At 34.7% G+C, this 52,648-nt stretch overlaps 1 protein-coding gene and 1 long non-coding RNA gene across 2 annotated transcripts; one reads left to right on the top strand and one right to left on the bottom strand.

The window, feature by feature from the left end:
* Nucleotides 1-23,565: 23,565 nt before the first annotated feature.
* On the bottom strand, nt 23,566-30,653 carry LOC140005271 (serine/threonine-protein phosphatase 7 long form homolog). Its single transcript, XM_072045991.1, has 6 exons — nt 30,475-30,653; nt 25,356-26,130; nt 25,185-25,267; nt 25,009-25,096; nt 24,432-24,878; nt 23,566-24,332 (listed from the first exon to the last, which is right to left on the bottom strand). Exons 2-6 carry the CDS (start codon nt 26,124-26,126, stop codon nt 23,751-23,753), a joined length of 1,971 nt encoding a protein of 656 aa, XP_071902092.1. The 5' UTR covers nt 26,127-26,130; nt 30,475-30,653; the 3' UTR covers nt 23,566-23,750.
* Nucleotides 30,654-39,972: 9,319 nt separating this feature from the next.
* Nucleotides 39,973-40,472, top strand: LOC140004916 (uncharacterized). Its single transcript, XR_011812731.1, has 2 exons — nt 39,973-40,058; nt 40,202-40,472. It is a non-coding gene; the product is annotated as an uncharacterized lncRNA (long non-coding RNA).
* Nucleotides 40,473-52,648: the final 12,176 nt, after the last annotated feature.

Below are 52,648 nucleotides of genomic sequence, written 5' to 3'. Positions count from 1 at the left end.
ATCCGCCCAGAAATTGTTGTGCTGCAACAAATTTCAGCAAATTTCATATAGATCATAAAACTGGCTAGATAAATAAACATACCGAAGTATTAATACATCATGCAACATTAGCATATTTCCCAAAATAAGAGAAATAAAAAAACCTTCTGCCTGTTGAATTTATCGAGAAGCAAGAGAGTTCTTTAACCAGTAAACACACTACCACCGATCTGTGGGATCTCCACAATGACACGTCCACATCAGGGCCCAACTTTGCGAAGAAATTGCGAAAAAAGACACACGCACACATTTGTGAACATCTTCACCATAGGCTTAATCTCGTCTTGGAGTCCACGCAGGATTAAGCCAAAAAGGCATCCGCCCATCCTCCTTGTTACGACTTCACTCCAGTCACTAGCCCTGCCTTCAATAAAGGACAAAGGATCCTTTGTCCTTGCTGGGTTTAAGCCCACCGCCACCTTATCTCTTAAGGAAAATTCTCTTAAGGAAAATCCTTTGTCCTTCAAAACAACCGCGCGAATGAAATTGCGATCTAGCCAAAAGCCTATTTGATCCTACCAGCATTGAGACCGGAGTTTGCAATTTTGTGATATAAAATCATAGAATTGTAATGATAGGATTGAAAATTTAACACTTGTGGTGCTAAATAAACTGAAAACCAGAAACTATCCTTAATTTTTAAGTTTATGGAAGAAGATATTACTGAATTTCCCACTAGAAGGTAGATTTTTTTTGTAAGAGAGAGAGTTTCAACTTTGTCTTTTAAGCATCAATTAGCATGCTCTAAAAATACTTCTAAGTTCTTACAGAAGGTTAACGGATCAAGAGAATTAACCCAGATGTCAAGAAAAAAATGCATCCAGTGAGTTACAGCTAAAGTCCCACATAAAAAAATTACAACAATCAACTTCCGTTTTTTGGGAAAGATTTATTGATCTATGGACAAACAACATATTTGCTAACTATAGACAGATTGACGCTTACAGTATGTTACAATGAGGCCAGAAGGCCAGGATATGGCATGCTGCCACAGTCAATTTGGCCTCAAGCAGAATTATGTGTCAATTAATACATCCATATTGTAGCAAAGCGATAATTACCTATCTCCTTAGCATTTGAGACAGAATAAGTAGAAGATACATCTGTTGTGTGGTTTTTAGGATCTGAACAAGAAATGTTGAACAAAGAAATGTCGAACGAGTGGATCTGGAGCAGGTTTCATGAATCAAGCACAGACGGAAGAAGAAAATCAAGAAAACAAAAAAAGATTGAATAGTTATTTTTTTCCACAAAGATTGAAAGTTTTTTTTTTTTGGGTCCACCGATTTTGCACAGATCTATCTGTTAGACTATCTCAACAATCAAGTGTCTAATTTAGTCACAGATCTATGTAAGCTCATCTGATTTTGCATCTATGGTATTTCCATTTCATATGCAAGTTACTTGAAATCCAGGAATAAGGGCAAGAATTGAATATGGCCTCCTCTCAGCACATACAATTGGCTGTCTCTTGTGAGATGCACTTCAAACTACAGATTTTATAGTTGTAATTAGATAACTTAATCAAAATGGTTGCCAAAGCCTACTGTATGAAGTAAAGATATCACATGAAACATTATTCCACTTCTTAGACTTCTGGCTATTAATTCATCAATCACTTGTTGCAGGACCATTATTTGTACCACATTTAATATCATCCTATAAATATGTTTTGGGTTTTTTTATGTTGATATTTTGATTTAGGACAACATTTAATTTGTTTCCTTACATTTATATAGACGGTGTGCTTGGCAAGTTGATGACAAAGGTCAAGAAATTCACAAATTTTTCCATCAGAGTAATATTTTTGTGGTAAGGTGCAACGAAGTTTCCATTTTCACACTCGAAGAAGAAATGTTGAATTTCTTCGTTATCTCTCTCTCTTCAAAAAATTCATAACTAAGTCTCTTTCAGCATGTCCATGTCAGTTTGTCCGCTGTCTTTCTTCAAGAAATTTAGACCCTTATGGGTTACATGAAAAATGCATTAAACAATCACCATTTGGACGAGAAGTAAAATAACTGGGCTGTTTTGAATTTTACAAATGCTTCCGAGTATTTTTCTACTTGACCATTGATTGCTCCTCTATCATTAGTTGGGGCATCTGATTTTTTTTGCTGCCAAAATAACAAATGCGAGTGTTAGACTACTGACACTATCAAAGCAAAATCAATTCTCATCTGTCTGCTAGACATTTTTGCACAAGAGCCTCATTTCACGCTCCGTTCAAACTCGGTAGGGATTTCTACTACAGGTAATGCGGCCATGGTTTTTTTTTTTTTTTTTTTTTTAAACATTCTGAACTCATTACTCTTTTTCGTAAGCAAGTCGACTGGTCAAGTTGGACTACACGCTCCCAGCGACGAGGAAGTAGTAGTATCAGTAGCCCAATTGCGCTGTGCGTCGTTAATGTTACTATCATGGAACAATGGAAGGGAAATGCATGTGGCTGGATGAGATGGTTGTCATTTCCGTGCAGTTCATCTGTTACATGTTAATAAGGAATCCCAACTTGGGCCCGCAATATGAGGTGTCATAAGATTTGGGGTTGGTCCCGGGCCAGCATGTCTTTCCGTATAGCCGTCATGTGGGAGCCATAATCATTCTCCCTGTCGGCAATAACATCATGTGGGAGCCGTCTATGTGTTTGAACTTTGAATAGTAAAAAATTACATTTTATTTATTACTCCTCCTTTTTTTTATAATTGACGTTTAAGAAATTTATTCTTAAGTACTTTTATCTGTCTTTTTATTATCCCCATGTAATATTAATTATTTTTTCATAATTTTACCCTTTTATCTCTCTTTTCATAATTGATGGGAGTTAGTTTGTATTGCTTTTGGCCTAGTAAAACAGCACCATTTAATACTCTAGTGAGAGAAAATATTGGTGAATTGGATAATTAATAAGGGTACAAAAGTAAAGTAGTGTATAGATTTAAACAATAAAAAACTTTTCTTAATTGGTGTGCAAAACCTTAAACGTCAGTTATAAAAAAAGGGAGGGAGTATACATATTAATTTATTTTTATTATCAATATATTTTTCAATCATTTTTTTTATTTCACTGCATCACATCAAAAAGTGTAATAAAATTTTTTTCATAAAATTATCAGAAAACAATTTACAATCCAAACATACTCAAAATAACCACACCACTGGGTCGACTTTGGTCCCGGGCGGGGAGCCGTGTCTGATTCGTAAAGTGAGAACATGATGACGAGGGTGATTGAATTGAGAGCCAAAAGGGTTGAATCATTGAGCGAGAAAAATAGAAGAGACAGAATTCAACAACTGTGTGAATTTGGAAACTTCTTTGCAAAGACCTACTTTCTTACCCTTCTAGCGTTGGGCTAGGAGACTGCCTAGTTTCACTATCTGCATGCGTCTTCAACCCCACCCTCCACCAACCTTACCACTAAGATATTACTACGATGATGAACATCTGGGAAAAATTTGTGAATCTTTGTCATCAATCTTGCCAAGGGCATCCATCTCTTTGCAATATATATGGTACTATTTCAGTACCGCATGGAAAGTTTGAGTACTTGAGCATTTTGGATATGTTATAAGGGAATTTGTGAGTGAATTTGAGTGTTAGGTGAAGACATAATTTGGTTTGATCTATATTGTATGGGAGACATGGAGATAAGCGTAGTGATGACCATGTGGGTCAGCCAATTTTTGATCCCCACATATCAGCTAATTTTACAGTCGCGTTAGATCCTACTCGTAAAGTAATAATACCTTAAAATTTGATCCCCCTCGTAAAATTTCTTTTTCAGTTTTGTTGGCTCCTTTCATTTTTTGCTCCTAAACATGTAAAGATTAGTCTCTTTTAATTGTACTGTAGTGCTTCCTAAATATATTATCTTAATAAGACTGTAATGACGTGAATGCGTTTTTTGGGGATTTTTTTTTTTTTAGCATGGAAGCGTTTATTAGTAGATGTCAAGTCTAATTTGAGCACATTTTTAGCACATTAAGAGACTATCTGCACTGCGTTTTTGGGGATTTTTTTTTTTTTTTTTGTAGTTTTTGTTTAAAAAAAAACCTATAACACTTAATTATTGAGGCGTAATATATGCCAGGTAGAAAAAAGTAATTAAAAATTGTACTAAGAAAATCCAAAAACACTTGTCCACCAAAACTGCAATCTGTACTTGATGATGATTGATTGCCGTGGTTCCAACTGATAATTATCACCAAATTCCTTATTTTGCAACCAAAATCAAATGTAGTTAAGTACAAGCCTTAAAATGAGAAACTCACAATCAATTTTCCACGTATGTGGCACTTTGTTTCAATCAAGCCCCGGTACAAACGCATCTTTTTGTGCTTTCTTTTTATATTATAATTCTTGAATACTTAAAAAGGAATAATTAAGCTATATCCAAGCCATCCTATGCTTCATCACTTTTGTTCGAAGCTCTACTCTCCAATCTAATGCTTAGATTTAAAAGATAATGACCTGTTTCATCCCTCACATTTCGTAAAAATATTTTTTTCGTCCCTCACATTTAAAACGAAGCAAATTGGTTCTTCACATTTAAAAACCGAAACTTTTACATTCTAGAAATAAACTCTTAGTTGTGAATCAAACCATCTAATAACCCGATTACAAATTTTAGGGGTAGAATTGGTAGATCACTCGCAAAACATATTTCCAACAAATAAATTAAAATAATTAAAAAATCTTAATTAAAACCCATTTGCTTCTTCAAAAGAACGAAATAGTGCTAAAGCTCTCAAGCACTAAACCCTTAGACAAATTCCTCAGTTTTGTTGCACTAAGGGTTTAGTGCTTGAGAGCTTTAGCACAATTTCGTTCTTTTGAAGAAACAAATGGGTTTTAATTAAGATTTTTTAATTGTTTTAATTTATTTGTTAGAAATATGTTTTTGCGAGTGATCTACCAATTCTACCCCCAAAATTTGTAACCGAGTTGTTAGATGGTTTGATTCACAACTGAAAGTTTATTTCTAGGATGTAAAAGTTTCGGTTTTTAAATGTGAAGGGCCAATTTGTTTCGTTTTAAATGTGAGGGACAAAAAAAAATATTTTAACGAAATATGAAGGATTAAACAGATCATTTTCCCTATATTTAAACTACCGTGAATTGAGCTAATTAGAGAAGTAATCATTACCTCTATTAAATGGAGACTCAAAATAAGTGATTAAGAAACATGATCAAACGGCTTTTGGTGTTTAAGTTTACAATTTACTGTATCCCTGTCTACCTTGTATTCCAAAATTCCCCCATCAAAGCTAGTTTTACAACCAAATATCTAATTAGTCCTAGTCCTCTTTACTTTTAAAAAATAAAATGAAAAACCATCAATTCAATCTCTGAACTGCAATTATGTGATTATATCGTAGAAGAATGCAGAACTGGATACAATTCCAGTGCCCAAATCTGACAGGGGACAAACAGAAGCCAGACTACACAGATACACGCTTGGCAGCTGAACTGCTGACTGCAAAAAATGAATCAAAAAGAAAACAATAATGACAAGGAGAAAATGAAAAAAATTTTCGAGCAGGCTAAATGGGCCATCTCTAAATTGCCCTCAGGCTGCTGAAATTTTGATCCAGTTGAGAGAGCATAGGCTTTAGTGTCAAATTCTCTATTGCAAGAAAGATCATAAGCATGGGCCGTTGTGCATGTTTTTCTTGTTTTTTTGCTTTTGAAATTTTAGAAACTTTCACTCAAGATAGCGAACCTTGATTCTTCGTATATACAGTTCCCTAAATTTCCAGTTTTCAGTTTTCACTTTGAGTCGAAACTTGTAGTAATACATTTCAATGTGATGATGATGGCCATCTTTCTGCTACCATACACTTTTTTTTTGTCAATTAAACATTGTTAAACTAATTTTCGATTTTGAAACCCCTTTGATAACACTTGGAGCATTCCATAACACTTGTAATACATTTATTCTGAATACTACTATTTAGGAGATAAGCTTTTATATTTTTCCCTATTTGTTTTTTCTATTTCTGTCTTCCTTGAATAAGGATGATAATGGGCAGGTTTGAAGCGGGAGATAACTCTCTCTAATGCAACATAACTCCCTTTGTCCTTGCTCCACGGGCATTTTTCTTTATTTTTTTTTTTACCAATATTCTCACTACTATGCATGCCTGCAGAGTTCCCTTAATTCTTAGCAGATGGATGATCAAACAAGTAAACCAGAACTTTGGTTTTGGCTCCTGATCGTGAACGACAATCTCAATTGGAGATGTCAAATCATGTTATCTCTACAATTAAAGGAAAAGTATAAATTCAGTAATCATAAAACATCAGTGTTAGATGAATCATAGCACTAGTCGTTAAAAGGAATTACATGATCTACATATTTACAGTTACGGGAACACAATCTCTTCACACATGTAAGTCAGTATTCTGTTTGTTGAAAAAAAATGTAAGTCAGTATTCTGCTCAGAATCCATTTCTACAAGCTGCAAATCTTCTCTATTTTTGTTGTTGGTAATTTGTACTAACCATTTAGTTCTCCCTTTGATAAAAGGGAGCTGTATAGTCTTCTGAATCTGATTGATGAGTAACTTGAGCCCTTCCATTCATAGTTTTCAAGCATGGCTACGAGTAGAGGTGTCAAAATGGGTGATTTGACGGGTTTGGGTTGAGTAAAATGGATAATGGGTATAAGTGAGTCAACTTATTTATACCCATTTAATTAGATGGGTATAAATGGGTAAATCAAAAAATGAATTGGGTAACCCAATTACCCATTTATAACTCATTTATTTTAACTTTTTGCAAACTTATTTAAATTCATTTTTGCAAACTAAGTTATCAATTTATACCACTCTTTGTACCCATCATTAGTTTTAAATATTTACTTATAATGTTCAATAAACTTAATTACCAATTTTTTTCATTTATACTCTATGTCACAAAATTACCTATTATTTAATAATTGAATAATACGAATATAAAAATTTGAATTAAGTACTATAAAACTTAATCCAAAAATTTTGAACCCCTAACATTTTTTCATATATAAATTTAAAATTTCATTTTATAAAGATAAGAAAATAGGCTAAAATTTATCATAAATTGGTAATGCTAAAAAATGAGCAAGTTAACAAACTAAGAAAAAATAAAATAATAAGATAAAACCAACAAATAATAATAATAATAATAATAATGTTAACATCATGACAAAATGAAAATTTTGAAAAAAAAAAGGTAGGGGAAAAGAAGAGACTTGGGGGGAAGAGAATTTTAAATAGGTTAATTGGGTTTGATGGGTTACCCAATAATACCCATTTAATAAATGGGTATTATTGGATAACCAATTTATACCCATATACAAAAATTTAAGATACTCATACCCATCTATTCATGGACGGGTATGGGTAAATCTAGTTAAATGGGTTGATTTGCCACCTCTAGCTATGAGGATCTTTAATCTCAAAGGAGTGAAGAACTTTAGATGCTCTCTAGTTCTGCTAGCTTCTGTTTAAATTTTCTGCTTGGAGAAGTTAAAAAACAAAAAAAAAAAAAGAAAGAAAAGGATATCATATAGTTGATAAGCATCTAACTGGAACAGCTGTAGAAAACCGGAAAGAGTAAATACCATACAGAAGTCTCTTATTTTGAAAAAATTTCCACATAAATCTCTCCCTAGACTTCTTGATTTTGAAGTCAAAGTGTTGTTACTGAAACTCAGATGAAGCTGAAAAAAAAAATTTGAACTGCCAAATTGACATTTTTTGGTTAACAACTATTAACATTAATTTTTGAATACAAAGGAGAGGCCACTGCCTTTTAACATGGTATTAAGCGTGGGGTTGTGACCCCAATTATATCAGCTCCTAGTAACTCCCTTAGTCCTTCCGGTGGCTCTTCTAATCGTCCGCCTGCTGACTGTAATCGGATTGCTTCCTTGGCTAGCCAATCTGCACATCGATTTCCTTCCCTCCAAATATGTTGCAGCTTGCATGACCAATCTCTGCTCTTCATGTTCCTAATCTGTTTCACCAGATTGTGGTAAGGCGATGTGAGCACTTCATCCTCTATTAACTCCAACCCCACTTTCGAGTCCGACTCTACAATTACTTCGTTGTAACCTTTATCCCAAGCCAGCTGCAATCCTTTAAGAATTCCCCATAGCTCAGCCGCTATATTACTTGCTCTCCCTATACTCTCTGCAAACCCTCCTAACCATATTCCTGCCGTATCCCGAATGAGCCCACCAACTCCAGCTCTTCCAGGATTCCTTTCTGAGGCACCATCGACATTGACTTTGATCACTCCTTCCCTTGGCGGGATCCATCTTATGAAACACTCTTTCTTAGGGCGTCTGCCACTTCCATTGACAAGTAGTTGCTTCGCTTGCTCTGCCAATTGCCTCAAAGCTGTTGGGGACATCTTAAGGAAGTCATTTTCGCCTTCAAAGGCAAATCTGTTTCTAGCCCTCCAAGCATGGTACACCGTTATTTGGAAAATTAGTTGCCACACCACTTTCCCCCCAGCTCCTATGCCATCTTGCGTTAGGTTCCAGTCAATCCAATCTATTGTATTCTTACTAAAAAACTCCTCCCAAAAATGTGGGAACGACTATGTTCATTTGATCTACTGATAGATGTTCATTTGTGCAAGTATATTGTGGGCTTCAACTTAATGACAAGCTAATTAATGTTAATAAAACTATTAACATTAATTAGCTTGTCATTAAGTTGAAGCCCACAATATACTTGCACAAATGAACATCTATCAGTAGATCAAATGTGAGTTATCACATGTTGCTGGAGGGTAGGTTTGCATGGAAAATCCAATAAAAACAAGAGCAAAGTGATCGCTTCTGAGAAGAAGAATTCTAGACAGTATTTCTTGAATCTCTGGTCCTCTTTTATACAGTAACTTCTTGTTTTCATTAAATTTAATGCTCTTTGTTGTAAAAAATAAAAAATATATATTCCAAAAGATTTTTATTATGTTTGTTACTGTTCGGTGATAGAGCAATTATTGGGCATATTTTGCACTATTATTCTGTCCTAATTTTGGTTACTCATGATGCTAAGAATTGAGAATTTACTCATATTTTATATTTATGTAAATTGTAGATGGTTGGTGTTAAAAGTGATTTCGTGAGATAAATTTTTAGAAGATCCTTTGTTTCGTGGCGTGCCCACATCAGAGACCGAAGAGGTACACCTAAAGGACGGACCGCGGGATTAGTAAAACAAGTGAAACATCAGGAAACGAAAAGAGCTCGTGGGCCGTGGAGATGCATGGGATTAAAACCCTTCTCAAAGGGGGAAGTAGAATAAAAACGGCTCTTCCTCTCTTTTCGGCGAGTAGTACGTGAATTGGCACAAAAGGCCAGATTCACATCTAATCGATCAGACTAGCTTTCGCTTTTGTTAGGATCAGACGGTTTTTTTTTCCCTCCCTCTTCAGCAGCAATTAGAAAAGCCAGATTCACGTGTAATAGATTAGATTAGTTTTAGTTTTTCATTCTCCCATCTGTCAAACATTGGAGACTTATCTCTTGCTTTTTGGCTTTGTACGATTGAGACGTTTTTGCTTCTATTGCTCTGGGCAACTATTTGTGAGTTTTTTGTTTGGTAATTTTGGCTCTAGTACGGAGACGAAACCCAAAAGAGACCGAGCCTTTTTCACCTGCCATCGCGTTATTTCTCTCTTTGGAACTCTTTGGTAATTAAGTGAATGGAATCAATCAAATCACGCGAGATCGACACGATGAGGAGCGGCTAGTTTTCTCCTCTATCTAAAGGTCGACGCGAGGGCGCGGTTCATAATATCTGTGAGATCTAATTGAATTTTCATTATTTCTTCCAATTCGTTACTATTCATGCGTTTTCTGAATTAATTATTCATGAGTATTTTATTAATTGAGTATCAACGACCTGATATTTAATTTGATATAATAGTCTACTGTTACGTTAATTAAATTGAATCCATAATTGTTCATTTAGTTGACAATTAGTGGCAACTATCATAATTAGTTTTATGTTGGGGAAACGTAAGATTTGGTTTAAATAAACTCTCTTAGCGTGTTTAATGGTTAGGGTTGGGTTCTTCTAACTTTAATGCAACTAGATAATTAAATTCATACGGTTGTACCTAAGATTGTTTTCCGGTTAGAGAAGCAGTCAATGGTCACACCTTGACTGTCGAAAAAGTAAGGAAGAACTGACTATCAGAGCTTGTTGATAGCTATAACCAACCTAGTGACAAATGAATGAAATACCTTTGCATTGATGATCATTTAATTGGATCGTGCCTGAAAAGTTAATCCTTTGGGTAGAATTTTATTGATTGCTATCTTTAATAAATTGTACTTGTAGAGTTATCTTTTGAATTTTATTTATTTTATTTTCATTTTCATCCCATTAATCATCCCCCAATTTTATTCTATTGATTTGGAAAGAAACAACTTCCTACTGTTTTCTGTGGAATCGACCCTACTTGCAATTGTATGCAAACTTAATATTTTTATAGACAATTCTGGTATATCGGATCAAGCGAACTTTTCGGAAATAGGGTGAATCAAGTAACTCATTGCACACCTAGGGTCCCTACTCCAGTACTTGGATTTGTCCTATAATTAATTGTGGTGGTAATTTAGACTTTTTAGTAATTATTATTGCACAAGTTCGGCACCTATCAATTTTTGGTGCAATTGCCGGGGAACGGTATTTTAGTTAATTTTGTTTCTTTTTAAGTTGTTCTCTTTGAATTTGTCTGGCACATTTCTAGTTTATGCTCCGTTCTTTTCGTACAGGTGAATTGATTTTCTACCCGGAAGTAGAGAAGACTGCGCGCCGAATTAGGAAAGAGATTAGACAGCTCAGAGAGGAGTAATCTAGCACTGCATCTCAGGGACTGGATCCTGAGGTTGAATCAACAGATTCAAGTGGTGAAAATTGAAATGACCCAGGCCAAGAGGACATCCCTATGGCAAATGCAAGAAAACTAAGGGAGTTGGCTGCTCCGGAATTGCCCCAACAGGCTTTGTGCATCACATTTCTAACTTTGGCTGAAAATACCTCATTCAAATTGAAGTCAGGATTAATTCACCTTCTACCCACGTTTCATGGCCTCTCAGGTGAGGAACCCCATAAACACATCCAAGAGTTCGATGTGGTATGCTTCAGTATGAAGTCTCCAGGAATTACTGAGAAGCAAATTAAACTTAGGGCCTTCCCTTTCTCCCTCAAGGATGCAGCCAAGGATTGGTTATACTACCTACCTGCAGGTAGTATCACAACATGGGCCAAACTTAAGAAGAAATTTTTGGAAAAATTCTTCCCTGCATCCCGGGCTACAAGTCTAAGAAAAGAGATATGCAGCATTAAGCAGTATCCTGGATAATCCTTATATGACTATTGGGAGAGGTTCAATAAGTTGTGCACTAGATGCTCACAGTATCAAAGATTCATGGGCTAATCCTTGGGCTCAAGGATACTCTCATGAAAGAGAACCGACTCAAGTTATTTTTTTGAGAGTTATATATTTTACTATGGTTGGGTCTAGTGTTATTTTTTTTATTGGGTCTGGTATAAGGTCCAATAACATTTTAAATGACCCATTAGATCAAAAAGTTGAGAACATTTTGGATAAAATTGACCTGGACCTGGTGCGAGACCACTAGAAATTAATTGGCCTAGTTGTCCTCTAGTTGATCTAACGAGTCAAACATTTTATCCATGTATTCGGATATTTGTTTATTGGCTCGCATCAGGCCAGGCCAATTATATCGAAAATGTTATGAGATTCTTGATTCAATCATATCCAGACTAATCTTAGTTCTCGTCAAGCAATTAACTTGAGTCGGTTCTCTTTTATGAGAGTATCCTTGAGCCCAAGGATTAGCCCATGAATCTAAAGTCATATCGCAAACATGTTCACGGCAAATTTTCGACATGGGACAAATTAAGGATGGCAACGGGGCGGGGTCGGGGCGGGGGACCCCTCCCTCGTCTCCCGCCCCGTTGCCTATTAGTTCCCCCCATCCCCCGCCTCCTGCTCCCCCAGCCCCGCCCCGCCCCCGCCCCGCCTTGCCCTGCTTCCCCTGCGGAGTTAATAAAATTTTATTATATAATTTTATTATAATTAAATTTTAATAAATAATCAAGTACTAAAATATCAACACATCACCAAATTATTATTCATTGTAATTTTACAATTGAAACTCATAAAAACAATCAAACAGAAGTTATTTGAATACAATCCAATATGATGAAATAAATATAATTAAAATAGTCAAATTTTCACTTTTAGTACAAATGCAATCACTAATTCATCATTGTGTTTGTGCTTTTTTTTTTGAGAAAAAAGTGTTATTCTATTAAGTGTAATTAGAAATTTAGTATAAATGTATTAGTAAATTTAGTATATCTAATTAATAAATTCTATTAGTAAACATGTATAATTATTCATATAATTGATAATATCAATTATATTACATAAACTAATATACATTATATAATACATCTAACTAATAATATCATTATCATAAATTTATAACTAATTAACTTACATATAATATATGGTCATTTATATATATATATATATATATATATATTTATATATATGTATATATATATATTTTGTTTTGCGAGTGGCGGGGCGGGGGATGGTATACCCCCGCCCCCCGCCCCGTTTCTAAGCGGGGGAAAATTTAAGCGGGGGGAAAAGTTTCCCCCGGCCCCCGCCCCACCCCCCGCCCCGTGAGCCCTCCGCGGGCACCCGCCCCCATTGCCATCCCTAGGACAAATTGGAGTATCACATTTACCTCTTTAAGGCTTTTGCATTCCCGCGGAACCTAATCAAAATCCAAACTATCACCTGCTTTGATTAGTAAATTTTGCTGTTACTATAATTTGATAGATGAATTGGAAATATAGTGTTTTTGTTCCTACATTGGCCTTCATATTCTTCGTTGAAGGCATATAATTTGCCTTTTTTTTTTTAATAAAAATTTATCAAGATTACTGGAAAGTCATAGAAATTAAGCATATAATTTCAACAACTGTTTTGGTTGAAAATACAATAAGATAAATTATCTCTAGACACATGATATACATAATTTGCAGATAAACTTTAATTTTATGAATTGTTTTAGATAACCTACTAACTAAGGAGATTGCTTTTTTAAAACAAGTAAATTTAATACAGTACGTTCTTCCAATCTTTTGGCATTAAAACCACAAGAAATTATTCCGTAATATGATAGCATGAAAAGAAAATTCAAGGATTTTGAAGAGCTTATGTATAAAGCGAAAGAGGAGGGGAGGAGAGATAACGAGGTAAGTACATGTAGTAATTTATTTATTTATGACAAACTGAAGTCAGAAACGTTAATTGACAAAACTTTTGTCTCAGACTTTACGAGTGTAAACAAAATTGACCATACCAATAATGATCGAACACCTCTTTAATGGTGTAATCTATTTCCAATAGTATGCCATAACAGAATATTCAATTAATAGAAGGGATAATTTCAGAAATCTCCCTTGAGGTTTTCAACAATTTCATTTAGCTCCCTCAAACTTTTAAAAATTACACATACCTTCTTTGGCATTTGAAATAACGATACTACCCTTAAATATTTTAATAAAATTTCTTTGTTTAGTGTGCTTATATTTAGAATGACTTTTAAAAATATTTTTTCATTCTCTTTCCTTTTTATTCCTTTTTTTTACCAATAAAATTGTAAAACTATTAGTATTACCTTTAGTTTCTGTCGCACCCCATTTTTTAAAAATAAGATTTTAATTTAGTAAAAATGAGTTTTGATTAAAAATGATGAGTTTATTTTTTAAAAAATGTATTTTGGTGTTGAATAAATTGAGTTTTTTTTATTTTAGAGAATAAATAAGGAAAAAGAGCCTAAAATAGGACTTAGAATATGCGACGGTTTTGACCGAAAATAATAGTCTAAAAAGGGTTTTTAGGAAAAAATAGGACGTCCACATTGAATATATTGCATTCACGTCATTACATAGTCTTATTAAGATAATATATTTAGGAAGCACTACACTACCATTTTAAAAGAGACTAATTTCTACAAGTTTTGGAGCAAAAAATGAAAGGAGCCAACAGAATTGAAAAAGAGACTTTAGCCCGGCCCTCCGGGGTATCTAAAGCGACTGTAAACTTGGCTGGTATGTGGGGATCAAAAATTGGCTGAATCACTTTCGTTCGAAGCTCTACTCTGAATCTAGTGCTTAGATTTAAACTAGCGTGAATTGAGCTAATTAGAGAAATACGCATTACCTCTATGAAATGGAGACTCAACATAGCAAGTATAAATTACGTGTAAAAATGGCATTGTGGAATAGCAACATGATCAAACAGCTTTTGGTGTTTTTAAGCTTACAATTTGCTGTATCCCTGTCTACCCTGTATTCCAAAATTCCCCCATCAAAGCTAGTTGTACAACCAAATATCTAATTAGTCCTAGTCCTCTTTACTTTTCAAATATTTTTTCTACTAATTGTTACATTGAGGTCATTAATATCTTTTTGCTAGACTTTTAGTGTTGAGTGTTAATCAAGGGGAAAAGTGCAACAAAAATAACATTAAAAGACAAAGTGTAAATGGCACCAAACGATAAGAGTGATTTAGTGCTACTTTTCAACCTAAAAGAAACGTGGCAATGTTGACACTTTTTTGTATTTTGGTAATACTAGAAACTTGAAGCAAAAGGTCCATTTTGCCCCTAGAGACTCTAAAATGTCCCAAATTCTGCAGGAGACCTTCCACCATCATTGAGCGTAACTCCCGTTCGTAATGTAATAGGATTTTATAAAATTCTAGTCATCCCTAATCGGGAGGAAAAAGGAAACCAGAATTATTATGGGCAATCAATTCGTAAAGATATTCTATCACATGCCCAAAATTATTTTGAGCATGAGGCATCTACATATGATACTTGCGTAGCCATGTGAATCAATTTAGTTATTGCACTTTTGTAAGGGCTCTACTTTCGATTCTTCTCCAATCTTCTTCTTAGTCTTCTTGCTATTAATTCATCGATCACTTGGAAGACCATTAAGTGGAGAGGTTTATTAATTATGAGATCGAGAGGGAAGAAGTAGTCGGGTGATGTTGAAAGGCATAAATGAAAGGAATTACATGCTATGATGGAAAAGTTGTAAACTGGTTGGTGTACTGTTTTAGTAAGACAGTGATGGAAGAAACGCGTATGTTAGGCGTTATGATAAAGTTTAGCAAAGAATTGTGTTTATTCAGTCAATATGAATTAAAGTATTATTAGCACAAAATTCATGACATCCATGGACTGGTGGGGAGTGGCTCGACAAAGGACAAATGTGTCAATGCTCTAGGCGTAGACTTCATAGTTTCTCATATATACATACATACATATATATATATATATATATATATATATACATGAATATTATAATTTTGTAGTATTATTTTATATTCTACGTTTACGTCCCACGTCTCGGAACCTTTGCTGCACTTGGAGTAGAATTCTCCACCCAACACCCTCGTCTTTTAAAACATTTCTATGGACATGGACAAAACAATACACTTCTAAAACTACAATTAAAATAGCCTCAACTATTCACACGAGCTACTTGTTAAGCTCCAGTCGATTATTAAATGGAAAATTTCCTGAACACTTACTTACGCAGTATCTTTTTTTTTTGTTTGTCTTTTTTCTTCCAACTGCTACAATTGATACTTTGTGTAAGTGCCCGGTGCAACCCAATGAGTACAAACAAATTCACAATGATGCACAAAGATATATCAAATTTAAGCACAATAAAGAAAACTTAATTAAAGAGAAAAGATAAGAAATGCAAACCAAATATCAATCCAATAGCCTCTTCAATTGATGGCGATGCTAACCAAGATGTACAAGTGAAGGTTCACTCCTTCCTCACCCCAAACACACTTTGGTTGAGCCAAGGAGTTTTACAACTATTTTAGTTAACCCTCAACAACCTACACTTGAAAGATCACTCACCCAATTAAGAACTATTTTACACAAATGAGGCAACCTTCACCAAGGTTTTACCACTTCAAGTGATAGGTTCACCTTCACCAAGGTTTTACTCCTCTTAGAGAATAACCTTCACTTGAGCAACCTCACAACCCAACTTTCCCAACCCCTTATACAACCAACAAAGAATCTTTCTACTCAAAAATCTCACTTGTAAGCTTGTATTTTGTGTTGGCAAAAGTCTCTAGTCTTCTTGTGCTTTGGGGTTTTTATAGAAGGTGAGAAATGGCTCCAAAAGACTCTCCAACGGTCAAATATTAAATGCTGTCAAAACTAGCCGTTGGCCTGTCGGACGTCCGAACCACCTGTCGGACGTCCGAACCCTGCGTCCGAACGTAGGCAGAGAGTCATCAAATCTTTGCGAAATTTCTCGGACGTCCGATGCGATCGATGTGCGTCCGAGGCGTGCGTCCGATCCTTCCGGACGTCCGATGCTTCCTCACGAGCGTCCGACAGAGTTTCCTTCTTGATGTTCTTCATCCTTTCGGACGTCCGATAGCGTCCGACATGAGTGCCCTGTTTTTGCTTCTTCTTTTATGCCACAAGAATCTGTTCTAACAAATTACTCACATAAAAACATTAGCCCAAATCTACATTTTGGTTTGTTAATCATCAAAACCAAGGATTGATCGACCAAGGTCAACACTTTGCAACATTTTTAGTGAGTCGTCAGGCATTTTCCTCCTCATTTCTGCTCTCTCACTTTGCTCCCGTTGTTGACTTTTGTTACTTCCATTTCTTTAAGTCTCTTTCCACGTATACCTCCTTTTTGGCGTCGAAGTTGGTCATGGAATATTGTTTAGCTACTCTGCAAATATTGCTCCAGCTGTGAATGTGCAAATCTACTCTGCAAATATTGCTCCAGCTGTGAATGTGCTGTATCATTCCTCCTAGTAGACACTCAACAGATTTTTTTAAAAAAAATTTTTGGCGCAGAAAGGAAAGGAGAGGACAAGGAAGAGTTATACTCCCTCCGTCCCATTTTAATAATTCTAGTTTTTTTTCACATAATTTAAGAAAAAAATAATTAATTTCGCTGGAAAAACAAATTTAAATTACTATTTTTTTAAAATATCCTTACATTAAATAAAGTTGACTTTTCATATATCAATATGTTTTGAAAAATCTAAATACATTCAATGGGATAGGTTATATTCAATACTAATAATTTATATTAAATAAGATAGTTTATATTAAATAAGATAGTTTATACTAATAACAACTTATATTAAATAAGATATTTTAAAGAAATTAAAAGATAACTATATTGTTCAATTGGAAAGTAAACTATAATTTGGGACAGACGAAAAAGAAAAATAGGACTATTAAAGTGGGACGGATGGAGTATATCTTTTACGGTACAATTAGCTTTGGTGAGTAATAGCGGTACAGTTACCAGTACACTCAAACAGCAAATCATGTTGCCATCCAGCTAGCTTCCAGCCCACCTATGGATGCAAGTATATGACTAATTTTTTTTTAAATTAACACGAAACATATTTTCCTACGTGGGTTAACCCTTTAATGGAGGCAAGGTGTGTCAATTTGATTAGCTCCATTACCGTAGTTTAAATCTAGGCTTAATGTGTGATTAACTCTCAGGGGTATTAATGTCTTTTGGATATTACCTCCATAAAACACTATAATTGACTAACAGTATCCAAGATAAAGTGAAAAATAAATAACATCAAGGGATAAAGTTAAATATTCTACACAGGGGTTTGCTATAATAAACCCTAATGGTAATGCAAGCCTTTTTGGGCTGAAAAAAAAGAAAAGAAAAAGGAAAGTGTACCATCCTAATCGTAAAAATAGCCCAGCTCCAAGTTGTTTAATAATGGTGGCGTTGAGTTTCTTTAAAAAAAAAAAATCCAAAGAATTGCTCTTCCTTTCCTGAAAAATTTCTAAAATTATTATGATTTTTAAAAAAATAGTTGTAATGCCATTCTGTCTTGCTTTATGAATTCATTGAAAACTGTAAATGAATTCTTGATTTACAATTTGCAATGCAAATTTCTACAAATTTTACTGCTTAAGGCTCTAAATTCATCACAACAGGAAAAAAAAATCCCATAATATTGACATCAATAGTTGATAATAATTTGGGGGAATAAATCAACACCAATCTAGCAAGCTTTTTGGTTGGACTTTATGTTGCATCCGATAAATACGAATTCCTAGAAAATTGCATAAAAATTGTAATAATTTTTAAATTACTTTTTAAATTTGTTTATTTGTTAAATTCATTCTTAATAATTTACCATAAACTCTTTGTTCTTAAAAAATATATGTAGCTGATGTTGTAAAGTGTAATAATCTAGTACGTCAACAATTTTTGCAAAGTGTATTAATCTAGTAATTCAATAATTTAAGTATCTATAAACTAATTGAGAATTCGTAGTTACTCAACAACTTATATTAAAAGTAACATATTATATACCGCATAAAAAAGAAAAGTTAGCAATTATTATTTATAGTGAAATAAAAAATAAGAATGAACAAGAATAGTATTTTATTATTTTGTTATTGATACTAGTAATAATTGATTAATCAATTTCTCTAATTTGCTATCATGTAGTGGAAAAGTTAAATTTCTTAAATGACATTTATAATACATTTATAAACTTGTACATAAATAAATGTATTTATGTATTGATAAAAAAACTGTAAATGTATAAATGTATTATATTATATATAATACGTAATATAAATTTATTTATAAATGTATAAATTATAAATGAATATTATAAAAATTTATAAATTATAATTTATAAATATATATTAATATTATGTATAAATGTATAATTAATATTATTTGTAATTTATAATTTTTATTGTTTAAATATTTATATACATTTATGCATTTATAGCAGCAAAACTTAACTAATGAGAGGGATTTATTCATACTCCATTTTATTTTAATAGTGAAAACGCCTTTTTACGCGAAAATCGACACTTTTATGTGAAGATTCTGGGTTATTCAACATTTCACTTATTAAAATTGCTAAGCATACTCTTAATTTCGATACCTTTTTACGCGAATGTATGGGTCTGTAGATGCCAACCCCCGGTTACTCGGTATGTGAATCATTGGAGTAGAAGATTAATATATATATTTTTTCTCTGTCTCTCTTTTTTTTTTGAAATGATTTCTTTTCCCTCTAACATCATTAAAGGAAGAATTTGGCCTTGTTTTGACTATATCAATCACTTACTTATAAAATGAAGTGAAAATGAGAAATATCATTAACCTTGCAAATTTGTAAGCATAATTTTTCTTATTTAACCGAATATACTTTCTAAGCATAATAATTCTTGCCAAACAAAATAAGGACTAAACCTTCCAAAATACATATAGCATTCTATCCAATGGAACAGTTTGAGCACTTAAAATGTGAACATTTTGGCCATTAATATTGGAAAATATATTTAGGAAAATTTTGACAGAGTTCCCCATAAAAATGGACAAAACTCCCTGCCAACAACCTCAAGACAATATTTCCAAATAAAAGTTTAAGCCATAGACAATCAAATTCATGCATTTCAAGACACAATAACCACAAAATGTATGTAATCCCTCCCCCACACTTAAAATCTACAATGTCCTCATTGTAGAGGAAGGTACAAGAAAACAAAACTTCCCACTTGGTAAGTGGTGATGCAGTTTCAACCCCTTAATCCTCACGACCATCCAAACATCAAGGGTACTAATTATCTTATAGGTAGAACAAGAAACTCCAATAAGAAAACTACAAAGGTTGAACCGAACACAATAAAAGAAAAATAAAGCAATAAAAGATGGAATCCTCGGAAGGTCTTCATGACTGCGCAGAACGAGGGTCTACTGCCTCCTCAGCTCCCTGAGATGTACCACTAGGCCCCTCCTCTTGATGAGGGGTAGGAGTAGGTGAGCGGTGAATGTGGAAATGATCCTCCATTGCTCGAAGGCGACGATCCTGCCTGTCTAGTCGCTCAGTCATCATCCGCTCGGTCTGGTCAATGCGCTCCATCACACGTGTCTCCATGCAGCAGATGGCATTGAGGATCTCTTGCAACTTGGATCGCGGCGGAGGCGGTGGTCGTGGAGTGGGAGGAGGAAGGGTCTGCTGTGCCTCCGTCTCTTGAGCTTGCTCTTGTTGTTCAGTGTGAGGTGGAGGCTGAGTGGAGGTCGAAGCTTCTCTTGTGTCCCGAACTAGAGCAGCTCCAAAATCCGTAGGAATGCCTAAAGCCTTGAGTATAGAGGCATTGACCTCTTCAGCAGACCGAGTCACCACTGCTCGTTCGGTTCCAAGAGGAACCTTGAGCTTCTCAAAAATGAGGGAGAGGAGCCGGGGGAACCCGAAACATGTATGACCGGCCCCCATGCGAGCTGTGGTCCTCATGTAACTGATAATGATGCTGGGCAGAGGAATTCCAGTCATATGATTACCTATACCATGCATCATTTTATCGAGGAAGTATAGGTCACTGTTGCGGAGCTCCCGTTTTCCACTCCGTTTTGGTACCACATTGAAGGCAAAAAGATAGAAAATCAGGTGGTACCTATGCTCGAAGGAATCGGCATATACGGTGAGCTTTTTCGAACTTCCTCGCTCACGGTATTGACCCTTAAGACGTGCCACAGCTTCTCCCACTTGCCATGGGTCACGAGCCTTGAACTCCTTAGTCAATTTGATATCTTCTCCTGAGTCTTTGAGTTTGGCCCACGTGGCAACTTTGTCTCGAGTGAGAGCCACTCGTTTGCCTCGGACCCAGGATTGGATCAGATTGCCACTATGGCTATGTTTGTCTTCCACATTGGCATAAAACTCTCGGATCAGGTTAGGATAGTAATGCTTGGGCAACTTGAGTATGTCCTCCCAACCAAGTCGCTTGAAGGCCGTGGAGATCTTGTAATGGTCATCCACCTCCGGCGCCAAGTGCTTCTCAACTATTATTTCTTTGTCTAAACCGGCTTCGTACCACTGCTGATTCTCAATTGATGTGAAACGTGTGGTATCGTAGTCCGGAGGTGGTTCGTCACGACTGGTAGATGCCGTCTTACGCCTAGAACGAGGTGGGGACTGAGGAGAAGGAGATTCGTCTTCAGGCGACTCCTCTTGTAAAGAGGGTGTATGTTCCTCACTCGATGAAGGTGTAGGAGTGCGAATCACTGCCCTTCGTGTGCGAGCCATGATGCCTGGATTACAAACAAGATTCAACACAAATTAGAAGCAATACAAAACATAACAAACACAATTGTCTTAATGAGTTAAGAAAATTTCGGCAGAGTTTCCCCTTGAAAAAGGGCTAAACTTCCTGCCAGCTGCACCCAAAAACAAGCACAGAACCTGGTTAAATAATTTTAGATACAGTGGTGGGCATGTATAATATGAATTTCTATCCCCATTGTCAACACATGGTTTGAACAATCCACTTTTCGATTTTGTGAATCCCATCTTTCAATTAGAAGGTCATTTAAAAGTCCAATCTCATGTTGTCAATGTTAAGCTTTCAAGTAGTTGACATATAGAAGTAAAATGACCCAAATTAAGAGTTCATGTGCATAAAGCTAAAAATTAAGAAATGTCAGCTGCACAATAATACCAAATCCACGAAGCTTAATGATAATTTCAGGTGCCTTTGAGGCTCAAATAACTCATCTTCACCTAGTTTATTATTCTAAGCAACTGATAAAACTTTTAGAGACCAGTCGGTTCAACATTGCAAATTTAATATTGTCAATATCCAATAATTATGGTTGCAGAAAACCACGTATCTTCTGATATTGGGAGAAAACCTGAGTAACTAGTGCATCCTATACAAGTAAAATTCAGGAGCCAAATGAGGAATGCTCTTTGCTTCAACAAAAGTTTGTGACACGCCACATTATATATACTGTTTACGACTCTTTGAATTATTGCAGCACCAAGCTTAATGAGTAGTTAAACGTGATTTCCTCCGGTGTATCAAAAAATTTGTCTAGATGAGTAGTTAAACAAGACATTTATACAATTAGTAGAAAAGCATAACTCGGATCCTTTTTTATAAAGACGCGAGTAAATAAAAATTGCATAATGTAGCACAATTCTAAATAAAAATTACAACAATTATACAATTACCAAAATATTGACAAAAATTGAAAAATAATGAAAACTGGTACGTGCCTTAAATTGCAAATAAAGTTGCAAATTGTTACCTCAACTGGTTGGAATGATGGAGGAAGATGATAAAGATGGAAAAATTGAAAAATCAGCGACCCAAATTAGTCCCCAAATTGAAGAAATGGATTTGGGCCCTAATTTTTCGTTGAAGATCAAAACACCACAAATTTCTGTTTTTGATTGTAGAAAACTCAGGGTTTAAGCGCAAAAGAGGTTGAGAGATGGTTTTATGATGAAAAAACAGATGATAATTGGTCGAAATGGAAGATTGGTGAGGGTGGGGAAGGGTTTCGTTAGGAGGAATGCGAGAAAACTGGAAAAAATGACGAACCGAGGCCGCGGGTGACTGTATAATGCTAAGGATCCGAGCTCGGATCTAACTGTGTTTGTTAGATCCGAGGGCGGATTCACAATTTTCAGTATCATGATTTCGAGGATCCGAGCACGGATCCGTGTTGATCATCCCTCGGATCCGAGATGTCTCGGATCACCGCTCCCGGTAGTTCAGACGAGCCCTCGTATCCATCACAGTTTTTTGGATCCGAGGGCGGATTCACAATTTTCGGATTTTGAGTTCGAAGATCCGAGGTCGGATGTGTTTTATCACCCCTCGGATCCGAAAGGGCTCGGATCATCGCTCACGGTAGTTCAGACGAGCCCTCGGATCTATCATAGTTTTTTAGATCCGAGGTCGGATTCACAATGCAAGGATTTTTTGTTCGACGATCCGAGGTCGGATGTGTTTTATCACCCGTCGGATCCTAAAGGGCTCGGATCATCGCTCACGGTAGTTCAGACGAGCCCTCGGATCTATCTGAGTTTTGTTGGATCCGAGGTCGGATTTGTAAAGTGAAAGCCATGGGTTCGAATGATCCGAGCGCGGATCCTTTCTGGGTTTTTTGGATCCGAGCTCGGATCGTTTCGACCCTGCATCATTTACAGAAACTGCAATTTCCACCAAACTTTTTCTCCAATTTTCACCAAATTCGGAAATACACATTTGACAACCTGTTCATCAAATCTAACCCCCCACGCAAGTGTAATATACCAAAAACACAATATCCAACCAATCAAAACACATCAAACATGTCCACATTTCAAATCAAGGCGTGAGGTTCTTTGATCTTTTTTACACATTTACACCAAAATGACACCTTTAGGTCTCGTATGCACATTGAATGAGTCCATGTGCAATTATAAACATGTTTTCACCGAAACTCACTGGAACATTCATGTGGTGGCCATTTTATATGCTCCATGAATATATATATATTCATATATATATATATATATGTATATATATGTTTATATATATACATCTACTATCTTTTGAAAAAAATTGGACAGAATCTCCCCTTAAAAGTGGACTAAACTCCCTGCCAGCAAATCCAAAGTCATGAACATTTAATCTAAGCAATATTTCCGACAACTTGTCCAAATACAAAACATAAAACTACTCCAAGTCCCACACATTTTTCTCCCCTACACTTAGAATAATATTCATAACAGGAGCAACCAATTACAGTTTTGAACATCAATGATGTCCAAGTTTTCCATGCGTGCCACATCCTCTGGGTTTGTGTGCTCTTTGTGTGCGACGTGGCTGGGCTGGCATCACTATATCGACTTGCGTAATTTGTGACTCAAGTCTTTGATCAAGTGCTTGGGTACTTTGGCCTGCATCTGTACCTCCCACATGTTGTTCACCACTGCCATGGAGCTCGTCTGTATTGGGCGTAAACGCCTCCATAAGTACTGGGGACCTAGAATGACCAAAAGGTCCGGTAGAGGTGCCCTGGTGCTCAGTAGCCTGTGACCTTCCATCAAGTCCGGTTTGGACGGTGGGTTCTGGTGATCGAAATCTACGACGGCGTCCACCGCCATGCTGACCTCCGTGAACATTCCTAGGAGCTCTTTCAACGCGATTGGGGTCGGTTGGCTGTGGAATTTGCTGTGGCACTCGTGAAGGGCGAAATGCAAGTCGGGATGACTCCCCTACAGTTTCCAATGTCATGGATGCAAAGTCCTTCATTGCATTAAAATAATTCGCGTGCTGTTCGTCACTCTGCGTTAGAGAGGTCTCTGCCATGTAATACACCTGAGTCATAGCATCCATCTGGAGTGCAAATATGTGGATGAATAAGGAATAATAGAGTTAAATCTATATCGACAACTTGTCCGGGACTGTATTTAACTAGTTGTAAGGAAAACTGACCAGATATTGTGTTCTGGCGCTATCACCCTGAAAGCCCTCCGGTAAAATGAGCTGCCTAGTAGGATTTGAAACATATACCACTGTTCGCTCGCGATACCACTGACGATACTCATCGGATGGATATGTGGGATCTTCAGCTACAACACCATCTTCCACATGTGAATGACGATCAGTCCACACCTCAACATATGCTCGATGTGCAGTTAACCAGTCTTGGTTCCCCTTGCCACGACGATCAAGAGAATGCAGTTCCTGTTGATTTTCGGTCAATCTTAGATCAGGCACGGGCTGATGATATCCGAACTGTCTCATAACTCGATTGGAAAGATGTGGCTCGACAACTTCCCAACATATGAGATACGTGACAGATGTCCAAATGCGGCGTCCTGCAGTACAATAGGGAGGCAGAGAAGCGAGAATATCGTCCGAGTATGGCTGCCATATGAACTGCAAGGCCAATAATTATTCAATGACATAACCTTCAACCAACATATGACCCTAATTTTAATGGAAAAAGTGTTGTGCCATATAACGGCAAAGGACCCAATCGTAAAAGCATCAAATGATGTTACTGTACCTCTCGGGCCCGTAAGCCCGTCAACTGATCTCGGAATATAGATACAACATGTCTTGCAACTCTATGCACATCAAATTGAACATTCCACCTGCAGGGAACGAATTAGAGCCGTTGTGTCTTAAAGGCGAAAATTTTGATTTTTATTAGTATTATATACATATATTTGATATACATACCGAGCTCCATATGGACCAGGATAGTGCTCTAACGGATGCACTCGATCAGGGCGAACTGTTGGTATACGTTCCCACGCCCATAGCTGTATTTAAATTGTATTTGAATATATTAATTGACCATGTAAACTCCTCTATAGTTAAATCTAGACACTTTGAACGAGACAAATGTACCTGAAGCAACATCAATGGTCCCGCAATGGACGATCTATAGGGAGATGTGGCGCTACACAATGATCGATACAAAGTTGCTAATATCGCACTACCCCAGCTATATTGCCCAACAGTTTCCAAATCTCGTAGTAATGGCATATACAACAACGGGACTTTATTACCAGATTTATCTGATAATAAATGACCGCCTAATAGCAGAAGCAGGTATACGCGGGCCCGCTGTCTACAGTGGACATCCGAAGCATCGGGTGGCAACCCTGCATCTAATACTCTAGATAAACACCCCAATTTCAGCCGTCGCCCATCAAAATCTGACATCAAGGGAGAAAAACCAAGCAACTCCTCACATAAATTCACCCACTCCTGAACACTATGAGTTGTATCTATCCCTATAACTGGAGGACCATCTATGGGTAGACCCCACAGAACCTCAACATCCTGTAAGGTAACTGTAGTCTCTCCAACGGGGAGATGAAAGGTATGAGTCTCGGGCCGCCATCGCTCCACTAAACTAGTGATCAAAGCATGATCGAGCATCATATATCCACAGTCAAGCACCCCTTCAAAGCCAGCCAATCGAATATAATGCCGAACAGTCTCTGGGATAGGTGTATGATCCCAAAAATGCCTATCACATCGTCTGACATCAAGCTGATCACCTAGAATGTGCCCGTCAAATATAGAACGTGCCCGGTGTGCAGTGCCAGCTGAGATGATATCATACACAAATGGGCCCGGATGCAGGACTGCCCCCGTAGAAATGTCGGCCATACCTCTGACAACAATAGCTGCAAATACATTATGTAACATATAAGCCTACACACATTTGAATAGAAGAATAGGAGTTTCTTCAACTAATGCAACACTTTAAATACAGAGCTGCTAAAAATAAGGTCAAAATTATGACCCGATTGAAACATTGATCAACAACATGTATCTCATAAATCATATTAATTTCATAATCCCAAAAATTACAGATATCATAGTACACTGGTTCATATCCCTAAAACGGATGACATCAAGCTCTAAAATTTGGACAATTTCTTCTATTATGGCCCGATTGATGACAATTTGTACATCTTCTTGGCTCCTCTGGGTCTCTCTCATCCATCTCATTCCGAATTCTTCTAGCTCGTACCCTTCCAGCCCGACGTGCAACATATTTACTACTATCTGCCCGCAGCTCCCAATCTGGTTGGAACCAAGTATCCGGATGTGGCAAAGGGCTAAACTTTCCTGAATACTGCACCGCCCACCGCCTATTTGTAAATTGGGGATCTACAAGTGCACCAGGATTATCACCTCGGTGCCTGCACACGGCCATCACGTGCGAACAGGGAAGTCTGTAGCACTGCCACTTACCACAAGAGCATGTTTTATCAAAATACTTTACCGTTTGTGTATTACCCCCTTTACCATCCACACGTCTACCAGTCACAATTTTGTACACCCCCGATGAGCCATCGAACTCAACAACCCTGTGGGTTCCCGCTTTCAGGTCCGAATTCTTAAACCGCCGCCATATCTTTGGAGGAAATGGATAACGGCAATGTCTAGCATCCTCTCTTCTTGTTTTAAACAACTCAACAGTCCGATGAAATGTCATATCAATACAAGCCCGGATAGGCAAATGACGAGCTCCTCTAAGTACATTATTATAACTTTCGGAAATGTTGGTTGTAAGAATACCCCAACGGTTCTCACCGTCATGTGTTAGACACCACTTCTCAGCTCCAATGTTAGACAGATAACTCCATGCATCTGGAAACATGTTCCTCAATTCTCGTTTGAATGCCCGCCACTTGCGCAATTGTCTGGCTTTTCCCATTGCCCAACATAACCTTCTAAGGTGCAAGCCTTTGAAGTGACTCATTAGGTTACTCCTAACGTGTCGTAGACAAAATCTATGAAAGGCCAAAGGTTCTTGCCAATAGTCATAATGTGTCATGGCATGGATGATACCATTATGCCGATCCGAAATGACACAAATAGGATACCGATCACGGGCCACATTGTATCTTAGTTGTTCCATGAACCAAGACCAACTACAAATAGTTTCTTCGTCGACAATGGCATAGGCTAGCGGAATAATGTGGTTGTTGGCATCTTGCGTAACTGCAACAAGTAGTTTGCCTTTATATTCGCCCCGCAGATGAGTGCCATCAACACATATAACCGGTCGACACATGTGAAATGCATCAATAGCCGGTCCAAAAGCCCAGAAGACATACTTAAATGTCTTCAGACGATCCGTACTATCAGAATGGTGCAACCACCTGATCACAGATCCCTGATTTGACTGCATAAGTGCATCAACATATTTCGGCAGTTCAGCAAAATTGGCATCCCAAGAACCAAATATAAGTTCAATAGCTTTGCGTCTGCCGTACCAAGCCTTTTTATAGGACACATCCACCTTCAAAACTTTCTTGACATGGCTTACTATATTCTTTACTTTAAACCCAGGATCATCTTCAATGCTACGAACTATGTGTCTAGCAATAACCGAAGATGTAAGACTAGCATTGCTATTACTCATCAAATCACCAACACAATTATGGTCGTTGACCCATTTGGTTATTTGCCACAGTCCATGAGTCTTTTTTTTCACTGCTCGGACACACCAGTCGCATGGAGGATACGATACGTTGGCCACAGTGGTGGTGCTCCTTTCAAATGCAGATTTACATTTGGCAACCCAAGTATTACTCTTGCTCTCAACAACCCTAAACTCCCTATTATGATTGATAGACCACATTCTAATAGCCCTGCTCAGCTGTTGTTTGCTCTCAAATCTCATATGTAGACATATGTGATTATTATCCTCACTAAATGTCACAATACGTTCCAACCCACTTTCATCAGTGAATTGGTCGTCATCATTTATATTTCCAAGGTTAGAGAAGAATTCGAATCCTCGTGGAACATACGAAAGGTTGGCAAATGCAGCAAAGGGCTGTTGGTTCCCAAGATCCTGGTGGACTACACGTCTTTCATTTTCGCCATCTGAGTCACTGTCTGACACATCTACCGACTCAGATTCTTCCACATCTTCTACATCATTTTCCAAATCATCATCTATCAATGTGTTACAATGACTTGGACCAGCAGTCGAATCGAAGCCATAAGAAGGCACATGATTCGGCGATACGTGGTCTCTAAAACTTTGAATCGAGTCAAGGCCTTCAACATATTCAACATCCGTCCTTAAGCCTGACGTGAACCGTGGCTCTACCACGTCCCTAACACAATCCCCATGTGGTCGTTGTGATACCGATGCTGTCTCTGGTACCACTGTACTAGAGTAGGATCGATACCTAGTTGGATCCATGCATGCATGGACAAGCGACATCATCGGCCCAATATTGGTAGTTGGTGGAATGAATGTGCTACTGACGAGAGGATTTTGGACTATTTCCTCCTTCTCGATATAAAGTTCAGCGATGTATGGGACAAGTTCGTTCCAGACATCATACATTATCTCCAGAGTTTCATCATCCACCACTGGAGAGACATTATAAGAAGTACGGCCACAAGGTTGGCGGAGAAATAAATTCAACTTGAACAGCCCCCTATCGACCCCCATGTATTCATAAATTCTATCCACCAGCTCATCATATCCAATTCTATGCCGTAATGAGAATGTACGGTTGGAAGTACGAGGCAAATAACAAATTGACCCATCTTCATAGTGTATTTTACCTCCCCAATAAAGAGATACTCGCAGAGGTCTTTCTATAGACATATCAAAGAAAACAATCCCTATGTTGGAAAAAATAAATTATAATTAGTAGTACAAAACTATGTAAAGTGTATTAATGTAGAAGGTCACCAATTTTTGTAAAGTTTATTAATCTAGTAATTCAATCATTTAAGTACCTATAAACTAATTAAGAATTCGTAGTTACTCAACTACTTATAATAAAAGCAACATATTATATACCACATAAGAAAGAAAGGTTAACAATTATTATTTGTAGTGAAATACAAAATAAGAATGAACAACAATAGTAGTTTATTTTTTTTTCCTATTGATACTACTAATAATTGATTAATCAATTTCTCTATTTTGTTATTATATATTTGAAAAGTTAAATTTCTTAAATGACATTGAATTCAACATTTGGGAAAAAATCTTTTACTCACATACATTTTTTTGTATAAAATAAAGCAATACGAAATTAAGAAATAAACAAATTTTGACTAATCTAGTCTACTTATTTAAACAATTGTTTAAAGAAAAAAAGGAAGAATTTAAAAAGAAAATTAACAAATATGATACATTAAAAGGGGTATATTTTTCCAAACATATCATTCAAGAGGGCAAAATGCCTATTATTATAGTTTAGGGGATAAATTGTAACTGGGTAAATAGTTTATAGGGATTTTTTGCATTTAACCCTTTATCAAACGAAAAAATTGTAATTTATTATTCCTAATAGATATATATATTTTGAAAAAATTACTTTTTATTATATATATTTTGCAATATATATATATTACACATTGTCATTACTTTTTTTAAAACAAAAATTTGATAGAATCTCCCCTTAAAAGTCTAATTACTTTATTTAATGCTCACAAGAGCTTAGCGAAGGCTTTTATTGTGAAAAATTGGAAGTTTTATGGATGAAATGGAAAATTAAGGTTTCGGTGAGAAGGGGGAAGAGTAAATCTGGAAACGGAGGAACCGAGCCCTCGGTTTCAGACATATTGCCAAAGGATCCGAGCACGGATCGGTTCTTGAAGCCCTCGGATCCCACAAGCCTCGGATCCGTCTCACCAGGAACACAGACGATCCCTCGGATCCGGCCGGGTTTACTTGGATCCGAGCTCGTATCTTATGGATCCGGGGTCGGATTTGTCTGGATTGACTTCGATCCGACCTCGGATCTTACTTCCTCTGCACTAACTGCAGAAAGTGCCATTTGCCAAACTTTTTCTCCCTTTTCCAAACTAATTGTCAGACTAACCATGGCAAGCTAATGCGACTCAAACCGAAAGAACAACAACGATTCATAAATTGCCAAAACATAACAGCCAGCTCAATTCAGCAAAACAAAAATCATGTTGTAACAACAAACAAACTGACAAACAAAAAAAAGAGATAAATTCATACCTCTTATGGCAAATTGGGAGGGAGGGGGGAGATGCACGGATTCCAGACAGCTTGGCAGGAATGGGACAGGTTGGTTTCAGCGGTTTTTTGAATTGGGTTTCAGACTGAGCTTTGTTGCCTTTTTTCTTTGTTGGTTTTTTTCTTTTCCGCAGAACAATAATGCGAGGTACATGACCTCGCATTTCAGAAATGTGAGGTACATACAAATCGCATTTGTGAAATGCGAGGTTACCTATTTTTTTTTTATTTTTTTTTTTACTTTCGCTGTTACAAAATTTAAGGACAGTTCGCATTTATCAAATGCGAGCTCAAGGAGCTCGCATTTGATAAATGCGAACACCCCAAAAACAGAAACCAGTACACAAAATACCCCCTTTGTAGAATTTTTTTAAAAATCATAATAATTTTAGAAATTTCTCATTTTCTTCTTCTTTTTTCTCCTTTTGTATATTAATTGTGTAAATTTATACTTGGTTGGGATAAAGAAGTAACTACATCATCCTAATTATTTAAAATTATAAAAAATTTAGTACATATGGTATTTTTTGTTACAGTCATGTAGTTAATTAATTTTATTTTAAATCCATTATCCTTAATAGAGATCATAAAGTTATCCCCATGTCTTTGTCAGTCAATTCTAAAGTAATTGTATAATCTTAAAAATTATTCATTCATTTATAAAGTTTCACAATAATGCCGAAGTGGAGATACATCAAAGTGGGGATACAATTCCCAAGTCAAAGTGGAGATACATCAAAGCACTGGTCTGACACCAACGGTCCAAAGTACGAACTTTCGCAATATTACTAGCCAATGCGGACATGCGGCATTCAATAGTATTCTAAACAAAACTATACCACACAATATGTAATTATCAGCAAAGTATTTTTCTATAATAATCCCCCTGTAATTAGCACTTTGTTCCTTAAATTTTCTGCAGTAAATATGATCTTTAAAGCAAAAGCAAGGTCGGAATTTACGTGGAAAAAAAAATCAAGCCCAGTTACCACTCTCTTAATGATAAGGTGAGTTCATTTAACGAAGAGGATTTGCATCAATAATATCAAGGGTAAATTATATTTTACCCCCCTGTGGTTTACCCTTTTTTTACATAACCCCCCTATGGTTTCAAAAGCTATACATAACCCCCTCATGGTTTGGATTAAAGTGTCAAAGTAACGGAAATAGTCCCTCGTAACGGAACTTCTAAAAATGTCGAAATTACCCTTATAAATACATGACACATTAACCCCCTATGATTTTTATATTTTACCATATAACCCCCTTATGGTTTAATACTTTACCATATAACCCCCTTATGATTTTCAAAATATACACATAACCCCCCTTGGTTAATACATAAATTTCAGCCTTACATAAGGGTATTTTTGACATTTTAGATGACGCCATTACGAGTGACTGTTTTCGTTACTTTGACACTTTAATCCAAACCATAAGGGGGTTATGTATAGCTTTTGAAACCATAGAGGGGTTATGTGAAAAACGCTAAACCACAGAGGGGTAAAGTGGAATTTGCCCTAATATCAAATTTAGGATATGCGCACCCCTTGGGTCAAGTCGTGTGCCTATCTTCAGTCCTTCGCAGTAGCATATGATACCTTTACGTCTTGGCCAAATTTTGGATAGTTGAATTTTTAAAGATTCAATAGTTCAGATTGTACCACATCATCTCACCAAACAATATAACATAATTTGTAGTATTAAATTTTTAAAAATCGGATCTATTGAAATGTCAACCTTACTTCATATGCTAGGATTTGGCATGGACTTGCTCGAATGAGATCTACTTGACAATTGACTGCCGTGGTTCCACCTGATATTGATCCCCAATTTTAGCTTACTGCCAAATTGGCAACAAGATCAACCAGATAATTTGAAGGAGCCTTATAAACAAGCCATCGGGTCACACGTTCCAAGAATCGAAAGTTGATCCCCTTGTGAAAAAATCGGTCTCTTTTCACTTTTGTTGATTCTTTTCATTTTTGCACTTAAACTTGCAAAGAATGGTCTCTTTTCATTTTGTTCCTAAAACTTAACCCGCATAAAGTAGTCTCTTTCCATTATGAGTTGGCTCTGAGACTGATATCGAAAATTTGGCCGTCCTGTTTTGGGATCAGACTCACTGGTCCCCGCATAATCGTGTGATAAGGAGTTAATGGCGTTAAAATTGCAACACATGGTCTTCAATTTCTTTCTCAAATCAGTGACATTAATCATACAACGATAGGATAGAATAGAAGAAATTTAAATGAATAACATATGACAAGTTAAATAAATAAAAGCGATCAAAATGATGCTTTTCTTAAAAACTTTCACAGATGGGATGGATTGCGAGTCAATTAAGCTTAATCAATCTTAGATTAGATTATTTGTTTTGGGTTTAGTGATTAAATTATTCCCTTTGTGAACTAAGACCTGACCGTGGTCCCTAATAATCCATTGTCATTGTCATGGAAAATGTGTGAAACTTTCCAACTAGTGGAAGATTTTACTACGGCCCCTCCTAAGTGTATGGTGAGCTAAGTCTTTCATTATTAATTGATTACTCTGGACTCTATCTCATGGTTTGATCTCGGATTTTTCCATTTAATGAAGTCTTTAGATCTTTTTTTTTTCTTCTCCTCTAGTTAGATGGAAAAGAAGACTTTTAAAAAACAATAATTAATGTTCTTTCTTTTTTTTTCCCCCTCTTTTCAATGCTACAAGTTGTAATCTCTAGAAAAAAAAAAAGAACAAGAAAAAGGAGATTTTTCATCCTAAAAGCCCTGCTCAGCATTCTAGGTGCATCCCATATGTGGCTGGATATTTGGCGTCTTCAAACACCAGGAACCATAAACTTCTTGGTCAATATGTCACACGTAGAAGTAAAAGAGAATCTCCAACAAGAAACAAAAGCAAAATACCCCTATATGTTTTCACTTCAAAAAACCAAAAAAAGAAAGAAAAGAAAGAAAGAAAAAGAAGAATATTGTAGATTGAATGGGCCATCATTAGAGAAGAAAAGCATCATCTTGCTAGTAATGATCACTTGTATTTAGAGAAGAAGGGTTTTGATCATCAGGTCCATGATTATTCAGAAGGAATGGAAAGTTTTAGAATGTACAACCATTTTCCCGCATGACAACCATATTCCGACAAAGAAAAGACTGAAAAATTAAAACATTATTTATCACCTGCTGAACTATATCTTAGTTATTGAAAGAAATAGTCACATGGACTAGCTATTTCCATATATAAAACATTGATCTCTCTTTCTTCTTTTAAGAACATTCTACAAACACATTTTTTTCTTACTAACAACTTCTTATACTTTATATATATTGGAGTCTAATACGATTTACAATAACAAAAAATACATAAAACATATCAAAACAAGCAACCCAGACGTTGTACAACATCGACTTATTAATACTAAAGACTTATTAATATTAAAAAGAGAGGGAGAGACGTAGCGAGCAACCCTGTAGGATTATGGATTTGATGTGTCTCGAGGCATCAAAAGATTGGCAAAGATGATGAGAAGGATAGCAATGAAATAGAGTGCCACGGTGATATCCAGAAATGGGATCGGAAAGTTCATCGAGATGGCCAGCATGAACGCCGTGGAGGCTAAGAATATGGCAGCATGGTCCATCACAAGAGATGCTACCTGGATGCATCTTCGGATATTTCAGTCAATCCAGGGACGAGAAAAATCCAGTGATGACAAGTCTCCATCCTTTTCGGGTCCCTCCAAGAAGAACTTTCGACTGAAGGGATCTTTCATTCCATCCGTCTCTGTTCTCTTATCTTTCGTCTCTTTTTTTACTTGTAAATCCAATGATAGGTTTGAGAATTGAAAAGATTTAATTATCGACAATTGGATACTTAACCATAGCATGTTATCCACATCCAAGAAAAGAAAAGACTAAAATATTACCAATCCTAAAACATCTAATCACCTGCTAAATAATTACGTAGATATTTAGAGGAATAATTAGATGGACTAGCTATATCTAGAAATAACACCTTTTATATCTCTCTTTAGCTTTTTACATAAAGTATTTTTCTAATGAATGCCCAATGCATGTAACACATTTAAAATTCACCTAATCAACCATAAATATACACATACTAATAATTATTACCTTCTCTTGTATTTATATACTTTCTCTACTTAATCTTATTTATCCTCCCTTGTATTTATTTATTTTTCATAATTAATTTTATTTAAAAATATGACACCTGAAATATATATTAATAGATACTCAATAGACACCTGTTAGACACAAGTCATACATAAAAATTCTAAGCGTACATACTCTGACTAATTGACCGCATGGCACTTAACTATACCACAAGATATATGAGTGAGCTCATAAACTGGTAAAGGAAAAAAAAAAAAAGAAAAAAAAATTGAAGGCAGAAACAACGTATTCAATCTTGAGCTTAAGCTAGCTTACTAGTCGTTCCACATAAAGTTTTTGTTCATGGCATATTAAATTAATCATATGAAGTCTAATTTATTGACTATAGCAACTTTTCTATAGTATGGCTTGCTCAGTTGGTGTATGTATACTTTTCTATAACATTGATCTCATCCCCGCAAATGGTTGCCAAAGCCTATACTGGCATCAAGGGGACCCGAAAATGGCAGTATCTGCACTCGTCAATACTAGATATAAAAGCTGAGGAAGGGATTTGGAATTAACATTGGGGTTAACATTTATCATCACTTCATGAACTTCTTTTTTTACCTTTATAAAAGCTACTTTTACTTTAATTACCTATAACTGTCCATGATTATTTTTACTTTTAACTATTTAAATAAATGTTTTCAATATAATAACCCAAACATTATACTACTACTATAAAATTATTTTGTGAAAACTATTTAAAATATTAAAGTTTGCTTCAGTAATAAAAATTTTATTTAAAATATGTGATCATAAATAATTATACATTTAAATTCAACTTTTAGTGAGTGTTAAGCAAATAAATTTGAATTTCTTACTAATTTAATAACAATAAAATACCGTTGTTTCTTGTCAAATAACAAGCAAAAAATTTAAAAAAAAAGTAGATTTTTAAGTTACTCATAAATTGATAATTGGGTATGCCCATACTCATTTATTAAATTGGTATAATTGAGTCAACCTATTTATGTTCATTTAAATGGGTATAAATCATTATACAATTATGGCCAATTCAAATCCGTCCAAATAAACCATTTTGACACCTATCAACAATTCAATTACCCAGGGCGACCATGGAAGAAGATGAGTTTTACCATGCAACCCCACCGGCAGCACTACCCAATGCATTCATTCTCTTCGCCAACTTCATCTACTCTTGGATTTTCAATTCCACCTTTGATCGTTCTTTGTCAGTTAATTTCCTCATACAGATCACTATTTTAATTTGTTAACACGTAATTTTCCTCATTTGTCTTCACTTCCCTGCACTTGTTGGCTTTGATCCTTCCCATCCCTCCACTCCTCACGCCTCTTTACAATGTCATCTGTCATCTCATAAACAATTAATTACTAATTAGTAGGTGAGTAGTGAGTATTACTTGGTCTTAGATTGTAGTAGCTAGCTGCTAGCTTAATTAGCCGTGGACAGGGCGCCATCCAATGGATGGATAAGATGATTGTCATTTCTGTGCAGATCCTCTGTTAAGGAATCCCCATTTGGGCCAGCATGTCTTTCCGTAAAGCCGTCATGTCTTCTGCGAAGGGAGCCGTCAATCATTCTCCCTGTCGCCACTATTCCTGTAATAACAAAATGAGCAGACCCAACTTTGGGATTTTGAGTTTCGACGACGTTGCCATCCAACTTTGGTCCCGGGCGGTGAGGGCTTACGAGTCACACGCTAAAAGTCAGAGAAGTTAGTTGAGAATACTTCATCTCATCTCAAACTTTACGTGTGCAAATAAAATTGATCAAGGAGTTCTTTAATGGTACTCATAATTTAGTACCAATAGTATGGCATAGTACGTTGAATATATTCACTTAATGGAATCTCAATCCATTTTGGAAGTGTTTCATAGGAACGCATTCTCTTCGCACATACAGGAATGAATGCTATGAGAAAGTTGCTGGAGCATTTAAACATGATAGAGTGAATGAATGCTTGTTCAATTAATGATTAAATGAAAGGTCAAACTCGATGTAAGCTGCTCCATTATTTTAGCTCTGTTTGCATGGCAGTTGATACATTAAGAGTAACAATTCCTTGTATGCTTTGGTGTAGAGCTTGTTTTTAGCAATTATTTGATGTCATTTTTTGTCATTTGTCTGAAGGTATTCAAAATAGAATGTGCAAGGGAAGGATTTTACTGACTGGAAATTACCCAACAATCAACAGTAGTTTTGTGATATGGTACGATAGGAAAGAACAGAGGAATGATAAAAATGCACTCTCAATTAGTGAAGTGGTAAAATGACTGCATCGGACTAGGTTTGCATGCTTTATGACCTTCATTTTCCAGATAGGATGACATAGATAAACTCAGGAAGGATGACTGCTTTATGGACTTGGATATCAGGTTGCTCTTAGTGGTGCAAGATGTTACAATGACTCATTAATCAATTGGGCATTGTTAAAACTTGTAAAGAGAATTCACATCTTGGACTCATATTTAATCACAATATCAGATGGTGTATTATTGGTTTGCTTGTGAGGATCCCTTTTGGTGGCATTCTTGGCTTGTTGGGTGAATTTTATGGTGAACGCAATTAAAAGGTCTCTTGTAAAGTGACCCGCCCATCCATCATACTAAAACCCTATTGACCACCTTAGATCCCATCAGAGAGGATACCTTTGCAGTTTGGAGTCGATGATCAATAATGATCCCTTGAAGCATCTCAGTTCCTATCCACAGCCTTTTCCTTTCGTGCACTTCAATAAATCCATTAATGAGGTGCATAACTGGAAAGATCTAATTATTGCGAGTCCAATCCTTTCCTTATTGCCTTTGTTTCCCTCTTTATTTTAAAAAAATGAAAAAGGAAAAAAAGAAGTTCTGTGCCGTCAATCCCATAACAAGCAGGCTTGTAAACAAAGAAGAGCCACCTAAATATAGAAAATGCTGTAGTAACTATCGTTATGGTAACTAAATAATTTTTATTTGATATAATAGGTTATTATACCTTTAGCGACCATTTGATTACCTGTTGGACCTATCTATCTAAATAAGATAATGCCTAAAAATAAGGAAGTAAGTTTCTCAACTAAAATAGTAAGCTAACCGTAATAAATTAGTAACTTTTGTATCTCAAAAGGTAAATTGGAATAAATATGAAACTTACTTTTTAAAGAGATAAATTACTATTTTATAACCCAAACATACTTTTGAGAGAGTAAGTTTAGTTCAAGTAATAGTAAGTTTTTATACATAAATAGTAATTCTTACTTATAACATAGTAAATTTGATTAATGACCAAAACTTACTAATTTATGGCACAAATATACTATTTTGCTTAAAAAACTTATACCAAACCAATACTAGGAAGATTATTTGAAATAACAATAAAATGTTTTATTAATGATTAAAACTTAATACCTTAGTTAGTAAGTACTCGTAATATACTTGTATAATACATGATTATATGTATAATTTAAAATTTGTTTGTATTTATATATTTTAAAATACTATGAAAAATATTTTGACCTTTTACATAACCTTATAAAATAATAAAATTTTGTCGTATTATAATTTTGAATAATTTTTGAAAAGTTTAAAAGTTTGGATAATAATAACAACACATCTTCCTAGCTATATATGGAATATCACTTATCTATATAATTTCTATAATTTAAAACCTATTAATATAATAAGATGATAAAGTTTTAATATATTTATTTTCTGGGACACAAGAAATAATAAGAATTAAACTTGCATTAATATAGACCTAACAAAATGAGAGAAATAGTGTAACAATTAATACGACAATAAAAGTAACAGAATTAGTATAATTTGGAATTTTTTTTCTCTGGAGATTGTTCACGAATATAAGATCCAATCACTAAACAAAAATCACATGCATATATAATCTATTGTATAATTTAAATTAAATTTACTTCATGTACAAAATGATCCTAAAATTTAGGTTGGGTTTTTTTTCATGTTGTCGTTGATTTAGGACAACATTTGATTTGTTTCCTTACATATAAATAGACGGATGTGCTCGGCAAGATTGATGACAAAGGTCAAGAAATTCACAAATTTTTCTATAAAAGACTGAGGCCTGTAAATGCAAAGATTCTACCGAACATCAGATCCTCAATGAACACATTCTACCGAAATGTGTGGGTTTGGGTTTTGTCGTTTACTTCGTAGAGAACTGTTAAATGTTGTGCAACTCGAGTTTACATTTTGTTCCCATTGTAATCAGCACATTTGCTCACAATTAAACAAATATTTAGCGAAGTAAAGTTAAAGGAATTAGTATTACACACTTGCATTAATTGTCTACAAAGCAATAGCTTCCTCGTTTCATTTCACTGAAGAATGAAATAGAATAGTGGCAACCTTTTTGTTGCGCAGAACATTGGTAACCTTTTTGTTGCTTTTACCAAAAAAAAAAAAAAATGCTTCGAAAGAGAATTGGAATGCTTTGCACCATTACATCCTTATACTATATAAGAATGAGTTAAGGGCAAAGATTTCAACCGCAAGGGTGGGGTTATTTTGGGAATAGTAAATATTATGTATTAGCTTAAAAGCTTTAGGTGCAACTTAACAAAGCATGTATTTGGATATGTTTACTAAAATAACCCCGTTTCATTACATTTAAAGTCCTCATTGATGAGCCATTGGGTATTGATGGAATGTATAATGAGTGTACAACTGTTTTTGCACTTTGTACACCCCATATATGCTTGTGTGTTGGTGTAATTACTGGAATACCCTTAGCAATCAATTATTCCTCTAGACGGACAAGTAAACGTTGCTTCGCCGTGGGAAGAGGCGCCATTGAAATCCTCCGCTGTCTGAAACGTTCCACTCCTTGCCGGGCTGTTATTGAGTGTTAATTGTTATGAGTGTTATGAGTGTTAATGGCTGCCGAATTGTTATCCCCTTTACGAGTGCCCCACGTAAGTCCGTTTCCCCCCGTTCAGTTTCAGTCTCTCGCCGAGTCCCTTTACAAAGGCCTGCCGCATCGTTTCCTCTTCCAGGTTTCAATTGCTTAGTCTCGACTTCTGTTAGCTAGATGAGTTAATGCTGTATGCACTTTACTCTGAAATTACCTATCTTGTGGCCGCGTTTCACGCCCCAAATGCCTTACTTGCTTGTTAGGGCTGCTAATGATTGGATAGGGGAGGCGTGAGAGTTCAAATGGGGCTTACACATTTCTTATGCTCTCCAATCCTACTGTAATTATATTGATCATCCTATTTTCCCCTTATTAATTACACTCCAATTTAATTTCCGAACCGTGAGTATGTTAATGCCCAGACGGTTGATGCTCAGGTACCCCCTGTTCGCATTCCGGGATTGGGTTACTTCTTCGTGGCTCCATAGTAAGCAGCTCAGAATGCTCTTCAGCCGCAGCTATACCTGGTGGTTCAGCTTGAGGTTAGATTCCACCCCTCCCCCCAATTTTCCAGTTCTACCCTTATTTTTGTGAGTGTGTTCTTAGAACCTGCAATTAGCAACTTTTATTGCGTTGCCTAACTGCTGCCCTCTGTAATTTGACTGGGTTGGCTATGATCTTATAGGTTTGGAGCAACAGCAAGAATGAGCTCTCAGTGGGGATTTTGGCCTAAGGTTAGCTTTCAGCGTACCTCTACCTTTTAGTATTACCACCGACCTTGAATTTGCTACCGTTCTAATGTTGAACTGCCTTGCTGTTTTGAAAAAGGTAGCTTTCTTGCTCCAATGATTATATCGTTTATTGTTGATTTGGGTGTGCAGTTTTGACTTTACTTACTGCTAAATATGTTCCTTATTTTATTTTATATTGTATGAGAATCAAATTGTTATGTTGTATTCCAATCCCGACATTGCTATGCAGTTAATGGCAACTTAATCTATATTGAGAAGAAGGGGCAACTTAATCTATATTGAGAAGAAGCTATATGGGGCTTGCATGCACTAATTTGTGAAATGCAAGTTCGTCAGAGTCTATATGTAGAGAATGCTTGCTAAACCTGTTAATTAACTCCGAAATCTCAATCCTTACTTCAGTTTCCCTCTTATTCTTGTAATCTCCAAATTCAGCCGCAATTTCTCTGCTGTTACACCTGCACCAGTCCTCTCCCAATCTTAATGCAGAATTGAAGCCTTTAAATTGGCCTCAAAGTTGCCTTTTCTTACATCCTGCCTCATATTTATCTCACCCTTGCAATCTCCAATTCAGCCAACACTGCTGTGCAGTCACACTTGCACCCGTCCTCTCCTGATGTTAATGCAGAATTGAGGCCTTTTACTTGGCCTCAAGGTTGCCTTTTCTTGGCCTCTGCATAAGTAATATGAACCATTTTACTAGGTTTATACAATTAAGTCAGCAACCAATAGGAACTTTTGTGAACAAATTCTGATAATCCTTTACGAGCTCTGATCATCATTCAACATTCACACTGCAAAGATCAAAGATTTATTAAGTCTCATCTAGGCTTCGGCTCTTTAACTCGAGCTCCAAACTAATAAAGCCTATGCTTTCTGGAAAATTTATAGAAGAAAGCAGACCTAATAAGTAGACAGGTAGCTAGGAATTTAGCCAACGAGGTGCCTGTACAATTTGAGATTATACATAGGGCAGGGGATATAGAAGTTTCAGCTTATAACAGCCACTGGTCTAGCTTCTCCAACAGCCACGGGTCTGATTTCACCACCTCCTTCCCCTGTCAACCATGCATGCATGGATGCCCTGAAATAACAGATCAGAGGATCAAAATTACAGTTAATTTATACCGAAAGTTAATAATATATGAAATTTCTAGACCATAAATTAATCCTTGCATTTCAAAGATATCAAGATAAGGAGTAAGAAGTGACAAAGTAATTTAAGTTGATCTAAAAGGTCTGTTAAGTTCATTTCTGGAACTCAGAAATCCACTCCCGGAATGTTTAAACTCATACTAACCCTCCATAATGTTATACGTCTCTCTTTTCCTCTGCTTAAAAGGACAACAAATTATGCATAGATTTTTGTGCAAAAATAGTAACTGTTATTAATAGAAAAAGTCAGCGTCAAGATCCTTATTCAAGGAACAGAAGAGGTGATCACCATTGTGTGTACAGACTACAACATCAATCTTTCAATAGGAATTTTTTTAATACTTGGGTTTATACTCATTTTCTCAACATCAATCTTTAAATGATGAGTGTATGATAATGGTATTTTTTTTAATATAAAATTTTAGAAACTTGAAAATAGTATGGAAAATGATTGATGATATTTTCAAAAAATAACCATGGTTCCCTGCAAAACTAACCACAGTTACGAATTAAATATTGGAAGTGACCTCAGATAAGGAATCTTAAAGAAATAGTTATGCTAAGAAAGGGGAAAATTAAGCATTTAATTGGAAAGGCTAATAGCTCTTTTATTTTCTTTGATTTTTTCCCTATTTCTTTTGATTTCTGTTTGTATTTCTTAAATATTGGAAGTGACCTCAGATAAAGAATCTTAAAGAAATAGTTATGCTGAGAAAGGGGAAAATTAAGCATTTAATTGGAAAGGCTAATAGCTCTTTTTTTATTTTCTTTCATTTTTTTTCTATTACTTTTGATTTCTGTTTGTATTTGCTAAAAAGACAACATATACATAAGGACAAAACTTATGAAAAATAGAAAAATTGGGCAGTAAGCATTTATTAATAATCCGGAGAGTATAGTTTAAATTGTTCAATTACCTAAATACCCAAAGCAATCATGACTTAAATCGTAAAGCAAAGTTTGACTAGAAAATAAGTATACTAAATTTTCATTCAACTTAATTCTACTCATACGAGTTAGTGCTATAAGATTTTTGTTTTTGACAATTCAATTTTGATAACAAATATGTTAATTATATTGTTTTATGTAAGAGAAAAACATTTTAATTTTAGTTGTATGTTGATTAATCAATACTTTCATACTTATGAGTTTCATAAGAATAGAAAGGAATTTGTTTAATTATAATTTGTTGAGTTGCACCTAAATATGGTACTTAGACTACCAATCTAATTGCTGTTAAGAACAAACCTTACGCAAGTTGAGTGGAATGAGGATTTGCTTCTGTTTTATTGAATAAGAATGAAAATTTTGTTTAAAGTCAGTTTGATTCCTTGATCATACTTTAAATCCAGCTATTTTCCCTCTATTTAACGGAAGGATTTTTTTTTATCAAAAAATCCATGAAATATTCCTTTATTAAGGTGCCTGCATAATACCCTTAAAGAGGATCTTCAATTTTTTTTGGTTGAGTCTTTTTTAAAAGTGTCATATGTATCCAGATTGGAATCAAGTCACACATGACTGTGGATGAACTATATCTTCGTAAATACTCCATTGCCTATTGAGGGATTGATAGTTAAAGGAAAATTTTCCATTAAAGGAAAATAACTTACACAAGTTTAAGGACCAATCCAATTATCATCTTCTACAAAGTCCAGTGAAGGAACCAGTGATGCAGCACCTGCACAACAAAAGGACGGCACCGCCAAGAAGCAACGCAACTGAGTACTTAAGGCTGCCCATTACGGACACCATAACTATAATAAAGGCTGCAATCTAATAAGCTTGCTATTAAGGACACCATCACAGTTTCGTTTAAAGGCTGTCTACTACTATTGCTATGACTAAATAAGGGACTCCATGGAGCCAGACCAACAGCAACAACTCTCTTTCTTCACTCCCATCTTTTCTTTATGGACTATTACTACTGTTCAACTTCTCCTACTTTATGGACTATTTCTGGTTTGCAACAGTAACTGCTGCTCATTATTTGATGTTTATTTCTTCTCACAATATATTATTGTTTGTTTCACAAAGCAACCTTCTTTCCCACAGGCACCAAACACCCGCGCGATGCGCAGGCACTCCCCCCCCTAGTATTAAGAATTTGTTTGTATTTCTACATACCAACATTTGGAATTCAAACCACAAAAAAAATTTTGAATTTTAACCAATGCATGAAAGGGTAATTATAAAGAATAAAGGGAAACAAAAGGAAATAAATGAACTGATATTCTCTGAGAGATGCTGGTACTTTAAAATTTAAAGTTTAAATAGAAACATTTTCTTTGAATGAGAATTGAGCGTATTTGAGATAAAATAATTTGATTCATAAATTTTAATCACCTTTTTATCTTCTCAATTATCTTTTTATCTCACATACATTAAATCACAAAAAATATTACGGTAATTATTTCAAATAAATCATTCAAGTATTTTAGTAGGAAATACAGCAATTGGATTGCATTCCGGGTGATTTCCAATATCCACAGGAGGAATTAATGGACATCACGCGCCAAAGAAAAGAAAGAAAGCTGTCTACTTTCCAAGTTCTCAGCTTAACCATCAAATCCATAAACGTGTTTCGGTGATCGTACGCTGTACGTTGTACTCCTGTCGTCTTCTACGATAAACCCAAAGCGATGATAAATCTTGTCCTAATTTCTGTACTACAATAGTTTTTCCAGACGGTTAGTACCAAAACCAAATTTTCCATATATATTCTCCAAATCTACCCCACCAATCACTACTGTAATTTTTTCCTCCTCCGTCTTTTAGCCCTTTTTGCAGTTTTAGTTCCTTCTCTTTTGAAAGCGCTCAAAATAATCCACTCAAGTTCCAATTTTGGCACAATCAGATCCTAATTTTTTCTTGAAGCGCGTCATTTTAGGATATGTTATCGTCAATTGGGTATCTTTACTTATTCAAATGAATGGTAAGTTGTTAAGCTGCGAACCTGTTTTCATTTGTCTTTAATTTGATAGACTTGGGAAGATAATGGACTCCATGTGCCAAAGCAGAAGTTTAGGTGACCAAATTGACTCTAAATTTACAATTTTCTTCCTCCTTACGTGCAAACTTTCTTCCCTTTATTTGGAAGTCATGAAATTCGTACATTTTTTTTTTACCAATAGAAAGACACAATAATGTTGTAAGTTTTGTAGAAACCAATCCGGATATTGAGAGGGGTATATGTCCACCAGTATCCTCCTTCTTGTTGCTGTTGAATAATGTATAAAGTCAGCAATTTGAACTAAAACCAATGAAACTGCACCTAAAACATTCAAGTCAATGGTTGGAGTTAACCACTGACAGGGAAAAACTTTTATTAACACGCATGATCACTTTTTTTTTCTTCCCTTTCTTATCACATAATTATGTGAATAAACTATTTAAACTTGCTTCCATATGATATACTAATACAGTGCCTGTAGCAAGGAATAAAATCCTTTCGACAAAACACAACCCATCTAGCTAAGACGGCAATGAGTCCTATCACTCTAGAAATAACACCTTTTATATCTCTCTTTAGCTTTTTACATAAAGTATTTTTCCAATGAATGCCCAATGTATGTAACACATTTAAAATTTACCTAACCTACCATATATATACACATACTAACAATTATTACCCTCTCTTGTATTTCTATACTTTCTCTACTTAATCTTATTTATCTTCCCTTGTAGTTATTTATTTTTCATAATTAATTTTATATTTTTAAAAATATGACACCTGAAATATATATTAATGGGTATTCAACAGGCACCTGTTAGACAAAAATCATACATAAATATTCTACGCATACATACTCTGACTCATTGACCGCATGGCACTTAACTATACCGCAAGATATACGAGTGAGCTCATAAACTAGTAAAGGAAAAAAAAAAAAAAAGAAAAAAGAAAAATGAAGGCAGAAACAACCTATTCAATCTTGAGCTTATGCTAGCTTACTAGTCGTTCCATATAAAGTTTTTGTTCATGGCATATTAAATTAATCATATGAGGTCTAATTTTTAGAGGTATTTTTAAAACATATTTTTGAGTATTTTTATAATTTATAATTTTTATATTTTTATATTTATATACATTTATGCATTTATAATACATTTATAAATATTTATAAATAAATATATTTATATAATTATATAAAAATATACATTTATAAATATTTATAAATAAATATATTTATATAATTATATAAAAATATAAAAATATATTATAAATGTATTATATTATATATAATACATAATATAAATATATTTATAAATGTATAAATGTATATTATTATAAATGTATAAATTATAAATGAATATTATATAAATGTATAAATTATAAATTATAATAAATAATTTTTATATTTTTATATAAAAATATATTTATGCATTTATAATACATTTATAAATATTTATAAATAAATAAATTTATATATTTATATAAAAATATATAAATGTATTATATTATATATAATACATAATATAAATATATTTAGAAATGTATAAGTGTATATTATTATAAATGTATAAATTATAAATGAATATTATATAAATGTATAAATTAATTTATTATAAATATATATTAATATTATGTATAAAAGTATTAATATAATTAATATAAATGTATAAATGTAAAATTAATATAATGTATATTAATATAAATGTATAAATGTATTATATTATATATAATACATAATATAAATGTATATTATAAATATACATAAATATATATATTATGCATAAATGTACATTTATATAAGCGTATAATATATATAATATATAATATATATTATATTATATATAATTTATATAATATACAATATTTATATAAATATATTATAAATATATAAAAATATTTTTTAAATAAAATGAAATATTTATAATATGAATACATAAATATATAAATATTTAATATATATAATGTACATTAATATTAATTATAAATATGGTGTTTATATAATATTTCAATTTGTAATATTTATTGTATATTTCATTATATAAATATTTATATAATATATAATATATAAATATATAATATAAAATTTTCAATTTGTTTTTCAATTTGTATAATATACATAATATTGTGTATATATAATACAATATACATAATATACATTTATACATTATTACATATTATGTATATTGTATATTATACACAATAATGTACATAATAATGAAAGTACATTAATAATGTATATATTATAATATAATGTACATACTGTATTATGTATAAATGTTTATACATTAATGTATACAATATTACATATTATGTATGTTATATTATATTATGTATAATATACAATATTATGTAAAATATTAATGTATATAAATATTTATATAATATATAATTTTCAATTTGTATATTTCAATTTATATTAATATAATATGTATATATAATATACATAATTGAAATATACATATTAAATATGTATATTTGGAGTTGTTTTTTATATAATGTTTGGATATGAGTGGTGTTTTTGGAATTGTTTTTGAAATACACATTTATTGTAACATTTGGAATGTGAAAAATAATTTTTCAAAAACAGAAGCAAAAACAAGGAATCCAAACGGACCCGTAACTTTTTTGTTGTTTTCTCCGGTGGCAGAGCTTCTGTTTTTTAGCAATTATGTCATGTCATTGCAAATTTTTCTTCAATCCAATCTGTGCAATTTAAAGATTTTACTCCTCTGAAAATTACCAAATGATCAACAGCATTTTGTAATGAAAGGAAAGAATAACAGAATAGTTTCCATATTCTCTCATTTGGTGAACTGGTGAAAGACCTCTTCTTTCAAGGTAGGATGACAGCATCTGTGATTAATTTTGTTCTTGCAGTAACTGACCATCTTTCCCAGATGCAGTTCAAGAACAAGATTATGAGGACAGAACGCAGCGAGCAGCATTCTTTCAGGAACTTATCATGTCAGCTATTTTATAGGCTTGGCATTCGAATTTTCTGCTCTCTTCTTTTTCTTCTTTTTTGTGAAATAAATAATAATTCAGTGCCATCAATCCAATAAATAATAGGCCCTCAGGGGCTTGGTCTGGTGGTTGAGGTTGCTGAAGATGGAGCCTCAGGTCCCTGGTTCGAACCTTGCTGCCAGCAAGTTGCTGAGGGTGGTGAATAGTCTGCGGGATCCACTCCCTGCGAGACACACGGTAATCATAATACATCCTTGAGCTTATTTCCGAAAACAACAACAGCAAAAACAACAACGAAGATTGTCTAGTGTTAAAAGTGTTTAGGTCCATTAAACATGCGATTCTGAACATGTTTTTTTTTTTTTTTTGAACAAAAATGATGTGAACCGAACACGTTCTAAGTTTGCTAATAAATATTGTAAGAGTCAAGATTAGAAAGGGTTCCAATTTCTAATCCTTAAAAATGACAGACATGAGATATTACTGAAATTTATTATTTTCGCACATTTCTGCCTCGGACAGTCAATAAAGAAACCTAGAGGTGGCAATATGGATAAATGGTTCATAATTGGTTTTGACTTAATGGATGGTGGATGAAATTTATCCAATCCATTTAATAAATGGATGAAATTTTTTTTTTTCCCTTGTGTAATCTTTTCTTCACTGTCAATGAAAATAGAAATATAGAAAATATTTGATTGTGCAGCATGGCCAGATGCATTTTTCGATGCAGCAAAAAATTTTATCCACGTCAAGACTATTTAAATCGTGTTTATTTGGTTGAACTCTTAATTAATTTTTGTTACAAAATCCTCACCAAATTCAGAAAAGTCATGCAGTTTAGGATTCGAAGGTTGGACGATGGGAGGATATTACGACAAAATTTATGTTCCAAGTCCTAAAAACTCTGATTTGTTGGGAATTTTCAAGAAAAGAAAGGGGTTATTCATATTTATCAAGTAATCAAGAAGGAATCAAATTAACGAAGTCTTTGATAATGGGCTTGGCATCATCAAAATGTCGGTTTCAACTTAATCTTAATTTTTTTTGACCAAATTGCCCTCGTTCACGTTTTACCAACCACTACGGGTAAGCCAGGCCAGGGGGTATTGTATTATTATCCCTGGATTGACAATGTTGGAAGTGGGATGAGAAATTGTCCTGTCCTGTTATAATCTCAATAATGCTTGTTGTCGTTAACTAACCAACCTACGTTCACGTTTTACCAGGACTTATTTCTCTCTATTGTTCATCATAGAGAGTTAAGATCCTCTTCCTTACATGACAAGTTTGTAAATTTTCATTTTTCTCTATCCATTAATTGCCCACATGCACATTCACACTCACGGAGCATATTATTAAAAGTACACCCCAATTCACAACTAAAATTTCAAAGGTTTTGGAAGCTCCATGCGTAGAACAAACATGCGTTTCATTCTATTAGACTCAAACCCAAGACCTGAAAAGAAAAAAAAAAAACAAATTCTCTAATTAAAGCGACTGACTACGTACCATTCTTCCCTCTCCCAGGAATAAACTCCACCACTTATTTCTCTCAACCCTTAATTAAAGCCTTTGTTACTGATCAAGCATTTGTTACTGATTTCTGTCAATGCCAAGAATGCTAAAGCATCGGCACTCTTATCAATGCCAATTAATGCTTTAATTAAAGACTATCTTTTAGGTGAATTTTGTTTGTCAGCATGTTTTTCCTCGCCAAACTATACAATAATGTACTCCCTCCGTCCCACTTTGATAGTCCTATTTTCCTTTTTTGTCTGTCCCAAATTGCAGTCCACTTTCCAATTGAAGAATGTAGTTGTATTTTCATTTTTCTAAAATACCCTTATTCAATACAAGTAGTTGTTGCTATAAACCTACCCCATTTAATGAGAGTTGATTCTTTTTTTACCATCAATTCAAGTTCCCATAAAGTTGTACTCTATTTAATGTGAGGGTATTTTAGGAAAATAGCAATCTAAATTTACTTTTCCAACAAAGTTAACTACTTTTTCTTAAACTGTGTGAAAAAAGAAACAGGACTATCTAAGTGGGACGGAGGGAGTATATAATTAGGGGTTTGATATGACTTACAACTCATGGCTATATTGTGGGGACGACATTACCCTGCTGGGATCCTTGTCCAATTCCAATTCCTACCTACTTTTGAAGCACCTCAGTCAAAATAACTAAATCAGCACCTCCTTCAACTGTTGTATCCATTCATTTGAGATAGGACAGTGGTGTATGAGTTTTAACCTCTCGAGTCTTGACCATCTAGGAAGGAATTAAAATATGGAAGTGAGAAGATACCAATTCTATAATCAAACTGCAAAACTTACAAGTACACGCCTAATGGAAGCCGTAAAATTTAGCTAAGTATACACCTGTTATTAACTGTCAACTACTACGTCTACTCCACCACTTATGCACAGAAAGTCAGTAGTCAAACCTACTGCTCGATATCCTAGTTAGTATATAGGGATGATATAGTTTGAAATATAATATATGTATATATATATATATATATATATATATATATAAATGTAGAGAAAAAAGAAGAAGGAAAGGATGCGTTTTTCTGCTATCTAGTTTTTTTTTTTTTTTTTTTTGAAAAAAAAATAAATTTCAGTAATATCTCATGTCTGTCATTTCTAAGTTTGCTGTTGAGACTAAAGATTTTGGGCCGGCCGATTGCACTTTCATAAGCATCCAATTATTCAACACTGCTGTCCATTCCCGACGACAAGCTCTTTCATTCAATTCAACACAGAATTGAAACCAAACCCCGTGCTCTTCTTAACTGGATCAAAATTTCCACTTTAGATTAGACCCAGGTGAGGTAGCTTTCATTTTCTCCTTTGTTATTTTTTTTTCCTGATTCATTTTATGCGGTCAACAGCACAGCTGCCAAATAGATTAATTTTTTTTTAAACATAAATGGCTTAGATGCGTGTAGAACGAGAATTTGACTTATGAGTCAAAAATTATTGTATCATTCATTCAGACATACTAATAGTGTAATCGCACACGCACACATATTTACTAATCAAGTTAATTTTTCATGCAGACAAATTAATGTGGTCGCTTTCATCCAGACTAATTAACTTGAGTCGGTTCTCTTTCATGAGAGAATCCCCGAGCCCAAGGATTTGCCCAACAACCTTTAGCAAGATTTTGTTCCTAACCCCATGAATCTAAAGTCATATCCCAAACATGTTCACGGCAAATTTTCGATATGGGACAAATTGGAATATCACATTTACCTCTTTAAGGCTTTTGCGTTCCCGTGGAACCTAATCAAAATCCAAACTATCACCTGCTTTGACTAGTAAATTTTGCTGTTACTATCATTTGATGCGTGAATTGGAAATATATAATAGTGTTTTTGTTCCTACATTGGCCTTCATATTCTTCGTTGAAGGCATATAATTTGCCTTTTTTTTTTTAATAAAAATTTATCAAGATTATTGGAAAGTCATAGAAATTAAGCATATGATTTCAACAACTCTTTTGGTTGAAAATACAATAACCTACTAACTAAGGAGATTGCCAAGTAAGTTTAATACAGAACTTTCTTTCAATCTTTTGGCATTGAAACCACAAGCAATTATTCTGTAATATGATAGCATGAATAGAAAATTTAAGGATTTTGAAGATAGCGCGGTTATTGCGCCATCTTGTGGATGCCCTATTTTCTTCTCCTCTCATGCTGCCACAGCACTAATTTCACACAAATTTTACGGAGAAAATAGGATTGAAGATGATGATCTAAGGTTGGACAGCAAAATTTATGTTCCAAGTCCTAACAACTCTGATTTGTTGGGAATTTTCAAGAAAAGAAAGGGGTTATTCATATTTATCAAGTAATCAGGAAGGAATCAAATTAACGAAGTCTTTGATAATGGGCTTGGCATCATAAAAAATGTCGGTTTCAACTTAATCCTACTTTTTTTTGACCAAATTGCCCTCGTTCACGTTTTACCAACCACTGCGGGTAAGCCAGGGGGTATCGTATTATTATCCTATCCCTGGATTGACAAGTGTTGGAAGTGGGATGAGAAATTGTCCTGTCATAATCTCAATAATGCTTGCTGTCGTTAACTAACCAACCTACGTTCACCTTTTACCAACCTCTTCCTCAGAGGCGGCAACCTGGATCAGAATCCATTTATCCATCCATTTGACCCTTAATTAAATGGATTTGGATTGTCGATTTTCAGTGGTGGTTTTAAATGGTTTGACCAATTAAATCCACTTAAGTTAATGGTTTTAAATGGATTATCCATATAAACCATATAAAACCAATTACTTCAAAAAAAAAAAAAACGTCAATCCCTCTGACTCTGAAGTTCCAAGCCAACAAGTTCTGAAGTTTCATAATACCCCAGTCGCTGCCATAGATAAATACCCCAGTTGCTGCCATGGATAAACTAATGATGCCTTAATTTCTCTTTTTTTCTGAATTTTTGGTAACTGGTAAGACGAAGCCCTAAATTGTCTAAGTGACGTTCTATTTAATTCTTCAATTAGAGCACTTGATTTAGCCAGAGTATTGAGATGCTGGTTATTACTATACCATAAATGAAAGCAAACCCTGGTTTTTGATGATGCTAAAGGTAGTATGGAAATGTTGGCCAACGGGTCGAAATGTATGAAGATGAATCATACGACCCGAATATTCTACAACTAGTGCGAGATTGTAGAATTTTGTTCAGATTTGAGGATTAGATCTTTGTGAGCTTTAATCCATTTTCTTCAGCAAACGGAGAAGAAGATGGATAAGAAATAGAAAGAAGAAAACAGCAGAGGAAAATGAACAAAAAAGATAAAGAAAGGAATTTCCTATTTGATGGTTAAATGGATTTTAAATGGATAATTGGATATCCATCATCCATTTGGATCCAATCCGTATACAACCATTTAATAAATGAATTTAAGTGGATTAGACCATTTAATCCATAATCCATTTATGTGAAACCAATTATCATCCATATATCCATTTTGACACCTCTACTCTTCCTTACATTTCTCTCTATTGTTCATCATACTTCTATTTATATTATATATATATATATATATATATATATATAATATTTTATAACTCTATAAAATCATTTGAGTGTATTATTATTTTTGTTTTAATCTCTAGATCAACAAAAAGAAATTGACAAGTTTGTAAATTTTCATTTTTCTCTAATTAAAGTATCCGCGGAAGGGGTGTCACATGATCCAGTCATACATAAAAGAAATCCAATCAAAGCATCATTTCAACATTGCCAAAAATTAACAAACTTAAAGTACA

The sequence above is a fragment of the Coffea arabica genome, chromosome 4c (assembly GCF_036785885.1).
Source record: "Coffea arabica cultivar ET-39 chromosome 4c, Coffea Arabica ET-39 HiFi, whole genome shotgun sequence".
NCBI lineage: Eukaryota > Viridiplantae > Streptophyta > Magnoliopsida > Gentianales > Rubiaceae > Coffea > Coffea arabica.
The sequence above is the reverse complement of the archived record's forward strand: the minus strand, read 5'-3'. Positions and strand labels throughout refer to the sequence as shown.

Coding starts and splice junctions, on each gene's coding strand:
- LOC140005271 (XM_072045991.1), bottom strand. CDS start 26,126: ATGGCCGACATTTCTACGGGGGCAGTCCTGCATCCGGGCCCATTTGTG. Junction 25,097..25,184: donor CCTGGTCCATATGGAGCTCG/GTATGTATATCA, acceptor CGTTCCCTGCAG/GTGGAATGTTCAATTTGATG. Junction 24,333..24,431: donor GCGCCAGAACACAATATCTG/GTCAGTTTTCCT, acceptor TTTGCACTCCAG/ATGGATGCTATGACTCAGGT.